Source organism: Triticum aestivum, chromosome 3A (genome assembly GCF_018294505.1).
Source record: "Triticum aestivum cultivar Chinese Spring chromosome 3A, IWGSC CS RefSeq v2.1, whole genome shotgun sequence".
In the NCBI taxonomy this organism is placed as follows: Eukaryota; Viridiplantae; Streptophyta; class Magnoliopsida; order Poales; family Poaceae; genus Triticum; species Triticum aestivum.
Genome location: NC_057800.1, coordinates 601,440,773 through 601,512,861, shown reverse-complemented (window position 1 = coordinate 601,512,861; position 72,089 = coordinate 601,440,773).

The window sequence follows — 72,089 nt, the reverse complement described above, 5'->3', positions numbered from 1 at the left end:
ATGTTCGGTGAGAAAATCACGTTTCCGAAGATTTTATTCCGTTTGGACTCCGTTTGATATTCTGTTTATCCGAAACACTGAAATAGGCAAAAAACAACAATTCTGGGCTGGGCCTCCGGTTAATAAGTTAGTCCTAAAAATAATATAAAAGTGGAAAATAAAGCCCAATATAGTCCAAAACAGTAGATAATATAGCATGGAGCAATAAAAAATTATAGATACGTTGGAGACGTATCAGGCATCCCCAAGCTTAATTCCTGCTCGTCCCCGAGTAGGTAAATGATAAAAAGAGAATTTTTGATGCGGAGTGCTACTTGGCCTAATTTCAATGCAAATCTTCTTAATTGTGGCATGAATATTCAGATTAGAAAGATTCAAGGCAAAAGTTTATATTGACATAGAAAATAATAATACTTTAAGCATACTAACAAAGCAATTATGTCTTCTCAAAATAACATGGACAAAGAAAGTTATCCCTACAAAATCATATAGTCTAGCTATGCTCCATCTTTCCCACACAAAATATTTAAATCATGCACAACCCCGATGACAAGCCAAGCAATTGTTTCATACTCTAACTTTTTCAAAACTTTTTCAATCTTCATGCAATACATGAGCGTGAGCCATGGATATAGCACTATAGGTGGAATAGAATGGTGGTTGTGGAGAAGACAAAAAAGGAGAAGATAGTCTCACATCAACTAGGCGTATCAACGGGCTATGGAGATGCCCATCAATAGATATCAATGTGAGTGAGTAGGGATTGCCATGCAACGGATGCACTAGAGCTATAAATGTATGAAAGCTCAACAAAAGAAACTAGTGGGTGTGCACCCAACTTGCTTGCTCACAAAGACCTAGGGCAATTTGAGGAAGCCCATCATTGGAATATACAAGCCAAGTTCTATAACGTAAAACTCCCACTAGTATATGAAAGTGACAATATATGAGACTCTCTATATGAAGAACATGGTGCTACTTTGAAGCACAATATATGAGACTTGCTATATCATGGTGCTACTTTGAAGCACAAGTGTGGAAAAAAGGATAGTAGCATTGCCCCTTTTTTATTTATATTTTTTTTGGGCCTTCCTTTTTTTCTTTGGCCTTTCTCTTTTTGGGACAATGCTCTATTGAATGATGATCATCACACTCCTATTTATTTATAGCTCAATGATTACAACTCGATGCTAAAACAAAGTATGACTCTATATGAATGCCTCCGGCGGTGTACTGGGATATGCAATGAATCAAGAGTGACAACTGACAAGTATGAAAGAATTATGAATGGTGGCTTTGCCACAAATACTATGTCGACTACATGATCATGCTAAGCAATATGACAATGATGGATGTGTCATGATGAACTAGATGGTGGAAAGTTGCATGGCAATATATCTCGGAATGGCTATGGAAATGCCATAATAGGTAGGTATGGTGGCTGTTTTGAGGAAGGTATATGGTAGGTGTATGATACCGGTGAAAGGTGCACAATATTAGAGAGGCTAGCAAGGGTGGAAGGGTGGGAGTGCGTATAATCCATGGACTCAACATTAGTCATAAAGAACTCATATACTCATTGCAAAAATTTAGAAGTTATCAAAGCAAAGTATTACGCGCATGCTCCTAGGGGGATATATTGGTAGGAAAAGACCATCGCTCGTCCCCGACCGCCACTCATAAGGAAGACAATCAATAAATAAATCATGCTCCGACTTCATCACATAACGGTTCACGATACATGCATGCTACGGGAATCACAAACTTCAACACAAGTATTCTTTAAATTCACAACTACTCAACTAGCATGACTTTAATATTATCACCTCCATATCTCAAAACAATTATCATGCTTCAATGTTTTCTTAGTATTCAACACACTCAAAAGAAAGTTTCACAAATCTTGAATACCAAGCATATTATTATTAGGTAAATTACCATGCTATTAAGAGACTCTCAAATTAATTTAAGTGAAGCATGAGAGATCAATAGTTTCTTTAAAACAAATCCACCACCGTGCTCTAAAAGATCTAAGTGAAGCACATAGAGCAAAATTATCTAGCTCAAAAGATATAAGTGAAGCACATAGAGCAAAACTATCTAGCTCAAAGGATATAAGTGATGCACATAGAGCAAAATTATCTAGCTCAAAAGAATATAAGTGAAGCACACAGAGCAAAACTATCTAGCTCAAAGGATATAAGTGAAGCACATAGAGCAAAATTATCTAGCTCAAAAGATATAAGTGAAGCACATAGAGCAAAATTATCTAGCTCAAAATATATAAGTGAAGCACACAGAGTAAAATTATCTAGCTCAAAAGGATATAAGTGAAGCACATAGAGCAAAATTATCTAGCTCAAAAGATATAAGTGAAGCACATAGAGTATTCTATCAAATTTTAATTCATGTAGGGCTCTCTCAAAAGGTGTGTACATCAAGGATGATTGTGGCATACTAACAAACAAAGACACAAATAATACAAGACGCTCCAAGCAAAACACATATCATGTTGGTGAATAAAAATATAGCTCCAAGTAAATTACCGATGGAAGTGGACGAAAAAGAGGGGATGCCTTCCGGGGCATCCCCAAGCTTTGACTTTTTGGTGTCCTTGGATTATCTTGGGGGTTCCATGGGCATCCCCAAGATTAGGCTATTGCCACTCCTTGTTCCATGATCCATCAAAAGAATTCACCCAAAACTTGAAAACTTCACAACACAAAACTCAAGATAGAAAACTCGTGAGCTCCGTTAGCGAAAGAAAACAAAAGACCACTTCAAGGTACTGTAATGAACTCATTATTTATTTGTATTGGTGTTAAACCTACTGTATTCCAACTTCTCTATGGATTATAAACTATTTTACTAGCCATAGATTCATCAAACTAAGCAAACAACACACGAAAAACAGAATCTGTCAAAAACAGAACAGTCTGTAGTAATCTGTAGCTAGCGCAAAATATGGAACCCCAAAAATTCTAAAATAAATTTATGGACGTGATTAATTTATATGTTAATCATCTATAAAAAGAATTAACTAAATATCACTCTTCAAATAAAAATTACAGCAGTTCTCGTGAGCGCTAAAGTTTCTGTTTTTTACAGCAAGTTCAACAAGACTTTCCCCAAGTCTTCCCAACGGTTCTACTTGGCACAACCACTAATTAAACACAAAAAACACAACCAAAACAGAGGCTAAATAATTTATTTATTACTAAATAGGAGAAAAAAAATCAAGGAAAAAAAATAAAATTGGGTTGCCTCCCAACAAGCGCTATCGTTTAACGCCCCTAGCTAGGCATAACGAGCAAGGATAGATCTAGGTATTGACATCTTGATTCTTAATTCTTTTAGCGATGTTAGGCTCGAATCCAGGAGGTTCCTTACGTTTCCCTTCATATTCAGAGATCTTTAGATCTAAAGAATCCAACCGCTTATTGCAAAGAGTAATCAACATATTCATGCGGTGAAGATTTAAGCTAACGCTCTTAAGAGGTTCAAGAGATTTCTGTAAAATCTTAGTTACTTCGCATTTTTTTTTCAAAAACTTGCATTTTCTCTTGGGTGTGATGGAGCCCCTTTTGTTGAGGTAAAGTTCCTACTATACCTTCTATAATTTCATGCGCGATACTGGGATCAATTTCAATAAAATTGCCCTTGGGAACACAATCTAAAAGTTGTCTATGAGACAAATTAAGCCCAACATAAAAGTTGCGAAGAAAAATTCTGAAATTTACTTCTAGGGTGCATTTACGATAAGATTCCATCATTCTAAACTAAGCATCCTTTAAATTTTCTCCTTGCTTTTGTTTGAAGTTAAGGACTTCAAACTCAGGGGACATAGGAGCAGAAAGAGGACTAGCCATGACGACAAGCAAACAAACTAGCACACGAGCAAACAAAAAGCAAGCGGAAAAAAAGAGGCAAACAAAGAGGGAGGATAGAGAGAGAGGGCAAATAAAACGGAAAGGGTGAATTGGGGGGAGAGGAAAACGAGAGGCAAATGGCAAATAATGTAATGCGAGAGATAGGGATTGTGATGGGTACTTGCTATATTGACTTTTTGCGTAGACTCCCCGGCAACGGTGCCAGAAATCCTTCTTGCTATGTCTTGAGCTTGCGTTGGTTTTCCCCGAAGAGGAAGGGATGATGCAGCAGAGCAGCGTAAGTATTTCCCTCAGTTTTTGAGAACCAAGGTATCAATCCAGTAGGAGCCCACGCTCAAGTCCCTTGTACCTGCACAAAGCGATAGCTACTCGCAACCAACGCAATTAGGGGTTGTCAAGCCCTTCACGGTCACTTACGAGAGTGAGATCTGATAGATAGAATATTTTTGGTATTTTTGATATAAAGATGAAAAGTAAAAAGTAAAAGAAAAGTAAATAGCAAAATAATATAAAAGTGATGGAGATTGATATGATGAGAATAGACCCGGGGGCCATAGGTTTCACTAGTGGCTTCTCTCAAGAGCATAAGTATTCTATGGTGGGTGAACAAATTACTGTTGAGCAATTGATAGAATCGTGCATAATTATGAGAATATCTAGGCATGATCATGTATATAAGCATCATGTCCGTGACAAGTAGATCGAAACAATTCTGCATCTACTACTATTACTCCACTCATCGACCGCTATCCAGCATGCATCTAGAGTATTAAGTTAAAAACAGAGTAACGCCTTAAGCAAGATGACATGATGTAGAGAGATAAATTCATGCAATATGAAATAAACCCCATCTTGTTATCCTCGATGGCAACGATACAATACGTGCCTTGCTGCCCCTTCTGTCACTGGGTAAGGACACCGCAAGATCGAACCCAAAGCTAAGCACTTCTCCCATGGCAAGAACTACCAATCTAGTTGGCCAAACCAAACGGATAATTCGAAGAGACTTGCAAAGATAACCAATCATGCATAAAAGAATTCAGAGAAGATTCAAATATTATTCATAGATAGACTTGATTATAAACCCACAATTCATCAGTCTCAACAAACACACCGCAAAAAGAAGATTACATCGAATAGATCTCCACAAGAGAGGGGGAGAACTTTGTATTGAGATTCAAAGAGAGAGAAGAAGCCATCTAGCTACTAACTATGGACCCGAAGGTCTGAGGTAAACTACTCACACTTCATCGGAGGGGCTATGATGATGTAGAAGCCCTCCATGATGACGTCCCTCTTGCGGCGGAGCTCCGGAACAGGCCCCAAGATGGGATCTCGTGGATACAGAAAGTTGTGGCGGTGGAATTAGGTTTTTGGCTCCTGTTCTGATCGTTTGGGGGTACATGTGTATATATAGGAGGAAGGAGTACGTCGGTGGAGCACCGAGGGGTCCACGAGGCAGGGGGCATGCCCTAGGTGGGGGGCGCCCCCCACCCTCGTGACCACCTCTTTGATCCCTTGCAGTAGGGTCCAAGTCTCCTGGATCACGTTCGGTGAGAAAATCACGTTTCCGAAGATTTTATTCCGTTTGGACTCCGTTTGATATTCTGTTTATCCGAAACACTGAAATAGGCAAAAAACAACAATTCTGGGCTGGGCCTCCGGTTAATAGGTTAGTCCCAAAAATAATATAAAAGTTGAAAATAAAGCCGAATATAGTCCAAAACAGTAGATAATATAACATGGAGCAATAAAAAATTATAGATACATTGGAGACGTATCAGGCATCCCCAAGCTTAATTCCTGCTCGTCCACGAGTAGGTAAATGATAAAAAGAGAATTTTTGATGCGGAGTGCTACTTGGCCTAATTTCAATGCAAATCTTCTTAATTGTGGTATGAATATTCAGATTAGAAAGATTCAAGACAAAAGTTTATATTGACATAGAAAATAATAATACTTTAAGCATACTAACAAAGCAATTATGTCTTCTCAAAATAACATGGCCAAAGAAAGTTATCCCTACAAAATCATATAGTCTGGCTATGCTCCATCTTTCCCACACAAAATATTTAAATCATGCACAACCCCGATGACAAGCCAAGCAATTGTTTCATACTCTAACTTTTTCAAAACTTTTTCAATCTTCACGCAATACATGAGCGTGAGCCATGGATATAGCACTATAGGTGGAATAGAATGGTGGTTGTGGAGAAGACAAAAAAGGAGAAGATAGTCTCACATCAACTAGGCGTATCAACGGGCTATGGAGATGCCCATCAATAGATATCAATGTGAGTGAGTAGGGATTGCCATGCAACGGATGCACTAGAGCTATAAATGTATGAAAGCTCAACAAAAGAAACTAATGGGTGTGCATCCAACTTGCTTGCTCACGAAGACCTAGGGCAATTTGAGGAAGCCCATCATTGGATTATACAAGCCAAGTTCTATAACGTAAAATTCCCACTAGTATATGGAAGTGACAATATATGAGACTCTCTATATGAAGAACATGGTGCTACTTTGAAGCACAATATATGAGACTTGCTATATCATGGTGCTACTTTGAAGCACAAGTGTGGAAAAAAAGGATAGTAGCATTTCCCCTTTTTTATTTATATATATATTTTTTGGGGCCTTCCTTTTTTTCTTTGGCCTCTCTCTTTTTTTGGGACAATGCTCTATTGAATGATGATCATCACACTTCTATTTATTTATAGCTCAATGATTACAACTCGATACTAAAACAAAGTATGACTCTATATGAATGCCTCCGACGGTGTACCGGGATATGCAATGAATCAAGAGTGACAACTGACAAGTATGAAAGAATTATGAACGGTGGCTTTGCCACAAATACTATGTCGACTACATGATCATGCTAAGCAATATGACAATGATGGATGTGTCATGATGAACTAGATGGTGGAAAGTTGCATGGCAATATATCTCGGAATGGCTATGGAAATGCCATAATAGGTAGGTATGGTGGCTGTTTTGAGGAAGGTATATGGTAGGTGTATTATACCGGTGAATGGTGCACGGTATTAGAGAGGCTAGCAAGGGTGGAAGGGTGGGAGTGCGTATAATCCATGGACTCAACATTAGTCATAAAGAACTCATATACTTATTGCAAAAATTTAGAAGTTATCAAAGCAAAGTATTACGCGCATGCTCCTAGGGGGATAGATTGGTAGAAAAGACCATAGCTCGTCCCCGACCGCCACTCATAAGGAAGACAATCAATAAATAAATCATGCTACGACTTCATCACATAACGGTTCACCATACGTGCATGCTACGAGAATCACAAACTTCAACACAAGTATTCTTTAAATTCACAACTACTCAACTAGCATGACTTTAATATTATCACCTCCATATCTCAAAACAATTATCATGCTTCAATCTTTTCTTAGTATTCAACACACTCAAAAGAAAGTTTCACAAATCTTGAATACCAAGCATACTATTATTAGGAAAATTACCATGCTATTAAGAGACTCTCAAATTAATTTAAGTGAAGCATGAGAGATCAATAGTTTCTTTAAAACAAATCCACCACCGTGCTCTAAAAGATCTAAGTGAAGCACATAGAGCAAAATTATCTAGCTCAAAAGATATAAGTGAAGCACATGGAGCAAAACTATCTAGCTCAAAGGATATAAGTGAAGCACATAGAGCAAAATTATCTAGCTCAAAAGAATATAAGTGAAGCACATAGAGCAAAACTATCTAGCTCAAAGGATATAAGTGAAGCACATAGAGAAAAATTATCTAGCTCAAAAGATATAAGTGAAGCACATAGAGAAAAATTATCTAGCTCAAAATATATAAGTGAAGCACATAGAGTAAACTTATCTAGCTCAAAAGGATATAAGTGAAGCACATAGAGCAAAATTATCTAGCTCAAAAGATATAAGTGAAGCACATAGAGTATTCTATCAAATTTTAGTTCATGTATGGCTCTCTCAAAAGGTGTGTACAGCAAGGATGATTGTGGCATACTAACAAACAAATACACAAATAATACAAGACGCTCCAAGCAAAACACATATCATGTTGGTGAATAAAAATATAGCTCCAAGTAAATTACCGATGGAAGTGGACGAAAAAGAGGGGATGCCTTCCGGGGCATCCCCAAGCTTTGACTTTTTGGTGTCCTTGTATTATCTTGGGGGTGCCATGAGCATCCCCAAGCTTAGGCTCTTGCCACTCCTTGTTCCATGATCCATCAAAAGAATTCACCCAAAACTTGAAAACTTCACAACACAAAACTCAAGATAGAAAACTCGTGAGCTCCGTTAGCGAAAGAAAACAAAAGACCACTTCAAGGTACTGTAATGAACTCATTATTTATTTGTATTGGTGTTAAACCTACTGCATTCCAACTTCTCTATGGATTATAAACTATTTTACTAGCCATAGATTCATCAAAATAAGCAAACAACACACGAAAAACAGAATCTGTCAAAAACAGAACAGTCTGTAGTAATCTGTATCTAGAGCAAAATATGGAACCCCAAAAATTCTAAAATAAATTTCTGGACGTGAGGAATTTATCTATTAATCATATAAACAAATTATTAACTAAATATCGCTCTTCAAATAAAAATGACAACAGTTCTCGTGAGCGCTAAAGTTTCTGTTTTTTACAGCAAGTTCAACAAGACTTTCCCCAAGTCTTCCCAACGGTTCTACTTGGCACAACCACTAATTAAACACAAAAAACACAGCCAAAAAAGAGGCTAAATAATTTATTTATTACTAAAGAGGAGGAAAAAGCAAGGAACAAAAATAAAATTGGGTTGCCTCTCAACAAGCGCTATCGTTTAACGCCCCTAGCTAGGCATAACGAGCAAGGATAGATCTAGGTATTGCCATCTTGATTCTTAATTCTTTTAGTGATGTTATGCTCGAATCCGGGAGGTTCCTTACGTTTCCCTTCATATTCAGAGATCTTGAGATCTAAAGAATCCAACTTCTTATTGCAAAGAGTAATCAACATATTCATGCGGTGAAGATTTAAGCTAATGCTCTAAAGAGGTTCAAGAGATTTCTGTAAAATCTTAGTTACTTCGCAATTTTTTCAAAAACTTGCGTTTTCTCTTGGGTGTGATGGAGCCCCTTTTGTTGAGGTAAAGTTCCTACTATACCTTCTATAATTTCATGCGTGATACTGGGATCAAATTCAATAAAATTGCCCTTGGCAACACAATCTAAAAGTTGTCTATGAGACAAATTAAGCCCAACATAAAAGTTGTCCAGCAAAATTCTGAAATTTACTTCTAGGGTGCATTTACGATGAGATTCCATCATTCTAAACCAATCATCCTTTAAATTTTCTCCTTGCTTTTGTTTGAAGTTAAGGACTTCAAACTCAGGGGACATAGGAGCAGAAAGAGGACTAGCCATGACGACAAGCAAACAAACTAGCACATGAGCAAACAAAAAGCAAGCGGACAAAAAGAGGCAAACAGAGAGGGAGGACAGGGAGAGAGGGAAAATAAAACGGCAAGGGTGAATTGGGGGAGAGGAAAACGAGAGGCAAATGGCAAATAATGTAATGCGAGAGATAGGTATTGTGATGTGTACTTGGTATATTGACTTTTTGCGTAGACTCCCCGGCAACGGCGCCAGAAATCCTTCTTTCTACGTCTTGAGCTTGCGTTGGTTTTCCCCGAAGAGGAAGGGATGATGCAGTAGAGCTGCGTAAGTATTTCCCTCAGTTTTTGAGAACCAAGGTATCAATCCAGTAGGAGCCCACGCTCAAGTCCCTCGTACCTGCACAAAGCGATCGCTACTCGCAACCAACGCGATTAGGGGTTGTCAAGCCCTTCACGGTCACTTACGAGAGTGAGATCTGATAGATAGAATATTTTTGGTATTTTTGATATAAAGATGCAAAGTAAAAATTAAAAGCAAAGTAAATAGCAAAACAATATAAAAGTGATGGAGATTGATATGATGAGAATAGACCCGGGGGCCATAGGTTTCACTAGTGGCTTCTCTCAAGAGCATAAGTATTCTACGGTGGGTGAACAAATTACTGTTGAGCAATTGATAGAATCGTGCATAATTATGAGAATATCTAGGCATGATCATGTATATAGGCATCACGTCCGTGACAAGTAGATTGAAACGATTCTGCATCTACTACTATTACTCCACTCATCGACCGCTATCCAGCATGCATCTAGAGTATTAAGTTAAAAACAGAGTAACACCTTAAGCAAGATGACATGATGTAGAGAGATAAATTCATGCAATATGAAATAAACCCCATCTTGTTATCCTCAATGGCAACGGTACAATACATGCCTTGCTGCCCCTTCTGTCACTGGGTAAGGACACCGCAAGATCGAACCCAAAGCTAAGCACTTCTCCCATGGCAAGAACTACCAATCTAGTTGGCCAAACCAAACGGATAATTCGAAGAGACTTGCAAAGATAACCAATCATGCATAAAAGAATTCAGAGAAGATTCAAATATTATTCATAGATAGACTTGATCATAAACCCACGATTCATCGATCTCAACAAACACACCGCAAAAAGAAGATTACATCGAATAGATCTCCACAAGAGAGGGGGAGAACTTTGTATTGAGATTCAAAGAGAGAGAAGAAGTCATCTAGCTACTAACTATGGACCCGAAGGTCTGAGGTAAATTACTCACACTTCATCGGAGGGGCTATGATGATGTAGAATCCCTCCATGATGACGGCCCTCTTCCGGTGGAGCTCCGGAACAGGCCCTAAGATGGGATCTCGTGGATACAGAAAGTTGCGGCGGTGGAATTAGGTTTTTGGCTCCTGTTCTGATCGTTTGGGGGTACGTGTGTATATATAGGAGGAAGGAGTACGTCGGTGGAGCACCGAGGGGCCCACGAGGCAGGGGGCGTGCCCTGGGGGGGCCCACCCTCGTGACCACCTCTTTGATCCCTTGCAGTAGGGTCCAAGTCTCCTGGATCACGTTCGGTGAGAAAATCACGTTTCTGAAGATTTTATTCCATTTGGACTCCGTTTGATATTCTGTTTATCCGAAACACTGAAATAGGCAAAAAACAACAATTCTGGGCTGGGCCTCCGGTTAATAGGTTAGTCCCAAAAATAATATAAAAGTGGAAAATAAAGCACAATATAGTCCAAAACAGTAGATAATATAGCATGGAGCAATCAAAAATTATAGATACGTTGGAGACGTATCACACCTGCTACCTTTCAAAGATGTATGACTGCTATATTCTCTGACTTTTGTGAAAATATTGTTGAGGTTTTCCTGAATGATTTTTCCGTATATGGAACTTATTTTGATGATTACTTAAGCAACCTTGATCGAGTTTTGCAGAGATGTGAAGAAACTAATCTTGTCTTGAATTGGGAGAAGTGCCACTTTATGGTTAATGAAGGTATTGTCTTGGGGCATAAAATTTCTGAAAGAGGAATTGAAGTTGATAAAGATAAAGTTTATGCAATTGAAAAGATGCCATGTCCTAAGGACATTAAAGGTATAAGAAGTTTCCTTGGTCATGTCGGTTTTTATAGGAGGTTCATTAACGACTTCTCAAAAATGTCTAGGCCTCTAACTAATCTCTTACAAAAAGATGTTCCTTTTGTCTTTGATGATGATTGTGTAGAAGCATTTGAAATAATTAAGAAAGCCTTGATTTCTGCACCTATTGTTCAACCTCCTGATTGGAATTTACCCTTTGAAATTATGTGTAATGCTAGTGATTATGTTGTAGGTGCTGTTCTAGGACAAAGAGTTGATAAGAAATTAAATGTTATCCAATATGCTAGTAAAACTCTAGACAGTGCCCAGAGAAATTATGCTACTATTGAAAAGGAATTTTTAGTAGTTGTATTTGCTTGTGATAAGTTCAGACCTTATATTGTTGATTCTAAAGTAACTGTTCACATTGATCATGTTGCTATTAAATACCTTATGGAAAAGAGAGATGCTAAACCAAGACTTATTAGATGGGTTCTCCTACTACAAGAATTTGATTTGCATATTATTGATAGAAAATGAGCTGTGAACCCCGTTGTAGACAACTTGTCTAGGTTAGAGAATGTCCTTGATGACCCACTACCTATTGATGATAGCTTTCCTGATGAAGAACTAACTGTCATAAATGTTTCTCGTACTGCTCCATGGTATGCTGATTATGCCAATTACATTGTTGCTAAATTTATACCACCTAGTTTCACATACCAACAAAAGAAAAAGTTTTTCTATGATTTAAGACATTACTTTTGGGATGACCCACATCTTTATAAAGAAGGAGTAGATGGGGTTATTAGACATTGTGTACCTGAGCATGAACATGAACCGATCCTACGCAAGTGTCACTCCGAGGCTTACGGAGGACACCATGCTGGAGATAGAACTACACATAAGGTATTGCAATCCGATTTTATTGGCCTACTCTCTTCAAGGATGCCCGTAAGTTTGTCTTGTCTTGTGATGAATGTCAAAGAATTGGTAATATTAGTAGATGTCAAGAAATGCCTATGAATTATTCACTTGTTATTGAACCATTTGATGTTTGGGGCTTTGATTATATGGGACCTTTTCCTTCCTTTAATGGGTATACACATATTTTAGTTGCTGTTGACTATGTTACTAAGTGGGTAGAAGCTATACCAACTAGTACTGCTGATCATAACACCTCTATTAAGATGCTTAAAGAAGTTATTTTTCCGAGGTTTGGAGTCCCTGGATATTTAATGACTGATGGTGGTTCACACTTTATTCATGGTGCTTTTCGGAAAATGCCACTACAATAGGAACCCCCCTTTAGCAATGCATCGTTGCGTTGCCTAATGTCCATATATGTGTTGCTAAGGTCTACACCAACGGATTAGTATCCGTTGCCATTGGTGGCGTTGGAAGGGTCTACAACAACACATATAGGTGTGTTGGTAATCGGCACGTAAAAGCCTTGCACGATAGTAACATATATATCTACACCGAAACAACACTTTGTATACGTTGCTGATTACCCTGCACAAACCAATTTTCACATTACAAACTAGTGCAGCACTTCCATGCATTTGTGCATAGCTTGAACAATTACTGGTATTTTATGTATTATGAACAATAGAGTAAGGAGCAGCAATCCACTAAACAGAAAGATTTTATATATTTAATCAAATCGGTTGCATTACATGGAATGATGGAACACAATCTGATAAAGATATTACATGATTTCCTATATATTAACCATGAAACTGACATTGTATAACGTAAATGTAAAACTATCTTGTAGTAGCCCCATCCTCCACCTTTCTATCAACAACTTAGCCATGCATCATCTTTGTCTTTGTAAGTGCATCTAGTGCCACCCCTAGTTGGTTTTGGAGTATTGACGACATACTTGGTTGAGGGACTAATGTGTTTGTGAGAATTGTAGGATAACACAGGTAGTAGTCCCTCATTAATTCGGTTTACCTACCAGAGATGACCCCTAAAAATGTGTGAAGACATTGAAGACAATGGTGGTATGTGAAGATATTCACGACGGAGATTATGACTCGAGAAGACATTCACGTGAAGACTATGGAGTGCGAAGACATAGTTGTTTCGTAGTTTCCTTTTCTTCTTTGTTGAGTCATAGGAACCACCGTACTGTTAAGTGGGGTCCAAGTGAACAAAGTCAGTGTGACTGAAGTGATGCTCAACCAAATCCTATGTCTTCGAGCGAACAGAATGAGAGCAAATCTTATCCAGAGCTGGATAAGTCAGCTTTACTTGTAGCCCAAGTCAAGCTGTCGCGTGTGTTTGAAATCTGACCGTTGGACACGTGTTAGTTCCTTAGTGACCCAGGATCATTTCGGACAAAGCAGGTCGGGTTGCCTCCTGGCTATAAATAGCCCAGCCCCTACACCATAAATTGGTGGCTGCTCAGAGTTCGTACACGGCTTTTGTCGTTTGAGAGCAACCCATCTCCGAAACCTTTGAGAGATAAATCCTTGCGAGGACAAAGCCCTAAACACCCAGCGCCAAAGAGTGTTAGGCATCATTGAAGTCTTTCTGTCTGAGTGATCTGAAGACTTGTTACACTTGAGGACTATGAATCCTCCAGCCGGTTAGGCGTCGCGTTCTGAGCATCCAAGAGTCATTGTGGATCACCGGTGAATGAAGTCTGTGAAGGTTTGGAAGTCTACCTTGAAGACTTACCTGAGTGATTGGGCGAGGACTGTGTGTCCTTAGATCAAGGGGAATAAGGTGAAGACGCGGTCTTATGATTTGAATCTCAGCCTCCCTAACCAGACGTACAGTTGTCACAGCGACTGGAACTGGTCCAACAAATCCTTGTCCTCACCAAGCAACTGGTTCTATCCTTTACCTCTCTTTACTTACTGTTTGTCTTCATGAAGTCATTGCCTGCTTATGTGATCTGATTGACTTCACTGAGTGAAGACTGTTGTTGTTTGGCTTCATACTATCTTCCATCCTGATCCATTCTACCTAGCTGCTGATAGTCTTTGTGCTTTCACTTCATTGCTTACTCGACTATGGCTTGTCTAGTGTAGTCTACCTTCTGCTGCATATCAATAGGTTCAGTTCTACTGTTTGTCTTCAAAGCCCTCGTGTTTTGAAGACTTTCATAAAGATCGCCTATTCACCCCTCTAGTCGATAACTAGCACTTCCAATTGGTATCAGAGCAAGGTACTCCCTTGTTCTGTGTGATTCGGTTTAACCACCTGGAGTTTTAGCTATGTCGACTGCAGGGATAATCAGAGTCTCCGATGCGTGCCCTGTCTTCAATGGCACTGATTACCCCTACTGGAAGAATAAGATGCGCATGCATCTTGAAGCCATTGATGTTGACCTCTAGTATGTCGTCAAGAGCGGTGTTCCCAATGCCGGTGAAGGTGTCACCCTGCTGATGTCAAGAAGTTCATTCAACTGATTCTACTGCCAACAACACCATCTGTGGTCATCTGACCAAAGGACAGTATGGTCGTGTGAGTGCTCCAGAAACTGTGAAGCTAGTCTGGGACTCGCTCTCCAAGGTCAACGAAGGCGTCTCAACCCAGAGAGACTCAAGGATCAGTGTTCTATGCAACCTCTTCAACCGCTTCAAGAGAAATGACAATGATAATGTTCAGCTGGCGTTTGATCGCCTCACTGACATCACAAATAAGCTTCATGCACTCGGCGCCACTGAGATCACCAAGCATGAAATCGTTAAGAGACTCTTAAGATCACTCAATAGCTCATTTGACACCCTGGCCCTGATGATTCAAGAACGCCCTGACTTCAAGACTCTCGATCCGTCTGACATACTTGAGAGGCTCAACACACATGAGTTCCAATTATCTGAGAAAAGAGATATCTATGGTCCCAACTATGGCCGAACTCGTGCTTTGAAGGCAAAGGTTGTTTCCTCATCTGAAGAAGAATCTGACTGCAATTCTGAGGATCCTGAAGACACTGGAAGGGAACTTGCCATGCTAGTGAAGAAGTTCCAGAGGTTCACCAAGAAGAAAGGCTCCAGACAATCTTCAAGATCCAGCTCAAGAAATGATGAAGCTTCCTCCCGTGACTACAAGAAAAGAATGCGCCACAAGTGCAAGAAACCTGGTCACTACATGTCTGAATGTCCTTAGTGGGACAATGAGAACAACAACAAGAAGAGAAGAAATATGATTCTGATGACAAGAAGAAGAAGAAGTCCTCAAAGTCTTCTTCCAAGTCTTCGTCGAAGTCTTCATCACACAAGAAGAGCTCATCCAGCAAGGCTTGTGCGTTTGTGGGCAAGGATATGGATTCAGAGGAGGAGTCTGCATCTGAGGAGGTGGAGGTGGAGTCTGATGAGGAATCTGATTCAGGCTGGCAAGCCTGGCTCTAGCTTCAGCATACGTCGCCAAGTCCATCTTCAACACTGAAGACAGTGACCTCGTCACCAATGCTGATGCTAATGATGAGGACGACTCTGCACCCACCTATTGCTTCATGGCACGTGGTGCCAAGGGTATGACACCAAAGGCTTTAGAATGGATTATTGACAGTGGATGCACTAACCACATGACTGGTGATCGAAGTCTTCTCATGGACTCAACCTTACGTCCATCTGACAAGAGTCACATCCCATTGGCTCACACAGGTAAAAGCAAGGTATTGGGTCTAGGTAGAGTTGCAATCTCAAAGGATCATCACATGGATAAAGTGATGCTTGTTGAATCCACTTGGTTTCAACTTAATGTCTGTCTCAATACTTTGTGACTTGAACATGATTGTGATATTTGGAAAATATCGTTGCCTTGTTCTAATGGAATTTGACAAGTCTCTAGTCTTTGAAGGGTACCGAAAAGATGATCTGTACATGGTAGATTTCTCAGCAGGACCACAGTTGGCCATATGTCTTCTAGCAAAAGCTTCAGAGTGCTGGCTCTGGCATCGGAGGCTAGGGCATGCTGGTATGAGGAACTTGTACACTCTCGCAAAGAAGAAGCATGTCGCAGGCATCGAGGGCGTCAAGTTCAAAAAGGATCATCTGTGTGGTGCTTGCGAAGCTGGGAAGATGACTAGGGCCAAGCATCCCTCGAAGACAATCATGACGACATCACGTCCTTTCAAGCTGCTTCACATGGACCTATTCGGCCCTACTCTACTCTCACTACCACTGCCTGTATCTATGGCTTCGTTATTGTTGATGATTATTCAAGATATACCTGGGTGCATATAATTCTCTACAAGACTGAAGTGTAGGATGTGTTCAGATGATTTGCCAATCGTGCCATGATGAACTATGGCATCAAGATCAAGCATATCAGAAGTGACAATGGCATAGAGTTCAAGATCACCGGCCTCGACACCTATCTTGATACATTGGGCATCACTCATGAGTTCTCAGCTCCATACACACCTCAGTAGAATGGCATCATGGAGCGCAAGAATAGGACACTCATTGAGATGGCTTGGATGATGCTTGATGAGTACAAGACTCCAAGGAAATTCTGGCCAGAAGCTATTGATACTGCATGCCATGTCATCAACCATGTTTATCTTCACAAGCTTATAAAGAATACATCATATGAGCTATTGACTGGTAAGAAGCCGAACGTAAGCTACTTCAGAGTATTTGGTGCTAGGTGCTGGATCAAAGATCTGCATCACACTTCAAAATTTGCACCGAAAGCACATGAAGGTTTTATGCTTGGTTACGGAAAGGATTCGCACTCCTACAGAGTCTTCAACCTCTTTCCTATAAAGTGGTTGAAACTGTGGATGTGCGGTTCGATGAGACTAACGGCTCGCAAAGAGAGCACCTGCCAAATGTGCTAGATGAAATTCCACCCGGTTAATCCATCAAGCTTATGGGAACTGGAGAAATCATACCGTCTGAAGTACAGCCTGAAGAGGAACTTATCATTTCTGCACCTAATCAACCTGAAGACAATCCTTCAAACGATGACAATGATCAGCAAGAGAAAAATCTTCGTCCAGTTCATCCTTGTGTTGCAAATGAAGTACATATTGAGAAGATAATTGATAGCATCAATGCACCTGGACCACTCACTCGTTCAAGGGCAACACAACTAGCAATGAAACTAATGACTCGCAAAGAGAGCACCTGCCAAATGTTCTAGATGAAGTCTCACGAAGTGAATCCATCAAGCTTATGGGGACTAGAGAAATCATACCTTCAGAGGCACAGGCTGAAGAGGAACTTATCATTTTTGCGCCAAATCAACCTGAAGACTCTACTCATCCTGAAGCCAATGTTGAAGATGAAGAAAATGATCAGCAAGGGCAAAATCTTCGTCCAGTTCATCCTCGTGTTGCAAATGAAGTACAAATTGAGAAGATAATTTATAGCATCAATGCACCTGGTCCACTCACTCATTGAAGAACAACACAGCTAGCAAAATTCTGTGGGCACTTTGTATTTGTCTCTATATCTGAACCCAAGAAAGTTGCTGAAGCCTTCATGGAACCTGAATGGATTCAAGCTATGCAAGAAGAGCTTCAACAGTTCGAGCTGAACAATGTGTGGGAATTGGTCAAGCGTCCTAACCCACGGAAGCATAATATCATTGGCACCAAATGGATCTATCGCAACAAACAAGATGAGCATGGTCAAGTTGTCAGAAACAAGGCTCGTCTCATTGCTCAAGGATACACTCAGGTTGAAGGGATTGACTTCGATGAAACATTTGCTCCGGTGGCTAGGCTTGAAGCCATTCGCATTCAGCTAGCCTATGCCAACCATCACAACATCCTCCTGTATCAAATGGATGTGAAGAGTGCCTTTCTCAATGGCAAGATTGAAGAAGAAGTGTATGTTGCACAACCACCTGGCTTTGAAGATCCAAAACATCCTGATATGGTTTACAATCTCAACAAGGCACTGTATGGTCTCAAACAAGCCCCTCGTGCTTGGTATGCCACACTCAAAGACTTCCTGAAGAGCAAAGGCTTCAAACCTAGTTCCCTAGATACCACTCTCTTCACGAAGACATACGATGGTGAACTGTTTGTGTGCCATATCTATGTGGACGACATTATCTTCGGCTGCACTGACAAATGATACAGTGATGAGTTTGGACACGTGATGCAAGAGCAATATCAGATGTCCATGATGGGTGAGCTGAAGTTCTTCCTTGGTCTTCAAATCCATTAGCAAAGCAACGAAATCTTCATATCTCAAGAGAAATACCTCAAAGATTGCCTGAAGAAGTTTGGAATGCAAGACTGCAAGGGATACACGACGCCAATGCCAACCAAAAGTCATCTCGGTCCCAACGACAATGGTAAAGAGTTTGATCAAAAGGTATACCACTCCATGATTGGTTCTTTACTCTATTTATGTGCATCTAGGCCAGATATCATGCTTAGCATTTGCATGTGTGCCTGATTCCAAGCGGCACCAAAGGAGTCGCATCACTTAGCTGTGAAGCGAATTCTTCGATATTTGGTTTACACCCCAACACTAGGATTATGGTATCCAAAGGGCTCAGAGTTTGATCTAGTTGGATTCTCAGATGCTAATTATGCTGGTGACAAGGTTGATTGCAAGTCTACATCAGGCACATATCACTTTCTTGGACGATCACTTGTCTGTTGGTCTTCAAAGAAGCAGAACTGTGTGTCTCTCTCCACTGCTGAATCTGAAAACATTGCTGCTGGATCTTGCTGCGCTTAGCTTCTTTGGATGAAGCAAACTCTCAAGGACTATGGCATTCATCTGAAGCAAGTACCACTCTACTGCAACAATGAAAGCGCTATCATGATTGCCAACAACCCAGTTCAGCACTTGAAGACAAAGCACATTGAAATTCATCATCACTTTCTCAGAGATCATGTCATGAAGGAATATTTTGATATCATTCACATCAGCACTGAAGAGCAATTGGCAGATATCTTCACAAAGCCCTTGGATGAGAAAAGGTTTTGCAAGTTGCGGTGTGAGCTAAATATCTTAGAATCCTCGAATGTCCTGTAACTGGACACACGTCCTAACACTTATGCATGTTGATGACTTAGATGTGCAACACATGAAGTAATGTATATCTTCAATCAATGAAGACATACACTCTAAGTGTGAAAACATTAACGCGGAATTTGACTTTGGAGCGCCACGATAATTGTGCGCCGTGTCTAGGCTTAATACTTCCTATACGGTGGGTAACACCACCACCAAACTCTGGTTCGAAGTGTTTCGTTAGACGTCACATTTGCAAAGTCTTCGCATTTGGTTTGTCTTCAACATTGATTTGACTTCATTTTATCTTCAAAATGTTGATTTGGTATCATATTGGTATATACATATGTTGGTGTTCTGTCCTCTACAACATTCACTTATAGCTATGACTTTGTGACGCCCCGAGACCGTTGTGCTAGGTGTCTTCCTGTTATTCGCCGTCGTTGCCGTGTCTTTCGCTTGCGTGTTGCATCTTGCCATGTCATCATCCGCATTGCATCATCATGTTTTCAAAACTTGCATCCGTCCGGATCTTCCGGTTCTCTCCGTTATCCATTCTGAGCCCAGACACACTTGCACGCGCCCGCGGCATGTTCGTAATAGTATTTTATAAGTGGCCAGAAAATGTTCTCGGATTGGGTTGAAAGTTGGCGTGTTGTCTTATTATAGTGTAGATAGACCGCCTGTCAAGTTTCATCGCATTCGGAGTTCGTTTGATAGCCCAACCGTTAAACTATAGCGGCAATATAGCCGGTCTAACGTCGGACATTTTTGGTCTCCGGAAACCTTGCCGGGCTGCATTTCCGTCTCTCTCTTCCCAGCCTGAGACCTCTCCTACACAGCCTAGGCCCAGCCTAGCCCCCCTCTTTGCACAGTGCATCGACCCCTCGCGCGTGTCCGAAACTTCCCCGGACCCAACTCGGACTGTCGCCACCGTTGTGTCCGGATCATCCCCAAACATCTACAAAACGTCTCCGTTTTCTTATTTGGGCTCCCTAGTCTATTTTTCCCGACCGTACGATTATGATCGGAGGGACGGATTAGCCCCTACCCAAAAATCCTTTTGCTATATATATGTCAGTCCAAAACCCTAGTCCTAGCCTGTCCCATCCATCCCTCTCATCTCGCCGCCGCCACCCACTCACCATCTCCATCGGGATCCTCCTAGATCCATCCACTCCACCCAGCCGACACGACCAACCCCCTCGTTTTCAGCACAAGCCAATCTCCCCTCCTTCCAATCGATCCAACCAAGCCGCGCCAGCTCCAGCCTCCTGTCCCCTTGCGCCGAGGCCCAGCAGAAGGAGCTCGAGCTCCCCTGCCCTGAAGCCACCGCCTTCGACCGACCCGCGCCGCTCCCTCATCTCCAGCTTCCCGTTCATGCCGGACCGGTGAGATGCCCAGGTCGCATCGCCATTCCTCTGCGCCTTCTCCTTCCTTTTTCCCATCACGCTGCTCCTCTCTGACCATCCCCCTCGTCTTGTTCCTTTTTCTCACAATGAACCAGTGCCACCGCAGAAGCTCGCCACCTGCCCCGCAAGTTCGCCGCCATGCTTCATGCCTCGTCGACCCTCGCCTGGAGCCTCACATGTGCTGCGCCCCTCACTGAACCTTGTCGCCGCCTTGCCTGCTCGGTGCCCAGCCTACAGCGATGGGATGCCTCTGCATGGACGGCACCAAGCCCAGCTCTGCCTCACGCCCGAGCGCCGCGAGCTCCTATGCCTTCTGCGTCGTCCCGACCTCCTCCTCCACCGTTGGCCTTTGCTTCGAGCTGCCTTCCACGCCTCGATCTCCTCCAAGACCAGCCGGACCTCCTTCGGGCGCCAAGACCCGCCCAGACGCTGCTACAAGTCCTACGCCGCCGAGTTTGCCGCTGCATCCCCTTCTTTCCCTGCGCTGCTGTTCGGAAGGAGCAGAGTGCAGCACCCCTGCCGTGTTGACTGACTCCAGATCGAACCGCTGCCTTGTTCGTCTCGATTCAGCGAGACCGGGCCGGCCTCCTCGTGCCCGTGTGGGTCGCTTCCTGCAGCGAGGCCCAGCGCGCCCCTCTCCTCTCCGTTGTGGGCCGAAGCCCATGGGTGAGGCCACCCACAGCGCCCCTCCTTTTGTTTTATTTCTACTGTTGGGCCAGCCTGCAGTTTCAGCCTAGTGGTTTTTTTGGTTCTGTGAATTTGATAAATAACCAGGGATTTACATATTTGCAGGAAAACCCCTTGCACTTCATGCATATAAAAAAACTCATCAACGAGAGGAACATGAGGATTTTCCGGACTTATTGTTTGTTGTTCCGACCTCATTTAAACTTGCCTAGATAGGTAGTTTTCATTTGCTTCACCCCTTGCCATGTTAATCAACATTTAATATTGTTGGGTACATAAACGAGAGGAACTAAATAATTGGTGTGGTGTTTTCGTCAATATGCAACTCGTTGCATATTGAGCTCCACTTAATCTGTAGGATTGTTTGTGCACTTTGCCATGCCATGCCATGCTTCATTAAATCGGACATGCATCATTCTTGGTTTGTGCATCATGCCTTGGTTATGTGATGGTTATTTACTATGTTGTTTGCTTTCTTTCCGGTGTACTTCTTCTTGGTAATCCGGTAACGTTGCGTTTGTGAGGATACGTTGGCTACGTCCATTTCTCTTCTTCATGGACTCGTTCTTCTTCCTTGCGGGATTTCAGGCAAGATGACCATACCCTCGAAATCACTTCTATCTTTGCTTGCTAGATGCTTGCTCTATTGCTATGCCTTTGCTGCGATACCTACCACTTGCTATATCATGCCCCCATTTTCTAAGCCAAGCCTCTAACCACGTTGTCCTAGCAAACCGTTGTTTGGCTATGTTACCACTTTGCTTAGCCCCTCTTATAGCGTTTCTAGTTGCAGGTGAAGATTGAAGTTTGTTCCTTGTTGGAACATGGATGTTTTGTTGGGATATCACAATATCTCTTATTTAATTAATGAACCTATACACTTGGTAAAGGGTGGAAGGCTTGGCCTTATGCCTGGTGTTTTGTTCCACTCTTGCCGCCCTAGTTTTCCGTCATACCGGTGTTATGTTCCTTGGTTTTGCGTTCCTTACACGGTTGGGTTATAATGGGAACCCCTTGACAGTTCGCCTTGAATAAAACTCCTCCAGCAAGGCCCAACATTGGTTTTACCATTTGCCACCTAGCCTCTTTTTCCCTTGGGTCGGCCAGCCCAAGGGTCATCTTTATTTAACCCCCGGGCCAGTGCTTCTCTAAGTGTTGGTCCAACCCAGAGCACCGTGCGGGGCCGTCCCTTGGCAACTTGGGTTACGTTGGCTCCCGTACGCTTAGCTTATCCGGTGTACCCTGAGAACGAGATATGTGCAGCTCCTATCGGGATTTGTCGGCACAACGGGTGGTCTTGCTGGTCTTGTTTTACCATTGTCTAAATGTCTTGTAACCGGGATTCCGAGTCTGATCGGGTCTTCCTGGGAGAAGGAATATCCTTTGTTGAACGTGAGAGCTTGTGATGGGCTAAGTTGGGACACCCCTGCAGGGTTTTGATCTTTCGAAAGTCGTGCCTGCGGTTATGGGAAGATGGGAATTTGTTAATGTCCGGTTGTAGAAAACCTAAAACTTATCTTAACTAAAATGCATCAACCGCGTGTGTAACCGTGATGGTCTCTTTCCGGCGCTGTCCGGGAAGTGAACACGGTGTTGGAGTTATGCTTGACGTAGGTTGTTCTAGGATCACTTCTTGATCATAGTTTTATCAACCGTGCCTTGCCTTCTCTTCTCGCTCTCATTTGTGTAGGTTTAGCCACCATATATGCTAGTCGCTTGCTGTAGCTCCACCTCATACCTTTTCCCTACCTATAAGCTTAAATAGTCTTGATCCCGAGGGTGTGAGATTGCTGAGTCCCCGTGACTCACAGATACTTCCAAAACCAGTTTGTAGGTGCCGATGATATCGTGCAGGTGACGCAACCGAGCTCAAGGAGGAGCTCGATGAGGATCCTGTTCATTGTGTGTTTCGTGTCAGTTGATCAGTAGTGGAGCCCAGTTGGGACGATCGGGGATCTGTGTAGCATTTGGGGTAGTCTTCTTTATTTTGGTTCCGTAGTCAGACCTTGGTTGTATTAGGATGATGTAATGCTTTATTCATGTATTGTGTGAAGTGGCGATTGTAAGCCAACTATGTACCTTTTCCCTTATTCATTACATGGGTTGTTCTGAAGATTACCTCACTTGCGACATTGCTTTCAATGCGGTTATGCCTCTAGGTCGTGCTTCGACACGTGGGAGATATAGACGCATCGAGGGCGTTACATACTTCATGTTTGAATCTTTTGACCTAAGTGAATGTGATCAGACCCTAACCCCCTCTATGCTTCTACCTGAGATTCTATCTATCCAAATCATATGCATTCTATTGAAACTATCGATTGTCTTCTCTGAGTCCTTGTCATCAGAAGACACAGAGACAAAAATTGAATCTGTTTTAATGCTATATCCTTATTGCTTGAAACCCGGAGAAGCGGGAACGACCACGCGACAATCCAGGCGTGCATGGGAACATGGAACAACTTCCAATATGTTGCATGCATGCCACGTGTCCTTCAGATGTGAACCGCCAGGGGCACATGCGTAATAACATTGTGCCATCCCTGTCCTTATAAATACACACCTCACCGTGGTCATTATCTCTTCTTCCACCTCTTCTCCTCGCACCAAAACCCTAGCGCCTCCGCTAGCTCGCGACGACGCTGGAGACGAAGCGCTTAGCTGCCGCGACTTTTTCGACGCCGTCCTCATGCCGGCTGCGGACCTCGTCCTCTCCGCCGCTGCCGTAGGTGTCTTCCGCCGCCAAGTTAGGGCGCGGGAGATTGAAATGCTCGGCCTCCTTTTCTACTTCGTCTAGCAGTTCTTCATGTGGTAATTAAATCTTACTTTTAGTGCTCTCGTTTCATCCGACAAATCCATCCACTTCAACCAAAAGTAGTTTCTTCACTTTCATATCTGGATCTGTCCATGTCTGCATCTCATATCATGCCAAATATATTCACTTATGCTTCACTACTAGTTAGATTCCTCACTTGTACTTATTCTTGGATTCATACAAATCTGGAACCAACTCTCATGAAATAAGTGAATGTATTTGCACTATGAGGTCAATGTCTTCAAACCGATTTATCTTCAAAATCTTCTAAGAATGCATATGACCTCTTCCCCTTCCCTCACACCTTTAATGCTGTCATAGGTACATGTCCGTGGGAGAATCCCTTGGTTCTCATAGTCTGCATTCATTTGCAGAATTCTTACAATGACACATCAATTCTCCTGAAGCCAGTTCATGTTTGACCAGCAGACGGAAGCCATTCACAGTCTTGAAGCCTTTCAGCTTGAATACTATGGCCACTGAGAAATCAGCTAGAAAGGGCGGCAGGCAGCGCCGTGGGGATATAGCCAAGGACCTGCCACCAGATCTCTTTGAAATGTACAAGTCAGACCCTGAAGAAACCTATGGAGAGCGCAAGACCCGAATCCAATGGATTCGAAGATACTGGGCCGAAGAATGGTTCAAGTACAGATTTGTGACTGCTGAATATGCTAAAAAGAACGCTATCAAGCGTCCATGGGGAGACATTTTGTACCGAAACCTGTAGCCCAAGTCCAAGCCCGAAGCTATTGCTCAAGGCTTCTATCCTTGCATGGTCCGAGGACCACAGCCTGGAAATGCCGACCCATCTAGTTTGCTATGGTGTCATGATGGCAATCTCTTCAAGCGCAACTTTCAGTTTGCCAAAGAGTCTGCCAAGAAGAACAAGAAGCAGTTTGGCCTCGACTTCAACCCTGGTCCATCTTCTCCAAGGACCGATGGCACACGTGATGCCAATCCCAATGAAATCAGCCCCTTGTACAACCTCGAAGGCCTCATCTCTCACATTTCTGTACAGGGGGCTACGGTGGACCACTCAGCTGACGATGTAGATTCTGAAGATGTGCTAGCTCCACCAAAGCAGAAGTAGAAATCAAAGGCTTCAAAGCCCTCCTGAACCCAGTGTGCAATCTGAAGATCTTTCTCATGGCTCCAAGAAGAAGGAGAAGCCCAAGAAGAAGCCCATGAAGATTTTTGGGCATGAACTGACACCAGCTGCCATTCTAAGGAATGAAGATGAAACCATTGATCTATCAAGCGACAAAGACTTTGGTGATGATGCTCTTGAGCTTCTAATCAAGAGCAAGCAAGAGGCGGAGATCTTCAACGATCTACCCCTCTTTGACATTGACATTTTGAACACCTTCATTGATGAATGGTTCAACGACCAGAGCATAAGCATCGATGATCTTCAGCTGCCAGTGGACATCAATGTCACCTTCCACGGAGCCATTGCAAATGAATTGGCCTTGGATCAGAAGATCGTCGAGCTGAAGAACAAGATTGACTTTGAGAAGGCACGGTTCAAGAAGCACATGGCAAAGCTCAATGTGGCTGATGTTCAAAACTTTAAGAAGATGTTGCATGAGCTCAAGGAGCAGTTTCACAAGAAACGTGAGGAAGCCAAATGTTCAAGAGAGCGGATGAAATACTTCACTGAGAAATGTGTTCAAGCACACAACGAGGCTGAGAAGCGCAAGGCTCTGGGGCGTCCTGGTATCGACCCCAGAATGGCTGCCAAACAGAAGAAGAAGTCTGCTGCGACACGCACTGAAGCACCAAGGCAGGAAGCACCTAGCATTGTCTTCCCTGCCGGCATGACAGGCTCGAAGCCTAAGGTCCCCTCAGCAGCTTCAGAACTGAAGAAGACTAGGGCAGCTAAAGCTGATGCCAAGAAGTGCAAGCACAAGAATGCCTCTGATGGTGCTCCATAAACCAAGAAGCTGAAGACAAAGTCTTCGCTGAAAGAGCGTGATGCTGCCATAGAGCCACTTGTTGTTGAGCTCATCTCAGTTGCCCATCCTGCCTCCTCGAACCTAGAGCGGCAACTTGTGGTTCACGAGCCTACTCCCATGATACGTCTCCATCGTATCTACTTTTCCAAACACTTTGGCCCTTGTTTTGGACTCTAACTTGCATGATTTGAATGGAACTAACCCGGAATGACGCTGTTTTCAGCAAAATTGCCATGGTGTTATTTTTGTGCAGAAATAAAAGTTCTTGGAATGACCTGAAAATCAACGGAGATTATTTTTGGAATATGTAAAAAATACTGGCGAAAGAATCAAGGCCAGGGGGGCCACACCATGTCCACGAGGGCGGGGGCGCGCCCCCTGCCTTGTGGGCCTCCTGACGCTCCTCCGACCTCAACTCCAACTCTATATATTCGTGTTCGGGGAGAAAAAAATTGGAGAGAAGGATTCATCGCGTTTACGATACGGAGCCACCGCCAAGCCCTAATCTCTCTTGGGAGGGCTGATTTGGAGTCCGTTCGGGGCTCCGGAGAGGGGAATCCGTCGCCATGGTCATCATCAACCTTCCTCCATCACCAATTTCATGATGCTCACCGCCGTGCGTGAGTAATTTCATCGTAGGCTTGCTGGATGGTGATGGGTTGGATGAGATTTATCATGTAATCAAGTTAGTTTTGTTAGGGTTTGATCCCTAGTATCCATTATGTTCTGAGATTGATGTTGCTATGACTTTGCTATGCTTAATGCTTGTCACTAGGGCCCGAGTGCCATGATTTCAGATCTGAACCTATTATGTTTTCATGAATATATGTGAGTTCTTGACCCTATCTTGCAAGTCTATAGTCACCTATTATGTGTTATGATCCGTTAACCCCGAAGTGACAATAATCAGGATACTTACGGTGATGACCGTAGTTTGAGGAGTTCATGTATTCACTATGTGTTAATGCTTTGGTCCGGTACTCTATTAAAAGGAGGCCTTAATATCCCTTAGTTTCCAATAGGACCCCGCTGCCACGGGAGGGTAGGACAAAATATGTCATGCAAGTTCTTTTCCATAAGCACGTATGACTATATTCGGAATACATGCCTACATTACATTGATGAACTAGAGCTAGTTCTGTGTCACCCTATGTTATAACCATTGCATGAGGAATCGCATCCAACATAATTATCCATCACTGATCCATTGCCTACAAGCTTTTCACATATTTTTCTTCACTTATTTACTTTTCTGATGCAACTATTACAATCACTATAAAACCAAAACTATTACTTTTGCTACCGTCACCGCTACTATCATATTACTTTGCTACTAAATACTTTGTTGCAGATATTAAGTTTCCAGGTGTGGTTGAATTGACAACTCAGCTGCTAATACTTGAGAATATTCTTTGGCTCCCCTTGTGTCGAATCAATAAATTTGGGTTGAATACTCTACCCTCGAAAACTGTTGCGATCCCCTATACTTGTGGGTTATCAAGACTATTTTCTGGCGCTGTTGCCGGGGAGCATAGCTCTATTCTTTGAGTCACTTGGGATTTATATCTGCTGGTCACTATGAAGAACTTGAAAGATCAAAGAACCAAGATTTTTCCCTCAACTACGAGGGGAGGTAAGGAACTTCCATATAGCTCTGCACTTGATTCACCTTCTGTTTTGAGTAAACTTGCGACACCCACTCCTGTTATTCATTCTGATATGTCGCATGTTATTGATGATGCCACTTTTGCTTTGCATGATACTATGATGAAACTACTTTTATGCTTGATAATAATGTGCCACTAGGTGAATTTCTTGATGAATAAATTGCTAGGGTTAGAGAGAATGATATTATTGAAACTGATAATATTGATCAAAGTGATGATGAAGACTCTCCCCCTAGATATGAATTTCCTGTTGTTTGTGAGGGTTATGTTATGGATGAAGAAACTGCTAGAGACTTCTTAGCTTGCAATGATAGATCTGATCTTAAGAAATTATTAGCTAAGCTTAAAGAAGAGTCTTTGAATTCTAGAATGAAACATGACCCTGCTTTTGCTACTTCACCTATCTTTTATTACTGATAAGGATTATAATTTCTCTATCGATCCTTAGTTAATTACTTTGGTTGAATCTGATCATTTTTATGGCTATGAATCTGAAACTATTGTGGCTCATCTTACTAAATTAAATGATATAGCCACCCTGTTCACTAATGATGAGAAAACTCGCTATTACTTTATCCTTAAGTTATTTCCGTTCTCATTAAAGGGTGATGCTAAAACATGGTTTAATTCTCTTGATCCTGGTTGTGTGTGTAGTCCCCAGGATATGATTTATTACTTCTCTACTAAATATTTCCCCGCTCATAAGGAACAAGCTGCCTTAAGGGAAATATATAATTTTGTGCAAATTGAAGAAGAGAGTCTCCCACAAGCTTGGGGGAGGCTTCTCCGATTACTTAATGCTTTGCCTAATCATCCTCTCAAGAAAAATTAAATACTTGATATATTTTATAATGGACTAACCTATGCTTCCAGAGACTACCTGGATAGTTGTGCTGGTTGTGTTTTCAGGGAAAGAATTGTTGATCAAGCTGAATTCCTTGAATAATATGTTGAGTAATGAAAATGATTGGACATTTTCTAAACCAACTCCTAAGCCAACTCCGAAGAAAATGGGTATTCTATTTCTTTGTCCCAAAGATATGCAAGAGGCAAAGAAATCTATGAAAGAAAAAGGAATTGAAGTTGAAGATGTTAAGAATTTACCACCTATTGAAGAAATACATGGTCTTGATAACCCGACACAGGTAGTAAAGGTAATTTCTCTCTATAGATTTGATGAAGGTGATATTCCTTATAATAAGTCTGCTAGCCAATGCTTTGATGAGTTTGATAACTTTATTGTTAAACAAGAAAACTTCAATGCTTATGTTGGTAGACAATTGAACCGCAATGCTGATATGCTAGAACACTTGAATGATTATATGTCTAGAGTTAAAGGTGAACTTAAACTTATTAGTAAACATGCTTCTATGGTTACCACTCAAGTAGAACAAGTACTTAAGGCTCAGAATGATTTTCTCAATGAATTATATAATAAGAAAAATGATAATGTTGTTAGAGTTATGACTAGAGGAGGTAAAATGACTCAGGAACCTTTGTATCCTGAGGGCCACCCTAAGAGAATTGAGCAAGATTCGTAGAGAACTAATGTTGATGCACCTAGTTCTTCTAAGAAAAAGAAGAAGAGGAAAAATGATAGGACTTTGCATGCTTCTAGCAAACCTGTTGTTGACACACCTAAGAATCCCAATGATATTTCTATTTCTGATGCTGAAACACAATCTGGTAATGAACATGAACCTAGTGATAATGTTAATGATGATTTTCATGTTGATGCTCAACCTAGCAATGATAATGATGTAGATATTGAACCTGATGTTGACCTTGATAACCCACAATCAAAGAATCAATGTTATGATAAGAGAGACTTTGTTGCTAGAAAGCATGGTAAAGAAAGAGAACCATGGGTTCATAAACCCATGCCTTTTCCTCCTAAACCATACAAGAAATAGGATGATGAGGATTTTGAGCGCTTTGCTGAAATGATTAGACCTATCTTTTTGCGTATGTGTTTGACTGATATGCTTAAAATGAATCCTTATGCTAAGTATATGAAAGATATTGTTAATAATAAAAGAAAGATACCGGAAGCTGAAATTTCCAGCATGCTTGCTAATTATACTTTTAAAGGTGGAATACCAAAGAAACTAGGAGATCCAGGAGTACCTACTATACCATGCTCCATTAAAAGAAACTATGTTAAAACTACTTTATGTGATCTTGGAGCCGGTGTTAGTGTTATGCCTCTCTCTTTATATCGTAGACTTGATTTGAATAAGTTGACACCTACTGAAATATCTTTGCAAATGGCTGATAAATCAACTGCTATACCTGTCGGTATTTGTGAAGATGTGCCTGTTGTGGTTGCAAACATTACTATTTTAACGGACTTTGTTATTCTTGATATTCCCAAGGACGATAGCATGTCTATTATTCTTGGAAGACCCTTTTTGAATATTGCACGGGCTGTTATTGATTGCAACAAAGGCAATGCCACTTTTCATGTTAATGGTAATGAGCATACGATACACTTTCCAAGGAAACAACCTCAAGTCCACAGTATAAATTCTATTGGAAAAATCTCGACGATTACTATTGGAGGTTTTGAATTTCCTCTTCCTGCTGTCAAGAAGAAATATGATATTCTTATTGTTGGGGATGTGCATATCCCCGTCGAGGTAACCTAGTGTTATTCGAAATTTCTCTGGTTTCATGCGATTCAGAATGAGTTTGTTAACAAGACTTGATCAACCTTGTTAGTGGATTCATTTTGATGAGCATGAGACAGATGAAGTTAGAAATCACAACCTTCTGTACCCTCCTTTTACTTTCTGTTATTTATCTTAAATAAAGCAAAAATAGTAATTTTTTGTCTATTTTCTGAATTATCCTTGCAATAAAAAATACCTCGAAAATAAAAGTTATTCAAATGCCCTGAAAATGAAATATGATTTTTTCCAAAATATTTAAGAATTATTGGCACTGAGAACACACCAGGGGGCCTCACCACGTGCCCACGAGGGTGGAGGGCGCGCCCACCCCCCTGGGCGCGCCCCCTACCTCGTGGACCCCACGTGGGTCCCCTCCACTTATCCTTGCACCCACACACTTCGTCTTGCTCCAGAAAAAATCACCCACCAGCTCAAACCCGTGTTCTAGCTCATCTTGCTGCCATTTTCGATCTCCTTGCTGAAAGCTCCATTCACAAAGCTGCATTGGGGGATTGTTCTTCGGTATGTGACTCCTCCAATGGTCCAATTAGTTTTTTTCTAGTGCTTTATATATTGCAAATTTTTGATGCTTAGGTGACCCTGTTCTTGAGCTTGCATGTCAAATTTATATGGTCAAAAGTAGTTTTAATGCATGATATAGCCTCTAGACACTTGTAGGAGTAGTTGCTATCAATTTCGTTGAGTTTGGTTCACTTTTATTTTGAGTTACTAAAAATTTTAGAAATTTTCAGAAAAAGATGAAGAGATTCTTGAGGGGCTCATCGAGCCGAAGCTCTAAGGATAAGCAAAGTGAAGAAAATAAGAAGGCCAAGTATAATCTTCCTTGTACTGCGGAGGTTCGGCCATGTGAAGGGCCTTGTGATGAGTTCTCGAAAGAGGCTGGGATTTATGAAGATTTTTATTATTTGGCTGAGAATGCAGGCCTCACCGACTTTCTCCACAACAGCGCGAACAATATCTCTTACTCGCCAATATTTTTGTGCAAAATTTTCATTTCCATGCTAGGAGATCACCACCTTTGGTGGAATTTTATTTATATGATGAGCATATGGAGATGTCACTTTATGATTTTTGCCGGGTTTGTAGGATACCCTTTGAGAGCAGCATAAAGGAACCACATCATAATGATGTGGAGGGATTTATTGATGCAATTGCTGTAGGGGAAACGAGGAAAGTTTCTGATGCAAGAATCACTAGCATACATTTTCCTGTTCTACGCTACTTTGCAATATTTGCTAGTAGATGCTTAATTGGTCGCGGGAACCATGGAAATCTTAGTGCCCCCTATATTGTTATTTTGCGCCATGCTTTGTTTCGTGATACCACTTTCAGTTTAGGCACTATTGTTGCTAAACGGTTAAATCTGAACCGTACAAAGGGTCCCGTCTTGGGAGGCATCTTCGCCTCGCGCCTTGCTGCACACTTTAACATACCTATTAGGCATTATTAGAAAGAGGAAAAGTTGCTGCCTCATATTTTTCTAGATTATAAGAGCATGGTAGCACATGATTTTATTGTTAAGCATAAGAAGAAGATGCTTAACTATAGACTGATATTTGATAAGAAACATTTTGAGACTATTACCTTGCCTACTCCCTCTTTGTTCAACATATTCTCAGGCACGTACCTTGTTTTGCCGGAGGCCGTTCACGCATACCAGAGCCTGACATCAGCTCTAGAGCCGGAGCCACAATATGATCCTCATTGTAAGTCTATTTGTCAGTGGGATCCGGAGGAGATCGCCAACCAGTGGCACCCCGAAGACCCTCCTCAGTACACCAGAGAGGGAAGTGTTGATCCGTGGGCATAGACCAACTTAGGCCAAAAGCCTAAGCTTGGGGGAGTATGTATTCCTCACCAACATAACATTCAGGTTCACACACTCATGCCAGTTGTCGGTGCTCATACTTTTTCATTGTATCATCCATGCTAGTTTATTTTCCTTTTAAGCTTTCTTCTTGTGTGTTTGAAAAACCTTAAGAAAAACCAAAAAAATAGTTGTAGCCTTTAGGTAGTTTACTTCCCATGCCTGTAGTAGTAGTAATTAAAAAGAAAACCCCAAAAGATTTCTCGTTCTTCGTTTGCTTGTTGGGAGCTTTCCCGTATAAATAGTTTTGTTTCATTTCATTTTCTTTGGGGGTCGAGAGGAGAAGACCTTAATGAAAATGTTGAGTGGCTCTCATATGCATTATTGTTGATCTAACAAAGATCCCATATTACCTTGTCTTCTCCCATTGAATTGAATGCTTGTAGATTCCAGCTTAGTCCAATGCACGTGCACTATTATTATTATCCACACTATTCGGTCGTGTAAGTGAAAGGCAATAATGACAATATATGATGAACTAATTGAGATGAGAAAAGCTGGTATGAACTTGACCTCTCTTGTTTTTGTAAATATGATTAGTCCATCGTTCCTGATTCAGCCTATTATGAATGACACATGTTTGCAATGACAATTAGAGATTATAGTTGCTTATGCCATGCTTAATTTGCTAGGAGTTTATAATGGTTTACCTTGCATGCCAACATGCTATTAAAATGTTGTGATGTGGTATGATAGGGTGGTATCCTCCTTTGAACGATTCGAGTGGCTTGACTTGGCACATGTTCACGCATGAGTTTAAACAAAATCAACATAGCCTCCACGATATTTATGTTCATGGTGAATTATATCCTACTCATGCTTGCATTCGGTGTTGATTAATATTAATGCATGTTCATGACTGTTGTCGCTCTCTAGCTGGTCGCTTCCCAGTCTCTTTCTAGCCTTCACTTGTACTAAGCGGGAATAATGCTTGTGCATCCAACTCCATAAACCCCAAAGTTATTCCATATGAGTCCACCATACCTTCCTATATACGGTATCTACCTACCGTTCCAAGTAAATTTGTATGTGCCAAACTCTAAACCTTCAAATAAACATTCTGTTTTGTATGCTTGAATAGCTCATGTATCAACTAGGGTTGTCTGTATCTTCCATGCTAGGCGGGTTATTCTCAAGAGGAGTGGACTCCGCTCCTCACTCACGAGAAAATGGCTGGTCACCGGGATGCCCAGTCCCATGCTCAAATCAAAGCAAAATAATTGCAAACAAAACTCCTCCAGGATTGTTGTTAGTTGGAGGCACCCGTTGTTTCGGGCAAGCCATGGATTGATTCTTGTTGGTGGTGGGGGAGTATAAACTTTACCATTGAGCTTGGGAACCACCTATAATGTGTGTAGCATGGAAGACATCGAGATCTCTCGGTTGTTATGTTGACAATGAAAGTATACCGCTAAAAATATTATTCACCTCTACTTCAAAACCGAGCTATGGCACCTCTACAAATCCCTGCTTCCCTCTGCGAAGGGCCTATCTATTTACTTTTATGCTGAGTCATCATCCTCTTATTAAAAAGCACCAGTTGGAGAGCACCGCTGTCATTTGCATGCATTACTATTAGTTTACACTGAGTATGACTTGACTGGATCACTTTTACCATGAGTTACAATTTCCAGTCAGCCCTTGATCTTCAGGGGTGCTCTGCATTTATGTTTTGCGGTCTCAGAAAGGGCTAGCGAGATACCATCTTGTTATATCATATTATGATTGTTTTGAGAAAGTGTTGTCATCCGAGATTTATTATTATTGCTCGCTAGTCGATTATGCCATTGATATGAGTAAACATGAGACCTGAATGTTATTGTGAATATGGTTAGTTCATAATCTTTGTTGAAAACTTGAATGCTGGCTTTACATATTTACAACAACAAGAGCAAACAGAGTTTGTAAAAGTTTTTCTTTATCACTTTCAGTTTATCAACTGAATTGCTTGAGGACAAGCAAAGGTTTAAGCTTGAGGGAGTTGATACGTCTCCATCGTATCTACTTTTTCAAACACTTTTTCCGTTGTTTTGGACTCTAACTTGCAGGATTTGAATGGAACTAACCCAGACTGACGCTGTTTTCAGTAGAATTGCCATGGTGTTATTTTTGTGCAGAAATAAAAGTTCTTGGAATAACCTGAAAATCAACGGAGATTATTTTTGGAATGTATAAAAAATATTGGTGAAAGAATCAAGGCCAGGGGGACCACACCTTGTCCATGAGGGTGGGGGCGCGCCTACCCCCCTGGGCGCGCCCCCTGCCTCATGGGCCCCCTGACGCTTCTCCGACCTCAACTCCAACTCTATATATTCGTGTTCGGGGAGAAAAAAATCGGAGAGAAGGATTCATCGCGTTTTACGATACGGGGCCGCCGCCAAGCCCTAATCTCTCTTGGGAGGGCTGATCTGGAGTTTGTTCGGGGCTCCGGAGAGGGGAATCCGTCACCATCATCATCATCAACCTTCCTTCAACACCAATTTCATGATGCTCACCGCCGTGCATGAGTAATTCCATCGTAGGCTTGCTGGACGGTGATGGGTTGGATGATATTTATCATGTAATCAAGTTAGTTTTGTTAGGGTTTGATCCCTAGTATCCATTATGTTCTGAGATTGATGTTGATATGACTTTGCTATGCTTAATGCTTGTCACTAGGGCCCGAGTGCCATGATTCCAGATCTGAACCTATTATGTTTTCATGAATATATGTGAGTTCTTGATCCTATCTTGCAAGTCTATAGTCACCTATTATGTGTTATCATCTGTTAACCCCGAAGTGACAATAATCGGGATACTTACCGGTGATGACCGTAGTTTGAGGAGTTCATGTATTCACTATGTGTTAATGCTTTGGTCCGGTACTCCATTAAAAGGAGGCCTTAATATTCTTAGTTTCCAATAGGACCCCGCTGCCATGGGAGGGTAGGACAAAAGATGTCATGCAAGTTCTTTTCCATAAGCACGTATGACTATATTCGGAATACATGCCTACATTACATTGATGAACAAGAGCTAGTTTTGTGTCACCCTATGTTATAACCATTGCATGAGGAATCACATCCAACATAATTATCCATCACTGATCCATTGCCTACAAGCTTTTCCCATATTGTTCTTCGCTTATTTACTTTTCCGTTGCAACTATTACAATCACTATAAAACCAAAACTGTTACTTTTGCTACCATCACCGCTACTATCATATTACTTTGCTACTAAATACTTTGCTGCAAATATTAAGTTTCCAGGTGTGGTTGAATTGACAACTCAGCTGCTAATACTTGGGAATATTCTTTGGCTCCCCTTGTGTCGAATCAATACATTTGGGTTGAATACTCTACCCTCGAAAACTGTTGCGATCCCCTATACTTGTGGGTTATCATCCCACAGAGGCTCCTGAAGACGAAGAAGTACTAGTTGTTAACCCCATCACAACTGAAGACATTGGTCGTGAAGACAATGTAGAAGATGATGAAGTCCTTCCTCAGATCGAGCACCAACCGGTATCATCGCCTGTTCTCATGAACAGCGAACTCATCAGCATTCGTCGTCCTTTGATGCCAATTGCTCAGGATGCTTCGTGGGCTGATCGCCCTCAACAAGAGACCCCAAGTAATGAATACACACCCAGTACTCCACCACCTCAAGTCACGACTCTGGTGTTTGATGATGACTACATGGTCCAGACCACTCCATCACCACAGGCGTCGCCCGCATTCCGCAGGCTTCGCAAAGGCCCTAGGCCACAAGTCACCATGTCGAGCATTCCAGAAGGAGAAGTGCAACAAAGCTCAGTCACACATGCAGTGTTTCCTGAAGCCACTCCTACTGTGAATGTCTCGGAGTCTGAAGCCAAAGCCGCTGAAGACATTCCGGCTGCATCAGCCGAAGACAATCAAGAACCAAGACAAGAAAAAGAAGGAGTTGCCACACCCCCTTTCACTCAAGAAGTCATTCTCGAGGAGAACGTGTCAGTGCCGACCCTCCTGCTACTGAAGAGGAGGTTGAAAACATTGAGGTGGCCACAACCAACACTGCTGAAGCCAATGACATTTTCATGACTGACAATACTGTGGCGCCTGAAGCTAATGCTGCACCTGTAGCAAGTGTGCAACCTGAAGCCACAGTCCATACCAAAGTTGCAGTTCCACCCCAAGGCCTCACACTGTTGAGCAGGCATTTGATCGCGGCCAACTTGTCATTGTCAAATGGCCCGCTCTGGTTCCTCCCACTGCTCCTGGACCACAATATGAATACCATATGGAGCACGGGCCTCGGGTCCATAAGCCAAAGCCCAGACTGTCAAGGTTTCCCGGTGCTGCAACTTCGCCAGGATCGTTCTATGTGAACAACTTCAGGACACACAACACATTCTTTGACAGTGCCAAGAACCTATACACCAAGCCAAAGATCTCATCTGATCACTTCTGGAGCTTTCAGCAGCGCAGCTATTACTCATGTATCTTATACAATCAAGGGCGGATCTTTCCTCACATGCGTCTGGATTGTGAAGCCATTGTTGGTCTGCCCTACTTGGAGGAAGCTCTAGACTGCTTCAGAGATTTTGGCCTTCTGCAGTTTGTTACTGACAAAGAGCATTGGAATGAAGAGCTTCTGCTGCAGTTCTATGCTACTCTTCACATTCATGGCTACAACAGGGATCCGAAGACTTGGGTCCTTGAGTGGATGACAGATATCATTGAGCTTACTTCCCTGCCCACTCCAAGTGAATACTATGAACCTGGTTGTCAGCTACACAGGAATGCATTGGAGAGCATCTTTCAGAAGCCTGAGCCAAACATGAGTCAGATGCTCAGCATGATGAAGCCACTGCCACAAGATGCTGAATATCCTAAGGAATTCTTTCTCGAAGACCTTGAGTATCTACCCTGAATCATTTATCACATTCTAAGGCGAACTCTATGGCCCGTCAAAGGACATTCTCCTGCAGCCAAGCTTGAACGCACGATGAAGACATTGGTGTTCTATATTCTGAATGACATTAGTTTCAATGCTCAAGATTTCTTCATCAGGCAACTTGCCGCATCTGGAATTAATCTATTTGGCCTGAATTTATGCTCCATGGGTGATGTGCTTGATCAAGCTTCACTCTTCTGTCAACTATCAGCCCTTACCATCTTATCTTCTTGCGTGAGGTTGATATGTCTATCGAAGCCATCTACCCTAAGCCTGCCAAGGAGCCACTTTATCTTCATAACATTGATCACCAAAGCTTCATGCAACTAATTGAGGGAGTCCTTGTTGCTACGCGTGTCTATCCTCTAGCTGGCACTACATGTGCACCTCGACGTGCAACTACTGAAGCCACTAAAAGCACCATTGCTCAAAGGCCTCGAAAGCGATCTCATGTGCTCAATGACCAACAACTTCTCGTTGCCTTGCATCAGAAACAAGATAGGCATTATGACTGGCTAAAGCATCAGATGCAGAACATCTTGGTGGACGTCAACCACATCAGAAACTTGGCCACCAAAAACTCATTTGTTGCTCATGAAGCCTGTAGGAGGTCCTGGAAGAGTCTCACACTTCTCTGCTCTGAAGATGATCTTCGCAAAGATGGCTTCACTGAGGGTTTCAAATTTGAATCCACTCCTCCTCGCAATGCAAGCTGGCTTCGAACTCCACCCATTGAAGATTCTGAGTATTCATCTCCGGCTGCAACTGTTGTTGCGAGAGTCGTCGAAGAAGAAGACGATTCCACTTCACCAGCCATGGCTTCACTACGTCTCGCCACCGCATCAGGCCCCTCTGCACCACCGAACTCCAACGTCGACCCTGCACCTTCATCTACTCCTGGTGGGAACAAGTAGATGATCTATGTCTTCAAACCTTTTTGGTCCTTACTGACAAAAGAGGAAGAAGCATATGAGTTAATATTCTTCAAGCAAGTCTATATGGGTGGTTGCTATTTTTTCTGCTAAGTGGTTACAACTCTTGTTTTTGATACATTTGGTTCTTTGGGTTGTAACACTTAAACTTGATGGTCGTCTGCCACTTTGTGATGCGATGATAAATTCCGCATGAAGTCATTCCGCAGACGTCCATTTTTCATTATGCATGCCATTATCTTCGTTATATATTTATATGCATGATGAATTGTCTTCATAGGTTGAAGAGGATCTCCACAAGTAAAACTTGCCATGTGCATTTGCATTCAAGAGCAAACTACTTATATGCACATCTTCAGGGGGAGCCTTTTGCTACTTATGAAGACAATGCCTTAAATCTCTAAACTTTCACATACTTTTATACCTGTTGAAAACTTCAACCAGTTTGTCATCAATCACCAAAAAGGGGGAGATTGTAAATGCATCTAGTGCCACCCCTAGTTGGTTTTGGAGTATTGATGACAAACTTGGTTGAGAGACTAATGTGTTTGTGAGAATTGCGGGATAACACAGGTAGTAGTCCCTCATTGATTCGGTTTACCTACCAGAGATGACCCCTAAAATGTGTGAAGACATTGAAGACAATAGTGTTATGTGAAGATATTCACGACGAAGATTATGACTCGAGAAGACATTCACGTGAAGACTATGGAGTGCAAAGACATAGTTGTTTCATAGATTCCTTTTCTTCTTTGTCGTCATAGGAACCACCGTACTATTAAGTGGGGTCCAAGTGAACAAAGTCAGTGTGACTGAAGTGATGCTCAACCAAATCCTATGTCTTCGAGCGAAGACAATGAGAGAAAATCTTATCCAGAGCTGGATAAGTCAGCTTTACATGGAGCCCAAGTCAAGCTACCGTGTGTGTTTGAAATCTGACCATTGGAAACGTGTCAGTTCCTTAGTGACCCAGGGTCATTTCAGACAAATCAGGTCGGGTTGCCTCCTAGCTATAAATAGCCCACCCCTACACCATAAATTGGTGGTTGCTCAGAGTTAGTACACGGCTTTTGTCGTTTGAGAGCAACCCACCTCTGAAACCTTTGAGAGAGAAATCCTTGCGAGGACAAAGCCCTAAACACCCAGAGCCAAAGAGTGTTAGGCATCACTGAAGTCTTTCTGTTTGAGTGATCTGAAGACTTGTTACACTTGAGGACTGTGAATCCTCCAGCCGGTTAGGTGTCACGTTCTGAGCATCCAAGAGTCATGGTGGATCGCCGGTGAACGAAGTCTGTGAAGGTTTGGAAGTCTACCTTGAAGACTTACCAAAGTGATTGGGCGAGGACTGTGTGTCCTTAACTCAAGGGGAATAAGGTGAAGACGCGGTCTTCTGAGTTGAATCTCAGCCTCCCTAACCAGACATATAGTTGTCACAACAACTGAAACTGGTCCAACAAATCATTGTCCTCACCAAGCAACTGGTTCTATCCTTTACCTCTCTTTACTTACTGTTTGTCTTCATGAAGTCATTGCCTGCTTGCGTGATCTGATTGACTTCACTGAGTGAAGACTGTTGTTGTTTGGCTTCATACTATCTTCAATCCAGATCCATTCTACCTAGCTGCTGATAGTATTCGTGCTTTCACTTCATTGCTTACTTGACTATGGCTTGTCTAGTGTAGTCTACCTTCCGCTGCATATCAATAGGTTCAGTTCTATTGTTTGTCTTCAAAGCCCTCGTGTTTTGAAGACTTTCATAAAAATCGCCTATTCACCCCCCCTCTAGTCGATAACTAGCACATTCAGTCTTCATCGCCCTTCATGCTAGATGAAAAGCTTCTCTATGAACATCCTGTGGATGCCTTCTATGACATTGTTATATGATGAATTACCGCTACCATGCCCATGGTTCAGTACTAGAACTGACTGGCAACGCGCCAGTGCAACAGATTAAATAAACAGAATGAAAATTCAGCATGAGGAGATGGAAGCCGCATGTAATACTTAAATATTCTGGGATTGATCATTTATCGAAGGAAAGCTCACATCAGTATACTACGATTGGGTAATTGCAACTTTAACATAGCCACGCACACTGTTATTTTTTTGTCCAGCCAACTAAATAAAGAAGAGTAACTTCAATTAACCTCAGAAAAAGAATACTTGAACTAAGATAATGGAAACTGATTGTGTCATATAACTTACATTCAGGTGTGCATTTCATCCCACAAAGCTGCTGCAGACCAACAAAAATCCCTTTGGCAACATCCTATATGGGTAGTTGGGAATATAGTCAGTGGAGATAATTTTAACAAACTTGGTTTCTGTGTATTTTGTCACCAGTTCCTCAAGGCAAGCCTAAAGCAACCCATATTCTGGTATCCTACGATAAGTTCAGCAGAAGTGTCAGACAATGAACAACTAAAGGGAGAATTTCTATCTAAAGTGTTTCATGTATTATAAGAACCTTTTGAAAAAGGTTAAACCGGAAATGCAAAATGGAGTTTGAACTCCAGGTAGCTCTTTATCTGAAACATCCATGTGCAAAAATATTGGTGAAACCACCATATTTGAGGGGCTAGTGTTTATCTTGTGTGGCATTGTAGCTTTTCATCTCTTAACTTTCTATCTAGAAATCTTTACGAGTAATCTATATTTTGTGTGATATTTGTTTCTACCTTTCAATGAACTTTTTCTTCTAAGTTCACAGTTCAACATCGAACTCGCTACCTATAGGACAATACTCTAAGCAATAGAAATAAATAGTTCATAATTTTTGATGCGACAACTTTCGTTTTCAAAACTATATATATATCAGGAAATAACCAATCTTTTTTTGTAGGGAACTAATCTGGTATTCTTGTAAATCTTAAACTATGGCCTGCTATCTTACTTATATTAACATTGTAACTATTCTCACTGTTCACGTTACATTTAAGTTCTATATGATTTAGATAAAAAATAAGCTAACCATCCCCCCACAACCAAAAGTGGCCATATTTTCATATATAATGAAGGGAATTATAAATTTTTGCCCGCCGCTTGAGCAAACTGTTCTTTATTTATTAGGAAAAAACTGGTCCAGAGTCTAAAATAGATACCATACAGTATAAGAAATAACCAATCTTTTTTTGTAGGGAACTAATCTGGTATTCTTGTAAATCTTAAACTATGGCCTGCTATCTTACTTATATTAACATTGTAACTATTCTCACTGTTCACGTTACATTTAAGTTCTATATGATTTAGATAAAAAATAAGCTAACCATCCCCCCACAACCAAAAGTGGCCATATTTTCATATATAATGAAGGGAATTATAAATTTTTGCCCGCCGCTTGAGCAAACTGTTCTTTATTTATTAGGAAAAAAACTGGTCCAGAGTCTAAAATAGATACCATACAGTATAAGAAATAAGGTCAGGGTTTGCAACATATTTGGTTCTATACAGATCAGTCCAAACAGACTAACTTGACTCATCCTCATATCCCGACAAACTATTCTCAAATGGAGTATATTGAAGCATGTACATTAGCAGGTTGAAGTATATATGGTTTGAAAGAACATGGAAAAGCATTAACACTACTATGTAGTGAACGCTCCACGAAAGTTTCAAGCACAACATACCTTGCATTGATGCATTGGCGTGAATCATGGTTTCCGAGTCGCGACTCGGAAGAAGTCGAGCCTGCGTTGTGACTAGTCGCGACTCGGAGTTGCGAGTCGACACTAAGCTGAGTCGACCATATTTTTGCGACTCATAGACTAGTCGTGACTAGTCGAGTGACTCGAAATCTATGGCGGGAATTAAAGCATTACTCTGGTCCACTACAAGAGCACATCTTTGATAGCAAGCTAGAGGCCAACACCTGTAACTACACTGGACTAATCGTACTCAAACCTTCCTTTAACCTAGCACCAAGTGTTTTCTCCCCAACCACATGTGCCTCGCCCTCGACCATACTCACCCCCGGTACAACGGCCACCCTTTCCCCTCTAGGCAAATTGTTTCCAGCAGACAACACGCCACCAGTGATCTAATATTCTGATACTAGCACTTTAAATCATCCGCCTCCCCACTTGAAAACACCGCGGGCAGATCATTACCTGAAAGATATAGCCATCTCATCAGTTATGTTTTCTAGGGGACCAATGAAAAACGCCAAGCCACATAAAAAATAATCATACATTGAAATTAATTAACAACGGAAAACGGTGTGAGCTGTACATGTAATGAACATTGCTGTATATATTATATAATAAGATGCATGGACATGAACAATGCATACACGCCGTGTTTCGCATTGTCATGGTTTCAATCCGAGTCATACATGGTGGTAGCACTACACGAGAAGGATAGAGGTACACAAGTAAGCGCTCAGTGATACAATCTCAAAGGAAGGAAGGAAAAGAGACAAACGGTGTGATGTTAGGCATCCTCTGATTTACGGAGTGTAGTGACATTGACGCTGGTGCAAGCCAGCGCCGGCGGCGGTGGATCAGGATGAGCAGTCAAGGTAGCGTCGATTGTCGTCACGATGGCCGGCAAAGAATCCACCCTGGCCTGCCACAGAAACAACCAAATAGTGTAAGAGAAGAGCGGGTCAGAGGAGGAGTGACTTTCTGAACCGTGAGCGGCATCGGAGTCGAGATTGCTGAGGTGGACCGGCACCACCAAGGCCGAGCCGAGAGCGGCGCGTGCGGAGATGTGGCGCGGGGCAGTAGGTCGACAAACCAGAGGAGGCACAGGGCAGTATGTCGACAAACCAGAGGAGGCGCGGGGCATGGAGGAAGTCGCCATGGTGAGGGATCGGGGAAGGGTAGTGAGGGGTAGCTGCTCCTGTAAGCAGTGGCGCAGAAGTGCCGGAGCTAGCCATAATCACTGGTGGTGGCGGCAGCGTTGTGGTCACGGAGAGAAGAGATTTGGCTTGGCTGCATACTCCTTGGACGGAGGAGGGAGAGGTAATGTGTAGATTTTTTCTGTGGATAATGTGAAGGTGGGTTCGAGAGGTTAGCAAATCATGGGAGGTGGGAGGTGGGACATTGACCCAAACAACACATAGGTATGTTTCGTTGGTAGACATGCGTTGTTATAGGGGGGGTTGTAGTGTGCTTGCTAAGTATGATGTTAATCATAGAATTGCATCTCCATATCATCCACAGTCTAGTGGTCAAGTAGAACTAAGCAATAGAGAGCTTAAATTAATTTTGCGAAAGACTGTTAATAGGTATATAAAGAATTGGTCCAAGAAACTTGATGATGCATTATGGGCCTATAGAACTGCATACAAAAATCCTATGGGTATGTCTCCATATAAAATGGTTTATGGAAAAGCATGTCACTTACCTCTCGAACTAGAACATAAGGCATATTGGGCCATTAAAGAGCTCAACTATGACTTCAAACTTGCCGGTGAAAAAAGACTATTTGACATTAGCTCACTTGATGAGTGGATAACCCAGACCTATGAGAATGCCAAGTTGTTTAAAGAAAAAGTTAAAAGATGGCATGACAAAAGGATACATAAACGTGAGTTTAATGTAGGTGATTATGTATTGTTATATAACTCTCGTTTAAGATTTTTTGCAGGAAAACTCCTCTCTAAATGGGAAGGTCCTTACATTGTCGAGGAGGTCAATCGTGCCGGTGCCATAAAAATCAACAACTTCGAAGGCACAAATCCGAGGGTGGAGAACGGTCAAAGAATCAAACATTATATCTTATGTAATCCTATAAATGTTGAAACTAATGTTATTGAAACCGTAACCCCGGAGGAGTATATAAGGGACACCTTCCAGAACGTTTCAGCCTCCGAAAAGGAAGAGGTATATGGTACGGTAAGTAAACCGACTCCAAAACAGTTCTAATAGCAATTTTTCTCTGTTTTGGAATATTTAAGAAAATAGGAAAATAAGAAGCAGTCCAGAAAGGACACACGGCATCCATGAGGGTGGAGGGCGTGCCCTACCCCGTGGGCGCGCCCCCTGCCTTGTGGGCACCTCGTGTGCCCTCTGGACTCCGTTTTCTTGCACGATACTTCTTTCGATCGGTAAAAATTCATTATATAATCTCCCAAAGGTTTTGAACACCAAACCACGCAATTATCCTCTCTTTTTATTTCGAGCTGTTTTCTGCTAGAGTTGTCAAGGCCGGGCATCATGTCGTCCCCCTCCTCCAACAATGAGGGCGACGATGCTTGGCTAATGAAGATAGAGTTGAAGAGAGAAGTACCCGGGGAGATCAACAAGGATGATGGGACCAAGAAGGCCATGGAGGATCAAGCTCCGGCAGAAGCAGAAGAAGAAGACATCCTTCAACCTCATTACAATCCTCTTACCCCTACTGAAATTGAAGCTTTCAAGATGATTGAAATAGTTCGGGTGCAGAACAAGTACCTAACTCGTGAAAATATTCTGTTGCAAGAGCATATCACCGCACTCAAGGGCATTATTCGTAAGTTGGAGCACCTCATACGCTTGATGTTGGACGACAAGCCTATATCATCAACAACTCCATCATCACTACCACCAAAGGAGAACTGAGTATTGGGTATGGGCACTCCCCTTGGCAACTGCCAAGCTTGGGGGAGTGCCCCGGTATCGTATCACCATCACACTTTTATCTTTACTGTTTTTCTAGTTCCATCCTTTTGGTAATATCTTTATCTAGTAGAATAAAGTTTTAGTATGATTTAGTTTTGAGTTTTGCTTTATGATCCTTCTATGTAATCGAGTCTGTGAGCTATATATAATAAACATTAGTTTTGAGTCAAGGGCTTGGTTATCTTGCTATGATCTTGAGGGAATAAGAGAAAGAATAAAAAGAATTAAAGAGATCATAAGGATCTTATGGAGAGTAATGACTTCACATATAAAGAGTATGATGAATAAAAGTTGTTGAGAGTTGACAAACATAGTTTTGGTCATCCTTGCAATTAATAGGAAGTAATAAAGAAAGAGAGGTTTTCACATATAAATATACTATCTTGGACATCTTTTATGATTGTGAGCACTCATCAAAATATAACATGCTAAAAAGTTGATGTTGGACAAGGAAGACAACATAATGGGTTATGTTTTCTTATATATGAAATAAATTATATTGTCATGGATCATCCAACATGTTGAGCTTGCCTTTCCCCCTCATGCTAGCCAAATTCTTTGCACCAAGTAGAGATACTACTTGTGCTTCCAAATATCCTCAAACCCAATTTTTCCATGAGAGTCCAACATATCTACCTATGGATTGAGTAAGATCCTTCAAGTAAGTTGTCATTGTTACAAGCAATAAAAACTACTCTCTAAATATGTATGATTTATTAGTGTGGAGAAAATAAGCTTTATACGATCTTGTGATGTGGAAGAAATAAAAGCGACGGACTACATAATAAAGGTCCATATCACAAGTGGCAATATAAAGTGACGTTCTTTTGCATTAAGATTTCATGCATCCAACCATAAAAACACATGGCAACCTCTGCTTCCCTCTGCGAAGGGCCTATCTTTTATTCTTGTCTTATACTTCATACAAGAGTCATGGTGATCTTCACCTTTCCTTTTTACATTTTATCATTTGGCAAGCACTATGTGTTGGAAAGATCCTGATATATATAGCTAATTGGATGTGAGTTTTCATGAACTATTATTGTTGACATTACCCTTGAGGTAAAAGGTTGGGAGGCAAAACTATAAGCCCCTATCTTTCTCTGTGTCCGATTAAAACTTCATACCCATAAGTATTGTGTGAGTGTTAGCAATTGTGAAATACTAAATGATAGTTGAGTATGTGGACTAGCTGAAAAGCTCTTATATTGACTCTTTCGGATGTTATGATAAATTGCAATTGCTTCAATGACTGAGATTATAGTTTGTTAGTTTTCAATGAAGTTTCTGATTCATACTTGAAATTGTGAATGAATTTTTACTTTAGCATAAGAAATCATATGACAATATATATATATATATATATATATATATATATATATATATATATATATATATGTTGCTATTCTAAGAATGATCATGATGCCCTCATGTTCGTATTTTATTTTATCGACACCTCTATCTCTAAACATGTGGACATATTTTTTGGTATCGGCTTCCGCTTGAGGACAAGCGAGGTTTAAGCTTGGGGGAGTTTATACATCCATTTTGCATCATGCTTTTATATCGATATTTATTGCATTATGTGTTGTCATTACACATGATGTCACAATACTTATGCCTATTCTCTCTCATTTTACAAGGTTTGCACGAAGAGGGAGAATGCCGGCAGCTGGAATTCTGGGCTGGAAAAGGAGAAAATATTAGAGATCTCTTTTGCACAACTCCAAAAGTCCTGAAACTTCACGGAAGTCAGTTTTAGAATACATAAAAAATATTGCACGAAGGAAGCACCAGAGGGGGGCCACCCAGCATCCACGAGGGTGGGGGCGCGCCCCCCTGTCTCGTGGGCCCCCTGGCATGCCTCCGGTGCCCATCTTTGGCTATATGAAGTCTTTTGCCGTGGAAAAAAATCATAAGCAAGCTTTCGGGACGAAACACCACCACCACGAGGCGGAAACAATCTAGGGCTCCGGAGAAGTTGTTCTGCCAGGGAAACATCCCTCCGGGAGGGGGAAATCATCACCATCGTCATCACCATCAATCCTCTCATCAGGAGGGGGTCAATCTCCATCAACATCTTCACCAGCACCATCTCATATCAAACCCTAGTTCATCTCTTGTATCCAATCTTTGTCCCAAAACCTCAGACTGGTACCCGTGGGTTGCTAGTAGTGTTGATTACTCCTTGTAGTTGATGTTAGTTGGTTTATTTGGTGGAAGATCATATGTTCAAATCCTTTATGCATACTAATACCCCTCTGATTATGAACATGAGTATGATTTGTGAGTACTTACGTTTGTTCCCGAGGACATGGAAGAAGTCTTGCTATAAGTAGTCATGTGAATTTGGTATTCGTTCGATAATTTGATGAGATGTATGTTGTCTTTCCTCTAGTGGTGTCATGTGAACATCGACTACATGACACTTCACCATTGTTTGGGCCTAGGGGAAGGAATTGGGAAGTAATAAGTAGATGGTGGGTTGCTAGAGTGACAGAAGCTTAAACCCTACTTTATGCATTGCTTCGTAAGGGGCTGATTTGGATCCATATGTTTCATGCTATGGTTAGGTTTACCTTAATACTTCTTTTGTAGTTGCGGATGCTTGCAAGAGGGGTTAATCATAAGTGGGATGCTTGTCCAAGGAAGGGCAGTACCCAAGCACCGGTCCACCCACATATCAAATTATCAAAGTATCGAACGCGAATCATATGAGCGTGATGAAAACTAGCTTGACGATAATTCCCATGTGTCCTCGGGAGCGCTTTCCTTTATATAAGAGTTTGTCCAGGCTTGTACTTTTCTACAAAAAGGATTGGGCCATCTTGCTGCACCTTATTTACTTTTATTACTTGTTACCCATTACCAATTACCTTATCACAAAACTATCTGTTACCGATAATTTCAGTGCTTGCAGAGAATACCTTACTAAAAACTGCTTATCATTTCCTTTTGCTCCTCGTTGGGTTCGACACTCTTAATTATCGAAAGGACTATGATAGATCCCCTATACTTGTGGGTCATCAGTCGACCACGAATGCGGTGTCTGATCGGGCAGGTTTTCCCGCCCTGACCCGTATTTTGGCGGTTATTTTGCGGTCGGGGCGGGATGCGGGGTCTGCTAGAGATGCTCTAACCCGATATTTGTTGCAAAGGCTCAACCGCTCACAAAAAGGGGTCATATAGGTATCTGTGGCTTCATCAAACACTAGTTCGGGCGGTTGATCTTTAGGATTGCGGAATCAAAAACAGTTTTGCTAAAACGTTCGAGATCAGTTTGCGGGTCTAAGAACATCTCTAGCAGACCCCACAAAATAACCGTCAAAATGCGGGTCGGCACGGAAAATCCTGCCCGAACAGACCCCGCAAACGCGGTCGGCCCGCAAATTTTTTTGAGGGGCGCGGCAAAATCTCGGCCCCAACCCACGAATACGCGAGTTTCGGCCTCGCCCCTACGATGCCGCGTGATACATCTCCAATGTATATATAATTTTTTATTGTTCCATGCGTTATATTATGAATCCCAGATGTTTTATAATCATTTTATAGTCATTTTATATCATTTTTGGGTACTAACCTATTGACATAGTGCCAAGTGCCAGTTGCTGTTTTCTGCATGTTTTTTACATTGGGGGAAATCTATACCAAACGGAGTCCAGATGCAACGGAACTTTATGGAGATTTTTTTATGGACCAGAAGACACCCAATGGGCCAAGGCAGCGCATGGGGGTGCTCCGAGGGGATCACAACCCACCAGGGCGCGCCAAGAGGCCTAGGCGCGCCCTAGTGGGTTGTGCCCACCTCGGGTGCCCCCTAGACCTCCGCTTTGCTCTATAAATACCCCAATATTCTAGAAACCCTAGGGGAGTCGACAAAAAATCAATTCTAGTCGCCGCAGAGTCTAGAACCACCAGATCCAATCTAGACACCATCACGGAGGGGTTCACCACTTCCATTGGTGCCTCTCCGATGATGCGTGAGTAGTTCTTTGTAGACCTTCGGGTCTGTAGTTAATAGCTAGATGGCTTCCACTCTCTTGTTTTATTCTCAGTACAATGGTCTCTTGGAGATCCATATGATGTAACTCTTTTGCGGTGTATTTGTGGGGATCCGATGAACTTTGAGTTTATGATCAGATCTATCTTTTTATATCCATGAAAGTTATTTGAGTTTCTTTGATCTCTTATATGCATGATTGCTTATAGACTCGTATTTCTTCTCTGATATTTGGGTTTTGTTTGTCCAACTTGATTTATTTATCTTGCAATGGGAAGAGGTGCTTTGTAGTGGGTTCGATCTTACGGTGCTTGATCCCAGTGACAGAAGGGGAACCAATACGTATGTATCGTTGCTACTAAGGATAAAATGATGGGGTCTATCTCTACATAGATAGATCTTGTCTACATATTGTCATCTTTCTTTTTGCATTACTCCGTTTCCCCATGAACTTAATACACTAGATGCATGCTGGATAGCAGTCGATGTGTGGAGTAATAGTAGTAGATGCAGGCAGGAGTCAGTCTACTAATCTTGGACGTGATGCCTACATAATGATAATTGCCTGGATATCATCATGATTAATTGAAGTTCTATCAATTTCCCAACGGTAATTCGTTTACCCACCATTTGCTATTTTTCTCGAGAGAAGCCACTAGTGAAACCTACGGGTCCCTGGGCCTCTTTCTCATATTATTTGCCTTTGCGATCTACTTTTCCTTGCTTTTATTTTCAGATCTATTAAACCAAAAATAGAAAAATACCTTGTTGCATTTTATCCTTATTTATTTTATTTGGCATTCGATCTATCAATCTACTACAATTTATTTCATGTCTGTTTGCCTATCTTGGGGTGCCGCTACCCGAAAGGGATTGACAACCCCTTTTACACATCGGGTTGTGAGTATTTGTTATTTTTGTGCATGTGCTGTTTACGTGTTGTTGTTTGGTCCTCCTACTAGTTCGATAACCTTGGTTTCATATCTAAGGGAAATACCTACCGCTGCTATGCTGCATCATCCCTTCCTCTTTGGGGAAATACCGACGTAGCTTCAAGCCGCATCAAAAGGAATTTCTAGCGCCGTTGTCGGGGAGGATTGCGTCAAGATAGTCTCCCGGTCACGTGCCAATTTCTGGCGGCGTTGCTGGGGAGGATCTTCGACATATACCAGGTTCCTAATCACAAATCTCATCTCCTCGCAATTTACATTATTTGCCATTTACCTCTCGTTTTCCTCTCCCCCACTTCACACAAATTTGCCTTTTTATTCGCCCTCTTTTTCACTCGCTATTTTTCGTAAACTCTCTTCTCTGTCACCATGGCCGACCATAGAGAATCTAAGGGTTTTCTCCCGAGTTTTAATGCTTTGGATAACCCCTCTGTGCTCTCTAATGATGCTATGGAAAGACTTACCGGGGTTGTTAAGGAAAACTCTAACAATTTTGATGAAGATGATCCCGGAATTTTTCATTATTTGCTTGATAAAGCTTTGAAAGATGCTTGGGATAGGCTGTTGAGGATTCGAGCTAAAGATATACCTGAAAAGTTTCTATGCTGGTTTACCTTCTTCCTTTAAGCAAGTTTTGGATTCTATATTTGAAAACGGTTTTCATGAAGGGGATGTCGTTGATACTTATGAAAAGATGAAAACTATATTTGGGCACCCCAAGGGAGAAAATGTTGAATCAACTACCCTTTTATGTTTTTATCAAAATGAAATAATTAAAGAGATCAAGGCTAGTTTAGATATGAATTTTCGGAACATGCTTAATCTTTCTTCTACTATTAATGGTCATGTGCTTTCATCAAATAAAAAGATAGATACCATTGATAAGAAATTTTCTCTTTGCTATCAAAAGGGGGGAGATGACAACACTTAGATCCTTGCTTTATGCCTAGCTAAGGGCGTAAAACTATAGCGCTTGTTGGGAGGCAACCAATGAATAAAATTTATTTTTGCTTTTTTCTTTCTGTTCTTGAGTGTTAGCACAATTATGCTACTGTTATGATTGTGTTTTTTGTGTTTTAATTAGTGTTTGTGCCAAGTAAAGCCTTTAGGATCTTCTTGGGTGATAGTTTTTTGATCTTGCTAAAAAACAGAAACTTTTGTGCTCACAAAAACAATTCCTTTTTAACCAGAGAGTGATAAAATACCAAATCGTTAGAACATTAATATACAAATTGCCCAGGTCATCCTAATTTTCAGAGTTTTTGGAGTTACAGAAGTATTCGAATTATCCAAATTGCTACAAACTGTTCTGTTTTTGATAGATTCTGTTTTCTTTGCTTTGTGTGCTTGTTTTGATGGCTCTATGGTTTTCTTTGATGAGTGTTTGCCATAGAAAATTTTGAATACAGTGGATATAATGCAAAAACACAATATGAATTAGTTTGCTACAGTACTTGTAGTAGTGATTTGCTTTCTTATACTAATGGATCTCAAGAAGGTTTTGTTTAGTTTTGTGTGATTGAAGTTTTCAAGTTTTGGGTTATCTTACAATGGATGAAGGAATAAGGAGTAATAAGAGCCTAAGCTTGGGAATGCCCTGGCATCCCAAGCTATTATCCAAAAGAGAGAAAGCAACTAAGCTTGGGGATGCCCCGAGTGGCATCCCCTCTTTCTTCTAACGACCATCGGTATTTTACTCGAAATTATATTTTTATTCATCACATACTATGTGTTTTGCTTGGAGCGTCTTGTGTGATATGAGTCTTTGCTTGTTTTATTTTGTGTTTTAAGTCTTGATCCCTTGCTGGACACACCTATTTGAGAGAGCCAAAATTATGTCATGACTTGTTAGAATTGCTCTCTATGCTTCACTTAAATTTTTATGGGCTATGGATTTGCTCTAGTGCTTCACTTATATTTTTTGAGCATGGTGTGCTTTAGTATTTTTGAAGAAATGCTCTCTTGCTTCACTTAGATTTATTTGAGTGTTAGTAAAAATTTCGAGAAATTCTCTCTTGCTTCACTTAAATTAATTTGAGAGAAAGAAAATTTTATTATGCTCATGATCTTCACTTATATTTGTTGGATCTTGTCAAAAGCAACACATGAAAATTAGTCCCAAAGTGATAGATATCCAAGAAGGATATAATAAAAACTTTCATGAAGATCATTGGACAAAATAAACTTGATTCTTAGTAATAGTTTTGAGATATGATGATGTGATATGTGAGTTATGTTTGTGAGTAATTATGCTTTAGTAAGAATATTGGTGTTAAGGTTTGTGATTCCCTATGGAAGTACAAAAGTCAATAGTCATGCAATGAAATTACATCCTACTTGTGGTGCATTATTCGGTGTTATTTATGCTTAATGCTTGCTTATGAGATTATCTGTTTCTTGGTTGGTCGCTTCTCAATCTTTTGCTAGCTTCATTTTGCACTAAGTATGATCACTACTTGTGCATCCAAAAACCTTTAAACTAGTTTCGCCATATGAGTCCTCTATATCTACTTGTATGTGGTATTCTTTTTCCATTCTAAGAAAAATTTTATGTGCCATCTCTAATTTTCAAAATAAACTTCTCTTGTGTGTGTTCGTACCGCTCGCGGAGCGGTGAGGGGTGGCTAATATTTTCCATGCTAGATGTGTTATTCTCACGATGAGTGTTTATTCACTTGTCATTGCATGAGAGTAAGGCAAATGTATTAGGGATGCCCAGTCCCGAAATGAAAAATGAATTTACTTTATGTTGTCAAATAATAAATTCCTTAGAAAGTGTTGGTATGGAAGGCACCCGTGGATACGGTTAGCCGTGGAAAGTGAAAGTATGGTGGAAAATGAATAAACTTTAATTTTTGTTTGGGAACCGCCTATGATATATCTAGCATGGAAAGTTTTGGGAACTCTAAGTCGTTTTCGTTGGTGGGCAAGACACACCTCCCAGAATGTTTTTACCTCTAAGTTTTTCACTTTGAGATCTGGCACCTCTACAAATCCATACTTCCCTTTGCAAAGGGCCCTTCTTTTACTTTATGCAATTTTTATTTTGAATTTGAGTCTCCATCTTGTCTTATAAAGCACCAACTAGGAGGCACTATGATCGTACTTGAGCATTGGGTGTAGTTAATATGCGAGTGTGTTTCATGAATGGATCAATGATTGAGCATAATGGGCTAGGAATAGCTTATTTTAGCGTTGATATTTTGAAAGACATGGTTGCTTGTTGGTATGCTTGAGTATTTAAGTTATCATGTCAAAACTAGACTATTGCTTTGAATCACATAAAAGTCCAAATGTCCATGCTATAAAGAAAAAAAATGAGATGACATGTTAGGCAGCATTCCACATCACCTGTATTGCAGTCAAGCGGTTGGCGGGAGGGACATTTCAGCCTGTGCCCTTTACCCATCTCCTTCCACCGTCACCCGCCCTTGGCTCCGCCCGTCTGCCGTCGACGAATCCGGCCAAATTTGTGGGCGGAATCGCGTTGCGGGGGCGTCCCCCACCCTCCAGCATCGATACGCTGCATCGCCTCCCCTCCCCCGATCCGGCGAGAAGAGTCGCCCCTCATTGTTGTCGCCGCCGGAGATCGAGTCTGCCCCTCGTCACCGCCCAGGATCACCCGCCCTCGAGCCCGCCCCTCGTCGCCGCCTGGGATCACCCCGCCCCACGAGCCGCCGGTTAGTGTTTGTTTGTGCTTTGTGCCGAGCGGTTTGCATAGTTGATTGACGTGGCGTGCGATTCTTGTTCATGTAGATGGAATTGAGCCCGTGCGAGAAGTTCTTGCTCTCCGATTCGTCCAATTCGGACGACTCGGATGTTGAGACGATGCTTGCAACCTTTCGGCAGCAGACATTAGTGATGGCACTTGCCGTGAAGGAGCACGAAGATGAGAATCGGAAGAGGCGGCGAGGATCGATCGTCGGGCGTCTTTGCATCCCTCGGAATCGCCATCTCGGGAACGAGATGTTGATGCAAGACTACTTCGTGGAGAATCCAACATATCCACCGCACCTCTTTCGGAGAAGATACCGAATGCGCCGATCCCTCTTTGTAAAAATTGTTCAAGCTTGCGAGGCAAATTGTCGGTATTTTACTCAAAGAAGAAATGTTGCGGGCTTAAAGGGATTTAGTGCATATCAAAAAATCTCCGCAGCTATGCGGGTGATTGCATATGGCATTCCGGGTGACTATGCCGATGAGTACCTTCCCATTGGTGAAGATACCACAATTGAGTCAGTGCGTAGATTTGCCAAAGTGATCATCCGTGTCTTTGGTCCTAAATATCTTTGGGCACCCAACAAGGATGACACAAAGAAATTGATGGCATCTAATGAGAGGAGAGGTTGGCCTGGCATGCTAGGTAGCATTGATTGTATGCATTGGACTTGGAAAAATTGCCCGAAGGCATGGCAGGGAATGTATTGTGGCAAGTCTCGTGATGCAACAATTGTGCTAGAGGCCGTAGCATCTAAGGATTTATGGATTTGGCATTGCTTCGTTGGTATATCGGGCACTCTCAATGATATCAATGTGTTGCAACGGTCTCATTTGTTTGCTATGCTTGCTAGTGGTGATGCTCCTGCTTGCAACTACACTATCAGTGGGCATGAATACACAAAAGGGTACTATCTTGCAGATGGTATATACCTTCCTTGGTGCACATTTTCAAGAGCATCAAAGATCCGAAAACTAGAAAACATTGTGAATTCGCAAGGATGCAAGAGGTAGCCCAAAAGACATTGAAAGAGCATTCGGGGTTTTGCAATCTAGGTTTGCCATTGTTCGTGGTCCTGCTCATTTTTGGGACAAGAGGACCTTAAAAAATATCATGACATGTTGTGTTATCCTTCACAATATGATTCTCGAAGATGAGAGAGGAATGAACTTGGAGTTCTTCTACGACAATGTGGGTAGCTGTGCCAAACCAGCTAGAGACCCTAACCGTTGTAAGTGCATCTAGTGCCACCCCTAGTTGATTTTGGAGTATTGACGACAAACTTGGTTGAGGGACTAATGTGTTTGTGAGAATTGCAGGATAACACAAGTAGTAGTCCCATACTGATTCGATTTACCTACCAGAGATGACCCCTAAAAATGTGTGAAGACATTGAAGATAATGGTGGTCTGTGAAGATATTCACATTGAAGACTATGACATGAGAAGACATGAAGACTATGGAGTGCGAAGACATAGTTGTTTCGTAGTTTCCTTTTCTTCTTTGTTGAGTCATAGGAACCACCGCACTGAGAAGTGGGGTCCAAGAGAACAAAGTCAGAGTGACTGATGTGATGCTCAACCTAATCCTATGTCTTCGAGCGAAGACAATGAGAAGCTGGATAAGTCATCTTAACTTGTAGCCCAAGTCAAGTTGCCGCGTGTGTTTGAAATCTGACCGTTGGACACGTGTCAGTTCCTTAGTGACCCGGGGTCATTTTGGACAAATCAGGTCGGGTTGCCTCCTGGATATAAATAGCCCACCCCTACACCATAAATTGGTGGCTGCTCAAAGTTAGTGCACGGCATTTTTCGTTTGAGAGCAACCCACCTCTGAAGCTTTTGAAAGAGAGATCCTTGCGGGACAAAGCCCAAAACACCCAGAGCCAAAGAGTGTTAGGCATCATTGAAGTCTTTCTGTCTGCGTGACCTGAAGACTTGTTACACTTGAGGACTGTGAGAATCCTCCAGCCGGTTAGGCGTCGCGTTCTGAGCGTCCAAGAGTCATCGTGGATCGCCTGTGAATGAAGTCTGTGAAGATTTGGAAGTCTACCTTGAAGACTTACCAGAGTGATTGGGCGAGGACTGTGTGTCCTTAGCTCAAGGGGAATAAGGTGAAGACGCGGTCTTCTGAGTTGAATCTCAGCCTCCCTAACCAAACGTACAGTTGTCACAACAACTGGAACTGGTCTACCAAATCCTTGTCATCATCAAGCTACTAGTTCTATCCTTCACTTCCCTTTACTTTGTCTTCATGAAGTCATTGCATGCCTGTATGATCTGATTGACTTCACTAAGTGAAGATTCTTTACTATTTGGCTTCATACTATCTTCCATCCTGATCCATACTACCTAGCTGCTGATAGTCTTCGTGTTTTCACTTCATTGCTTACTTGACTATGGCTTATCTAGTGTAGTCTACCTTCCGCTGCATATAAATAGGTTCATTTCTATCGTTTGTCTTCAAAGCCCCTGGGTTTTGAAGACTTTCATAAAAAATCGCCTATTCACCCCCTCTAGTCGATAACTAGCACTTTCAATTGGTATCAGAGCAAGGTGCTCCCTTGTTCTGTGTGATTCGGTTTAACCACCTGGAGTTTTAGTTATGTCGACTATAGGGATAATCAAAGTCTCTGGCGCATGCCCTATCTTCAATGGCACTGATTACACCTACTGGAAGAATAAGATGCGCATGCATCTTGAAGCCATTGACGTCGATCTCTGGTATGTCATCAAGAACGGCATCCCCAAGGTCGGTGAAGGTGTCACTGCTGCTGATGTCAAGTAGTTTTGAAAGTGCTAGTTATCGACTAAAGGGGGGGGGTGAATAGGCGATTTTTATGAAAGTCTTCAAAACATGGAAGTTTTGAAGACAAACGATAGAAATGAACCTATAAACATGCAGCGGAAGGTAGACTATACTAGGCTAGACATAGTCAAGTATTCAATGAAGTGAGAGCACGAAGACTAATAGCACCTAGGCAGTACGGATCAGGATGGAAGATAGTATGAAGCCAATCAGAACAAACAGTCACACAATGAAGATAAACAGATAATGCAAACAGACAATGACTTCACAAGTACCAACTGTAAATAAAGAGAAGGGGTGGATAGAACCAATTGTTTGTTGAAGACAATGATTTGTTGGACCAGTTCCAGTTGCTGTGACAACTGTACGTCTGGTTAGGGAGGCTGAGATTTAACTCAGAAGACCGTGTCTTCACCTTATTCCCCTTGAGCTAAGGACACACAGTCCTCGCCCAATCATCGGGTAAGTCTTCAAGGTAGACTTCCAAACCTTCACAGACTTCGTTCACCGGCGATCCACAATGACTCTTGGATGCTCAGAACGCGACGCCTAACCAGCTGGAGGATTCACAGTCCTCAAGGGTAACAAGTCTTCAGATCACACAGATAGGAAGACTTCAGTGATGCCTAACACTCTTTGGCTCTGGGTGTTTAGGGCTTTGTCCTTGCAAGGATTTCTCTCTCAAAGGCTTCAAGGTGGGTTGCTCTCAAACGACAAAAGCCGTGCACTAACTTTGAGCAGCCACCAATTTATGGTGTAGGGGGTGGGCTATTTATAGCCACTAGGCAACCCGACCAGATTTGTCCGAAATGGTCCTAGGTCACTAAGGAACTGACACGTGTTCCAACGGCCAGATTTCAAACACACACGGCAACTTAACTTGGGCTACAAGTAAGGCTGACTTATCCAACTCTGGATAAGATTTGCTCTCATTGTCTTCACTCGAAGACTTAGGATTTGGTTAAGCATCACTTTAGTCATTCTAACTATGTTCACTTGGACCCCACTTAACAGTACGGTGGTTCCTATGACTCAACAAAGAAGAAAAGGAAACAGCGAAACAACTAAGTCTTCCCGCTCCATAGTCTTCACGCGATGTCTTCTCTTGTCATAGTCTTCAATGTGAATATCTTCACATACCACCTTTGTCTTCAATGTCTTCATACATTTTAGGGGTCATCTCCGGTAGGTAAACCGAATTAATGAGGGACTACTACCTGTGTTATCCTGCAATTCTCACAAACACATTAGTCCCTCAACCAGGTTTGTCGTCAATACTCCAAAACCAACTAGGGGTGGCACTAGATGCACTTACAATCTCCCCCTTTTTGGTGATTGATGACAAACTGGTTGAAGTTTTCAACGGGGCTAAAAGTTTGTGAAATTGTAAAGGATTTATGTATTGTCTTCGTAAGTAGCAGAAAGGCTCCCCTAAAGATGTGCATATAAGTATTTTGCTTTTGATGCAAATGCACATGACATGTTATACTTGCGGAGCTCCTCTTCTACTTATGAAGACAATTCATCATGCATGAAAGGATATAATGAAGATAATGACATGCATAATGAAAAATGGACGTCTGCAAAATGACTTCATGCAGAATTTATCACCGCACATGCAGAATTTATCATCGCATCACATAGTTGACGAAAAGGTAGAAGACGACCATCAAGTTTAAGTGTTACAACTGAAAAGAACCAAATGTATCAAAAGTGAGAGTTGTAAGCACTTGGCAAATGTAGCAAAGGTATAGGAACCACCCATATGGACCCGCTTGAAGACTATCAACTCATATGCTTCTCCCCCTTTTGTCAGTAATGATCGAAATGGCTTGAAGACATAGAGCTTGCTACTCGTTCCCATGAGGAGTAGGCGAAGCAGTAGGGTCGTCGTTAAGGTTTGGTGGTGCAGACGAACTTGGTGCAGTGTCGATACGCGCCAAAGTTGGAGGTGGTGAGGTAGCATCATCTTGATCATATATGACTCTGGCATTAACTGTTGCAGCTGAGGAAGAATAGTCAGAGTCTTCAAGTGAGGGAGTCCGATGCAAGTGAGCATTCCTTGGAGGAGTTAAGTCAAACTTGAATCTCTGTGTGAAGTCGTCGTCTTGAAGACCAGCTTCAGCACTGATCAATGTCAAGATCTTCCATGACCTTCGACAGGTTTCATGTGTAACAAAGGCATTCTTGGTGACAAGATTGCGAATGCGATTGACGTCCACCAAGAGGCTTTGCATCTTATGCTTAAGCCAGTAATGATGCTTATCTTGTTTTTGATGTAGAGAAACAAGAAGCTCTCGGTCATTGAGAACACGAGATCACTTCCGAGGTCTTTAGGTGATGGCACTTGCAGTGGCTTCAGTATGGATGCGAGGAGCACGCATATTGCCAGCCAAGGGATAAACACGAGAAACGGCCTGAACTCCTTCAATGGGCTGGGTGAAGCTTTGATGATCGACATTGTGAAGATAAATTGGCTCCTTTGCAGGCTCTGGGTAAATGGCTTTGATTGACAGATCAACCTCTGGCAAGAATATAAGATGATTGCGCGCAGACGGCTGATAGTTGATAGCAGAGTGAAGCTTAATGAGGCGCATTACCCATGGAGCATAGAATTTCAAACCAATAGTTGATAGCAGAGTGAAGCTTAATGAGGCACATTACCCATGGAGCATAGAATTTCAAACCAAAGATATCGGAGCCAGATGCATCCAATTGTCTAATGAATAAGTCTTGAGCATTGAAGTTGATGCCATTGAAGATACAAAAAACCAATGTCTTCATTGCTCCTTCAAGCTTCGCTGCACGAGAATGTCCTTTGATCGGCCAGAGAGTTCGCCTGATAATATGATAAATAGTGCGGGGCAGATACTCTAGGTCTTCAACAAAGAACTCCTTAGGATAGTCAGTGTCTTGTGGCAGTGGCTTCATCATGCTCAGCATTTGGCTCATATTTGGCTCTGGCTTCCGGAAGATGCTTTCCAACGCATTCTGGTGTAGCTGACAACCTGGTTCATAATGTTCGCCAGGAGTGGGAAGGGCAGTAAGCTCAATGATGTCTTGGGATTTAGCTTCATGGTGTACATCGTCTGTCATCCACTCAAGGATCCAAGTCTTCGGATCCCTGTTGTAGCCGCGAATGTGAAGGGTAGCGTAGAATTGTAGCGGAAGCTCTTCATTCCAATGTTCTTTAGCAGTCACAAACTGTAGAAGGCCAGCATCTCTGAAGCAGTCAAGGGCTTCTTCTAGGCAGGGCAGGCCAGCCATGGCTTTGCTGTCTAGACGCATATGAGGGAAAATGCGCCCCTGATTGTATAAGATGCAGGAATAGTAGTTGTGCTGCTGATAACTCCAGAATCGATCTGAGGAGATTCTTGGCCTTGTGTAGGGGTTCTTGGCACTGTCAAAGAATGTGTTGTGTGCCTTGAAGCCATTCAGATTAAACGATCCTGGTGAAGTTGCAGTACCTAGAAACCTTGGTAGCCTTGGCTTTGGCTTCTGGACCTGACACCTGTGCTCCACATGATAGTCAAATTGCGGATCGGCAGCAGGTGGAGGAACCAGAATGGGCTAGCGGATGGTGGTAAGTTGGCCTTGATAGAATGCTTGCTCAAGGGTGTGTGGCCGTGGAGGTGGTACAGGAGCAGCATTGGCAGGTGCAATCACTTCTAGCACCACATTAACTTCAGGCGCCACAGTAGCTTCAGCCATGACAATGTCATTGGCTTCAGTATGGGTGTTGGTGTTCGCCTCAATGTTATCAACCTCCACTCGAGTAGCTGGAGGGTCGGACACGTTCTCCTCGAGAAGAACTTCAGGGTTAGTTGGGGTGTAGCAACACATTCTTCTTCATGTCTTGGCTCTTCTTGTTCATCGGCTGATGCAGCTAGAATATCTTCAGCCACTTTGGCTTCAGACTCGGGGATGTTCATAGTAGGAGAGGCTTTAGGAAAGACTTGGCGTGAAACGGATTGGCGCTCTTCTCCTTCTGGAACACTTGACAGAGTGACCTGTGGCCTTGGTCCTTTGCGAAGCCTGCAGAGTGCGGGTGACGCCTTTGGAGAGGGAGTTGGCTGGGCCACAAAGTCATTGTCTTCAAGCACCGAAGTGGTGACTTGAGGTGGGGGAGTACTTGGGGATCCTTCTTGATGAGGGGAGTCTTGTGGGTGATCAGCCCATGAGTCATCCTGAGCAATTGGCATCAATGGACGACCAATGCTGATGAGTTCGATGTTTGTGAGAACAGGCGATGATACCACATTGTGTTCGATCTGAGGAAGGACTTCATCATCTTCAACAGTGTCTTGATGACCAATGTCTTCAGCTACGATGGGGTCAACAGCTGGAATGTCTTCAACTTCTGGAGCCTCTGTGGAAGCAGGATCATGAACTATCAATCGGTGCTCACCATGTTCAGATGCAGGACGAGCCACTAAGATCGGCTCGACAACAAGGGGCTGTGTGGGAGCAGCCCGGTCCTTCTTCTTTGTCTTTCTCTTTTTCGTCGGTGGAGCATCATCAGTGGTGGCCTTGGTCTTGCTCTTTCGGGCTTCGGCTTCAGCTGCCCTAGTTTTCTTGAGCTCCGAAGCCACTGCGGGGACTTTAGGCTTCGAGCCTGTCATACTGGCCGGGAAGACAATGCGAGGTTCTTCCTGCCTTGATGCTTCTGGTTGGGCCACAACATGCTTCTTATTCTTCTTGGCAGCCATTCTGGGTTCGATGCCAGGTCGCCCCAAAGCCTTGTGCTTTTCAGCTTCATTGTAGCATTGAACACATTTGGCAGCCAGGTGTTTCATGCGCTCTCGAGAACCTTTAGCTTCTTCACGTTTCTTGTGGAACGCCTCCTTGAGCTCATGCAACATGACCTTGAAGTTTTGGACGTCTTCCACGTTGAGCTTGGCCATGTGCTTCTTGAACTGAGCCTTTTCATAATCAATCTTGTGCTTCAGCTCAACAATTTTCTGTGCAAGAGCCAGTTCAGGAGCAATGGCTCCATGGAAAGAGACGCTGAGGCCAATTGGGAGCTGAAGATCATCAAAACTGAGGTCTGGGCTATCAAACCACTCATTAATAAACTTGTACAGGAACTCCACATCAAATAGGAGAAGATCATTGAAGATTTCCGCCTCTTGCTTGCTCATTATAAGCAGCTCAAGAGCATCATCGCCAAGATCGTCGTCGCTAGACAGATCAATGGCTTCGTTCTCATTCCTCAGAACGGCAGCAGGGGTCAATGCTTGACTAGTTGGTTGCATGGAGATGCGAGAGAGATCTTCAGACTGCACACTGGCTTTAGGAGGTGCAGTGGCCAGAGGCTTCGCCCGCGAGACCTTTGGTGTGGAGGAGGGCTTTGAAGCCTTTGGTTTCTTTTGCTTCACAGGCTTCGACGGTGCAGGTGCTTTGTCAGAATCAGCGTCATCAACAGAGTGATCCACAACTGCCCCTTGAACCTGAATGTGAGTGATGAGACCTTCAAGGTTGTAGAAGGGCCCAACAATATTGGGTTTAGCATCGCGTGTGCTGTTGGCACGAGGAGCAGAGGGACCGGGGTTGAAGTCTAACCCGAGTGACTTCCTGTTCTCTTTGGCAGAAGTTTTGGCAAACTGGAAGTTGCGCTTAAAGAGATTGTCTTCACGACACCATAACAGAGAGGATGGGTCGGCATTAGCAGGCCGAGGTCCACGGATCATGCAGGGGTAGAAGCCTTGAGCAATAGCTTCAGACTTCGACTTGGGCTGAAGACCTTTGTATATAATATCTCCCCAGGGGCCCTTGATGGCATTCTTTTCAGCATATTCGTCAGTGACAAATTTGTACTTGAACCATTCCTCTGTCCAATGTCTTCGAATCCATTGGATTCGGTTCTTGCGTTCTCCATAGGTCTCTTCTGGATCTGACTTGTATAGCTCATAGAGATCCGGTGGCAGGTCCTTGGCAGTGTTTTCACGGTGCTGTCTGCCGCCCTTCCTGACTGATTTTTCTGTCGCCATGAAGTTCAGACTGAATGGCTTTGGAACTTGCAAAGACTTCCTTCGGCTGGTCAGATAGGAATTAGCTTCAGGAGAATTGATGTGATGTTGTAAGAACTCTGCAAATGAATGCAGACTATGAGAACCAAGGGATTCTCCCACGGACATGTACCTGTGACAGCATTAGAGATGTGAGGGAAGGGGAAGAGGTCATATGCATTCTCAGAAGATTTTGAAGGTAAATCAGTTTAGAAGACATTGACCTTAGTGTGAAGACATTCACTCATATGTAGAGAGTTGGTTCCAGATTTGTACGAATCCACGAATAAGTACAAGTGAGGAATCTAACTACTTTGTGAAGCATAAGTGAACATACTTGGCATGTTATGAGATTCAAAAAAGGATAGATCCAACTTGTGTGAATAGAAACTGCTTGTGGTAGAAAAGGATGAATCTATCGGATCAAAGGGACCGTAAAAAGAAGGTTTTATTTACCACTCGAGGAACTGCTAGACGGAGTAGGAGATGAGGCCGAGCAGTTCGATCTTCCGTGCCCTAACTTGGCGACGGAGGACACATACGGTGACGGCGGAGAAGACGATGTCCACGGCCGGCGTGAGGACGGCGTCAGTGAGGTCACGGCAGCTAAGCGCTTCGTCGCCAGTGTCGTCGAGGGCTAGCACTGGTGCTAGGGTTTGTGCGAGAAGGAGAAGTGGAAGAAGAGATAATGAATGGGGTGTGGCGTGTATTTATAAGGACAGGGACGGCACAGCGTTATTACGCAGGTGCCCCTGGCGGTTCACATCTGAAGGACACGTGGCGAACATGCAACACATTGGAGGTTGTTCCATGTTCCCACGCATGCCTGGATTGTCGGGTGGTCGTTCCTGCTTCTCCGGGTTTCAGGCAAAAGGATAGAGCATTTAAATCAGATTTAATGTTTATCTCTGTGTCTTCTGCTGACAAGGACGCAGAGAAGACATTTGACAGTTCCAATAGAATGCATATGATTTGGATAGATAGATTTGAGATGGGAGCATAGAAAGGTTAGGGTCCGATCACATTCACTTAGTTCAAAAGATTCAAAACGAGAAGACATAGCTATAAGTGAATGCTGTAGAGGACAGAACGCTAATATATGAATATATCCGAATAAGACTGACTCAATAGTGAAGATAAACATGAGGACATGTTGAAATTTGAAGACAAACCAAATGTGAAGACATAGCAAATGTAACGCCAACAGAAAACACTCCAAACAAAAGTTTGGTGATGGCGTTACCCATCGTATAGGAAGTATTAGATCCAGACACGGCGCACAATTATCGTGGCGCTCCGAAGTCAAATTCCGCGTTAATGTATTCACATTCAGAGTGTAAGTCTTCATTAATTGAAGATATACATTACTTCGTGTGTTGCAGATCTAAGTCATCAACATGCATAAGTGTTAGGATGTGTGCATAATCATAGGACATCTTAGGATTCCAAGATATTTAGCTCACACCGCAACTTGCAAAACCTTTTCTCATCCAAGGGTTTTGTGAAGATATCTGCCAGTTGCTCTTCAGTGTTGACGTGAATGATATCAATATCTTCCTTCATGACATGATCTCTGAGAAAGTGATGACGGATCTGAATGTGCTTTGTCTTCGAGTGCTGAACTGGATTGTTGGCAATCTTGATGGCGCTCGCAGTAGAGTGGCACTTGCTTCATATGAATGCCATAGTCTTTGAGTGTTTGCTTCATCCATAGAAGCTGAGTGCAGCAAGATCCAGCAGCAATGTATTCAGATTCAGCAGTGGGGAGAGATACACAGTTCTGCTTCTTTGAAGACCAACACACAAGTGATCATCCCAGAAAGTGACATGTGCCTGATGTAGACTTGCGATCCACCTTGTCACCAGCATAATCAACATCCGAGAATCCAACTAGATCAAACTCTGAGCCCTTTGGATACCACAATCCTAGTGTTGGGGTGTAAGCCAAATATCGAAGAATTTGCTTCACAGCTAAGTGATGCGATTCCTTTGGTGCCGCTTGGAACCGGGCACACATGCAAACACTAAGCATGATATCTGGCCTAGATGCACATAAATAAAGCAAAGAACCAATCATGGAGCGGTATACCTTTTGATCGAACTCTTTACCATTGGCGTCAGGACCCAGATGACTTTTGGTTGGCATGGGCGTCGTATAATCTTTGCAGTCTTGCATTCCAAACTTCTTCAGGCAATCTTTGAGGTATTTCTCTTGAGATATGAAGATGTCGTTGCGTTGCTGCCGTATTTGAAGACCAAGGAAGAACTTCAGCTCACCCATCATGGACATCTGATATTGCTCTTGCATCATGTGTCCAAATTCATCACTGTATTTCTGATTAGTGCAGCCGAAGATAATGTCATCCACATATATTTGGCACAGAAACAGTTCACCATCATATATCCACATCATATGTCTTCACCATCAAGAGTGTGGGATCCAGGGAACCAGGTTTGAAGCCTTTGCTCTTCAGGAAGTCTTTGAGTGTGTCATACCAAGCACGAGGGGCTTGTTTGAGGCCATACAGTGCCTTGTTGAGCTTGTAAACCATATCAGGATGTTTTGGATCTTCAAAACTAGGCGGTTGTGCAACATACACTTCTTCTTCAATCTTGCCATTCAGAAAGGCACTCTTCACATCCATTTCATACATAAGGATGTTATGATGATTTGCATAGGCTAGCACTATGTGTATAGCTTCAAGCCTAGCCACAGGAGCAAATGTTTCATCGAAGTCAATTCCTTCAACTTGAGTGTATCCTTGAGCAACGAGACGAGCCTTGTTTCTGACAACTTGACCATGCTCATCTTGCTTGTTGCGATATATCCATTTAGTGCCTATGATATTGTGTTTACGAGGATCATGACGCTTGACCAGTTCCCATACATTATTCAGCTCGAACTGTTGAAGCTCTTCTTGCATAGATTGAATCCATTCAGGTTCCATGAAGGCTTCATCAACTTTCTTGGGTTCAGATATTGAGACGAATGCAAAGTGCCCACAGAAATTTGATAGTTGTGTTGCCCTTGAACGAGTGAGTGGATCAGGTGAAAGAACATGCGGTGCCCCCATGTTTGGTTTTGGCAATTGATGACAACCTTTATGGACTAATGGTTGCCTTGAGTTATATTTAAAGGTTTTGTGCATAGGCTTTTCTTGGAGTACATGTGTTGGTTTCAAGGAGAGTTTGTGTCGACCAAGGTGCCATTCAAGGAATTATCCAAAGATTGGTCATGTGAGTGTCGAGCTTATTGCAAGCGTGTCTTGAAGAAGAAGATTGTGTGATCATTCATGTCTACCTTCGAGACATCATCCAAATGAAGAGAATTGGAAAGATTCAAGGTTGATCAAGATTAAGTCAAGAATGAATCAAGTTGATCAACTCACAAAGCGCAGAAGATGTACCGAGAGGGATCAAGTGATCCCATGGTATGGTAAGCATTGTCAATTTCGCTTTGTGTACTAACCCATGGTTTTTGTGAGAGTTCTTTGTGGGGTTAGGTTGTGGTGTGCAAGTTCAAGTGGAGCATCATGAAGAGATCAAATGCTTGAAGCTTGCCGTCCATTGTGGTGACAATGGACATGTGAAGATGTGCGGAAGAGTGGCTCACCCATAGTGGAGTATGGAGGAGTAATCAACTAGTCTTCATCGAGCCAACACAATCAAGAAAGGTGGTCCAACTTGAGGAAGTCAAGATCGTCATCATCTAGCTCAAGTGGACCATGTGCAAGGCAAAGGTTTGCCCTTGATAGGTTTTCTATTTTACCAGTCTCATGATTGTAGTTGGGAGACCAGGTTATAGGATCGATTGTCGTACTATCAAGGGGGGCTCTCGATGAGTAGATTGATCGTATCGTTCATTGAGAGCTCAAACCATTGCATCCTTGAATCATCTTTATTGGTTCTTGTTTGGTTCTCTTTGTGAGTCTTAGAGCTTATGGTCATCTTGATGACAAGCTCGAGTTCATCAAAAACGGAGTTCACATGCATCTACTATGATGTTTTCGATGTTGGAGGTTTTGCCGGTTCTTCTCGGTTGGAGGTTTCACTCCTCTTTTTGTTAGTGAAAGTGCGTTATATCGACTAGAGGGGGGTGAATAGGCGATTTTTATGAAAGTCTTCAGAACATGGGAGTTTTGAAGACAAATGATAAAATTAAGCCTATTACCATGCAGTGAAAGGTAGACTACACTAGGCAAACCATAGTCAAGTATTCAATGAAGTGAAAGCACAAAGACTAATAGCAGCTAGGTAGTAAGGATCAGGTAGGAAGATATTGTGAAGCCAAACAGAACACGCAGTCACTCAGTGAAGACAAATGATAGAGCAAACATACAATGACTTCACAAGGAGTAACAGTAAGTAAAGTGAAGTGAATATGAAACCAGTGACTCGTTGAAGACAATGATTTGTTGGACCAGTTCCAGTTGCTGTGACAACTGTACGTCTGGTTGGAGCGGCTAGGTATTTAAACCTTAGGACACACAGTCCCGGACACCCAGTCCTGAACACGCAGCTCAGGACACCCAGTCCTCACCGTATTCTCCTTGAGCTAAGGTCACATAGACCTCGCCCAATCACTCTGGTAAGTCTTCAAGGTAGACTCCCAAACCTTCACAAACTTCGTTCACTGGCAATCCACAATGTCTCTTGGATGCTCAGAACGCGACGCCTAACCGGCTGGAGGATGCACAGTCCTCAAGTGTAATAAGTCTTCAGATCACACAGACAAGAAGACTTAAGTGATGCCCAATTCTCTCTGGCTCTCGTGGTTAGGGCTTTTATCCTTGCAAGGAATTCTCTCTCAAAGGCTTCGAGGTGGGTTGCTCTCAAACGACAAAAGCCGTGCTTTCAATCTGAGCAGCCAACCGTTTATGGTTGTAGGGGGTGGGCTATTTATAGCCACTTGGCAACCCGACCTGATTTGTCCGAAATGACCCTGGGTCACTAAGGAACTGACACGTGTTCCAACGGTCAGATTTCAAACTCACACGGCAACTTTACTTGGGCTACAAGCAAAGCTGACTTGTCCAACTCTGGACAAGATTCGCTCTCATAGTCTTCACTCGAAGACATAGGTTTTTGGTTTAGGCATCACTTCAGTCATTCTGACTGGTTCTCTTGGACCCCACTTAACAGTACGGTGGTTCCTATGACTCAACACAAAAGAAAAATAACTACGAAAGATCTAAGTCTTCGAGCTCCATAGGCTTCATATAGTGTCTTCTCTTGTCATAGTCTTCAATGTGAATATCTTCATATACCACCTTTGACATCAATGTCTTCATACAGTCTTAGGGGTCATCTCTGGTAGTAAAACCGAATCAATGAGGGACTTCTACCTGTGTTATCCTGCAATTCTCACAAACCCATTAGTCCCTCAACTAGGTTTGTCGTCAATACTCCAAAACCAACTAGGGGTGGCACTAGATGCACTTACAATCTCCCCCTTTTTGGTGATTGATGACAAACTAGTTGAAGTTTTCAACGGGGAATATAATCTGTGAAATTGTAAAGGATAAGGAATTGTCTTCATAAGTTGCAAGGGCTCCCCCTGAAGATGTGCATATAAGTTAATTTGCTTTTGGAATGCAAATGCACATGGCAGGTTGTACTTGTGGAGATCCACTTCAACTTATGATGACAATCCACTATGCATGTGAAAGTATATGAAGATAATGACATGCATAATGGAAAATGGACGTCTGCAGAATGAGCTAAGTGCGGAATTTATCGTCGCACATGCAGAATTTATCTTCGCAAAACAAGGTGGCAAATAAGTAGCAGACGACCATCTAGTTTAAGTGTTACAACTCATAAGAACCAAATGTAGCAAAAACGAGAGTTGTAAGCACGAAGCAAAATATAAAGCACCCGCCCATATGGACCCGCTTGAAGACTATCAATCTCATATGCTTCTCCCCTTTTGTCAGTAATGACCAAAAAGGTTTGAAGACATAGAGCCTCTACTCGTTCCCATGAGGAGTAGGTGAAGTAGCAGGGTTGTTGGTGTTGTTTGGCGGTGAAGAAGAGTTTGGAGGTGCGGAAGGAGGTGGCGGTGAAGTAGCATCGTCTTCTTCCTCAATAATTCTGGCAGTCACTGTGGCAGTAGAGGAAGAGAACTCAGAGTCTTCAAGGGATGGAGTTCCTAGCAGCACAGCCCTTCGAGGAGGTGTGGAGTCAAACTTGAATCCATCCTCTTGAAGATCAGCTTCAGAACACATCATCGTGAGCCCTTTCCATGTGCTGCGACAGGTTTCATGGGCAACGAAAGCATTCTTGGTGGCAAGATTTCGAGTGCGATTAACATCCACCAAGAGGCTTTTCATCTGATGCTTTAGCCAGTCATGATGCCTATCCTGTTTCTGATGTAGAGCCACAAGAAGCTCTCGATCGTTGAGAACACGAGTGCGCTTCTTGGGTCTTGGAGCAGTGGCACTGTCAGTGGCTTCAGTGGAAGCAGGGTGTGGTGCACGTGTAGTGCCAGCCAAAGGATACACCCGAGAAACTGCTTCAACGCCTTCAACGTTCTGAGTAAAACTCTGATGGTCTGCATTCTGAAGACTTAGAGGTTGCTTGGCAGGCTCAAAATATATGGCTTTAGTAGACATGTCCACGTCAGGCAAGAAGATCCGATGGTTGCGGGCTGAGGGCTGATACGAGATGGCGGAGTGTAGCTTGATCAGCCGCATGACCCAAGGGGCGTAGAACTTCAAACCAAACAGATCAATGCCTGATGCAGCAAGTTGGCGTATGAAGAAGTCATGTGCATTGAAGCATTTGCCATGAAGTATATAGAAGACCAAAGTCTTCATTGCACCCTGAAGCTTGGCATTTGGAGAGTGCCCTTTGATAGGCCAGAGAGTTCACCTGATGATGTGATAGATGGTTCTGGGCAGGTACTCAAGGTCTTCAACGAAGAACTCTATAGGATAAGCAGCATCTTGGGGCAATGGATTCATCATGCTGAGCATTTGACTCATATCAGGTTCTGGCCGCTGAAAGATGCTCTCAATAGCTTCAGCATGCAGCTGACAGCCTTGCTCGAAGAGATCGCCAGGAGTGGGCAAACCAGTGAGCTCAATGATGTCAAATGCATTGGCTTCGTGATGAACGTTGCCAGTCATCCACTCAAGGACCCAAGTCTTCGGATCTCTGCTGTAGCCTTTGATGTGAAGTGTGGCATAGAATTGTAGCAGCAGCTCTTCATTCCAATGCTCTTCATCAGTAACAAACTGCAGCAGACCCACTTGCTTGAAGCAGTCCAACGCTTCTTCTAGACAGGGCAGACCAGCTATAGCTTCAACGTCAAGGCGCTTGTGTGGGAAGATGCGACCTTGGTTGTAAAGAATGCAAGAGTAATAGCTTCGCTGAGGATAGCTCCAGAACCGATCAGATGATATCCTTTCCCTTGAGTAGGGGTTCCTGGAGCTATTGAAGAACATGTTGTCTGCCCTGAAGCCAGTGATGTTGAAGGAGCCAGGTGCTGATGCAGGACCTGGAAACCTTGGCAGTCTTGGGATTGACTTCTGGACCTGAGGCCTGTGCTCAACATGATAGTTGAATTGGGGACCGGCAGCAGACTCAGGAACAGAAGTGGCGGGATCAGTGGCTTTGCTGTCTTCTGAAACTTTTGCTGGGGAGGGCTCCACATTAGCTTCATTGTTGGTTGTGGCAGCCTCAAGATTTTCATCCTCCACTTGATTAGCTAGAGGGTCGGTCACAGGCACGTTCTCCTGGAGAACTGCTTCTTGGTGGAACAGGGGAGTGGGATCTTGTGGTACTTCTTCTTCTGCGGCTGATGCAGTCGAAATGTCTTCAGCAGAGACTTGAGGCCTTGGACCTTTGCGAAGCCTGCGTAACGCAGACGACGCCTGTGGAGTTGGAGTGGGCTGGGCCTCATAGTCTTCTTCCTCTTGTGGGCGATCCCCCCATGAAGCATCCTGTGCAATTGGCGTCAGTGGACGACCAATGTTGATGAGTTCGCTGTTTTCAAACTGAGGAAGGACTGCATCATCTTCTACATTGTCATGATGACCAATGTCTTCAGCAGCGATGGGATCAGTTGCTGGAATGTCTTCAGCTTCAGGAGCCTCTGTGGAAGCAGGCTCATGAACTGTCAGCTGACGTTCTGCATCAGGATGAACCATAGAAATGGCTTCAACTATCAAGGGCTCTATGGGAGCAGCCCGAGCTTTCTTGGTATTTCTCTTTTTCTTGGTGGGGGCAGTAGGAGAGGCTTCAGAGTGTTTCCTCTTCCTGGCTTCAGCCTCAACAGTTCTTGTCTTCTTGAGCTCTGAAGCTGTTAATCAGCTTTTTGGCTTCGAGCCAGTCAGTCTAGTTGGGAAGACAATCGGAACTGCTTCTTGCCTTGGTGCATCAGGTTCAGCTATAGCAGGTTTGTTCTTCTTCTTTGCGGCCATCCTAGGGTCGATGCCAGGACGCCCAAGTGCCTTGCGCTTCTCAGCCTCATTATAGGCTTGCACACATCTGTCAGCCAGAGTCTTCATGCGCTCACGTGAACCCTGAGCTTCTGCACGCTTCTTCACAAAGGCTTCCTTGAGCTCGTGCATCATTGTCTTAAAGTTCTTCACTTCTTGCACACTGAGCTTGGCCATATGCTTCTTGAACTGAGCCTTTTCATAGTCAATCTTCTGCTTCAGTTCAACAATGCGCTGGGCAATAGCAAGTTTTGAAGCAATGGCGCCTTGGAAGGCGATACTGAGGCCAATGGGTAGCTGCAGATCTTCAAAGCTGATGTTTGGTGTGTCAAACCACTCGTCAATGAAGTTGTGGATGATGGTGACATCAAAGAGAGACAGATCATTGAAGATTTCTGCTTCTTCTTTGCTCTTGATGAGTTGCTCAAGAGCGTCATCTGCAAGATCTTCATCACTTGACAGATCAATGTCGTCGTTACGCAGAATGGCGGCAGCTGTTAGCTCTTTGCCAGTGTTAGACAGAGGCATCTTGGCCTTCTAGGGCTTGGAGACGCGTGAAAAGTCTTCATACTGCACACTGTCTTCAGGAGGTGCGGTTGCCAATGGCTTCGCCCTTGAGATTTTTGGTGAAGGGGCCGACTTTGAAGCTTTTGGCTTCTTCAACTGCTTTGGCTTTGGCACTGCAGGCACGTCATCAGACTCAGTGTCAGCTGCAGGCTCATTCACTGCAGTCCCTTGAACCAAGATGTAGGTGATGAGGCCTTCAAGGTTGGCGAAAGGACCGATGACATTGGGTTCTGCATGTCGTGTGCCATCTGCCCTTGGAGATGAGGGACCAGGGTTGAAGTCTAACCCAAAAGTCTTCTTGTTCTGCTTCACTGAGTTCTGAGCAAACTGGAAGTTGCGCTTGAACAGATTGTCGTCATGACACCATAGCAGTGACGACGAGTGTGCATCAGCAGGCTGTGGTCCACGGACCATGCATGGATAGAAGCCTTGAGCAATGGCTTCATCTCTGGACCTGGGTAGAAGATTCTTGAATAGGATGTCTCCCCACGGTCTCTTGATGGCGTTTTTCTCAGCATACTCCTGGGTTACAAATCTGTATTTGAACCATTGTTCTGCCAAATATCTTCAAATCCATTGGATTCGGGTCTTGCGCTGACTGTAATCCTCTTCAGGATCTGTCTTATACATTTCTGAGAGTTCATCTGGCAGATCTCTGGAGGTCTCACCATGACGCTTTCTGCCACCCTTCCTTGCTGCTTTCTCTGAAGCCA